The sequence below is a fragment of the Archocentrus centrarchus genome, unplaced genomic scaffold, assembly GCF_007364275.1.
Source record: "Archocentrus centrarchus isolate MPI-CPG fArcCen1 unplaced genomic scaffold, fArcCen1 scaffold_26_ctg1, whole genome shotgun sequence".
Classification (NCBI taxonomy): Eukaryota; Metazoa; Chordata; class Actinopteri; order Cichliformes; family Cichlidae; genus Archocentrus; species Archocentrus centrarchus.
Genome location: NW_022060256.1, coordinates 4,362,805 through 4,426,070, shown reverse-complemented (window position 1 = coordinate 4,426,070; position 63,266 = coordinate 4,362,805). Strand labels below are relative to the sequence as shown.

The following is a 63,266-nucleotide window of genomic DNA, read 5'->3' as shown; positions in this document are numbered from 1 at the left end:
CCTTTTTATAGCATCAAAAATCCTGAAAGTCAAACTGGTCACAAATTCTCAATTTTGACATTTCAGAAATCATATTAAATAAGATTTGTTGGGTGTTTCCTCTGCTGATGTACCTCCTGATAATTTACCATTTTCAGACTGTGGTATTTCTGAGAGAACAGCACATGCAGCGCTGCTATAATTCTGGACATAAACAAAGATGGGAAAGTAAAAAGCAGCGATGGTTGGAGGGTTAGTCAGGTGGCCTCATTGGCATATAATGATTTGCTACTTGGTGGTTAGTTAGAGAGCAGTGAAGATGTAGGTGAGGGTTACATTGTTCTCAATAAAAAGTTCATGTTGCAGTTCCTCGATGGGCGCAGATGAACGCATAAGGCAAGAAGAAGATAACCAAACATCAGCAAAAAAAAAAAAATGTTGCTGCATGATTTAGATTACTCAGTATTAAAAACCCAGGTACCCAGGAGTTTTTAAAATAATTACCTTAAAGGCTGCTGCACCTGAGTGGATCTGATAAAAGGCAGGAGAGGCTCAGAATGATGACGACCTCATCCAACACAGGAAATGTTTGGACCTGGATAAATGTGCAAAACTGTACATTTTTTAACATTCTGTGCCAAAATTTATCAGTTATATTATCTGTAAAATATCTGAAGATGGCAACTACAAGATGTACAAATAAAAGTCCAGAGGTGCAGAATCCTCCAAACTGAGAGAAGTGCTTTGAAATGCTGGCGAAATCTAAGGTATATCTTAATTATGGCATCAGCGGTTTGCCCACAGCAGAGTTACTTTCGGATTCCCGCGGTGGTCTGCAACCTTGAAATAAAACCTACATTGTGGAGTCAGCATCCTTTTTATTCTGCTGTGGCACTCCTTGTGAACTGCCCTAAATAAACCCATCAGCTTAAAGCCAATAGTAAACAGTTAGACAAGGGGTTAAAGGATAAATTACCCAGCAGGCTTTGCCTTCAGGGCTATGGCAAACGCTTCCATCCCCTCATCAGACATGCCAGTGGTTTCCCTCTGCCCCGCTCCACTCTATAGGGTGAGTTAACATTTCCGTTGCTGGGAACATCTTTGCACGTTGGATGCTCATTTGCCTCTTAAAGGGCCCCGCTGCTGCCTTTTCATGGGCCTGTAAGAATAATTTAGTGCAGGAGGCCTGAGATCACTGGAGATTATGGCTATGAAAGGGGAAAAGGACGCGTTATTAATGCTTGCTCATCGGAAAGAGGCGAATGAGAAAGGGATCCCCGACGGGCCTGGATTCACTGTAACACGCTGAAGTGCCATGGGAAACCAGGATGGCTTCGGTCTATTCTGTGATGCTGGAAGAAGGAAAAAAAAGAAACTGTAGTGATGCTGAAGGACCCTCAGATGCCCCACATGTCCCTGCTGTAACATTACAGTAATACATGAAGAGATAAAATACATTAAGGTCGCTGTTAGCTTACTATTTAGCACCACAGTGAGTCCCCGAGGACACTAAAGGATCTGTTTCAGAGATAATAAAGGTGTTCTCAGCCATCCTATCATCATCACTCAGTACAACAAATATTATAGGCATATAATGTTAAACAGATTAACAAAATTTACAGCCTTATTTTTTCTGCAGTTACAAAAATCTGCACCAGTATAAAAAATAAAGTATTTCTTTTATAAATATAATGGTTTTAGGTTTGAAAGCCTCACCTTTACCCTTCCAAACACACCTCGTCATTAAGGCCAAATCACTCACTCTTTGTCTCGTCTGACCATCAAACCTTTCTCCAGGAGGCATCTGGCTCGTCCACGCAGGCACCTGCAAATTTCAGTGCAGTTGAAGGTGTTGGTTTTGGAGCAGGAGCTTCTTTCTTGGTCAGCACCCTCTCACTCCATGGAGATATAAAACCCACCTCACAGTGATGCTGCTGTTCCAGTAGTTTCCAGTTCATGGCAGGCCGGAGCCTCGGTGGTTCCTGAACATCTTAACCAATTCCTCTCATCTGAGGGTGACAGTTTGGATCTTCTTCCAAACTTTGGCAAAATGGTGACACATCAGATCAACTTGTATTTATGTACAGATGTTTGAACTGATGATCCAGGAATCTGCACTTGTTTAGAAATGGCTCCAAGAGACCTTCCCAGCATGTGTAAATCTACAGTTCTCCTTCTTAGAGCTCCAGCCATCTATCCATGCATCCATCCGTCCATCCATCCATCCGTCCATCTATCCGTCCATCCATCCATCCATCCATCCATCCATCCATCCATCCATCCGTCCATCCATCCATCCGTCCATCCATCCATCCATCCATCCATCTATCCATCCATCCATCCATCCAAACTCAAACTCAGCCTCGAAGTTAAGTCAAAACTAAAATATGAGCCTGGTGGTTTTAGATTTCTTCATTAAACATCCACAAATTCACTAAGTTACTTTCATCTCATCAAAACTGTGCATTAAAGACCTGCTATGCTGTTCCTAGTCTAGTCTGCTAAAATGGAGGGGGTGGGACTTGTACTTTGGCACAACAGTCATGGGAATTTTTGTCCAACACTTGGATCTATGTGATGCCATAGAAACAGGAAATCTCTAATATGATCATTTTAGTCATACAGCTCTGGCTGTGGGCACAGAAGGATCCCCCATGTGCTGCTAAAACCTCCTGAGGCCAATCAGAGTTGGCTTTAAGTTGGCTTCAAGGGAGGGTGGCCTTAAAGAAAGAGGAGCTACAACAGCTTGTTTCACACTGAGGGCTGCAGTAAGGCCCACAGTAAGATAAATAAGGATCATTTTGGATCTAAGCTTCTCTAGTTGAGTCCACGAATACAAACTTGGACCTGGAAATGTGCAAAATAATCCTTTAAAAAAATAGGACCACGATGGTCTGAACTGAGTCTGGAAAGTGTTCCAAAGGATTATAGACAAAGTGTCACTTATAAAATATAAATGTACCATTAATGTAGTTCTACTTAAAAACCTAAATTATCTAAGTTCCCACCGGTGGAGTTCGAGGGCTCGTTTTGTGCTTGTGCAGAGTTAGAGGGAAGACCCCCCACTGGGCTGCTACTCCTGGCGATAGAGCACAGGGGGAGGGTTTGAGGGCTGTTCTTGAATAAATTTAGGTTTTTCTCTAAAGGTCGGGTGTTCAGCCTGCTTTTGACCTCTGACCCCTGCAGAAGAAAAGTTACTGAAGCCGCTGGTGAAGTCTCATAAAGCTGACCAGAGAGGCAGAGCTGGGAAAGTGGCCTGATGGAGGCAAAGGGTGGCTCAACAGGGTCACAGCAAGAAAGATGAGGGGTTTAAAGGAGGGTGAGGGGTGCTAAGGGTGTGTGCATGTGTGTTGGGGGGGGTCATAGAAGTTTCCTTTGAGCCCCCCCTTCTCTCCCTCATGTCCACAAGTGTGTCCCTGCAGCTATTGTACCCCTGAGCTGCAGCAGGACAGAAGGCCTCAAAAAAACGCTCTAACAATGTTTGGCCCCTTTTGTTTCTGCCTGCCTTTCTTCTTCGGCTCTCCATCGCAATCTACTGGCCTCCTTTGTATTGATTTCCCTCATTCAGCGGCTCGTCGGCCTCTTTCCGCTGTTTTAAATGCTCTTTGCTGCCTTTTTTTTTTTTTTGTCCCCCACCGAACCGTCCATCCCTCTCGCTGTCCTTCCTCTGGCATTCTCAGCAGTGTGAGAATGCAGCGTGCCTCTTGACGGGATGCAACTCATTAAAGACACATAATTGATGAAGAGTGCAATTAGTGGGACAATCAGAAGAGGAAATCAATATGTTTTTGGCCAAAGAGCCACATCAGGAGGACAAGCTGGAGAGGATGTGTGTGTGAGGAGCGCCGTATGTTGGAGGCCGGCTCTCGCGTACAAAAGATGAACTTAAACCGGTTTTTGTTTTAGAGCAGTTCAGCTCCTCATTGTGACAGTGCTCATGAACAGAAAACACCCAGGAGGCCTCGCACTGAACACCATCATCAAATAACAGAAAAATCAATAACTGAAGATTCAAGGCTCAGAGACTTTGACCTTTGACTGACTGCAAGAAGAAAGTACAAAATGCACAGGGGGAAATATATTAAACCTTTATTAACACTCCATCACATGTTAATAAATCTACATGTCACTCAGGGGGGTGAATCTGATATTTTTAGGAACCTCTGAACTCTTCTTTGCCTGTTTTGAAAACTTTACGTCCAGTCTGAGCGAGCTGCTGTGGATCAGTCGGTGCAGTTTGAGGTCATTTGATGAAAAATGTTCTGTTACCAGTGTGAAGGTGGCCTGCTCCACTCTGTGTGCAGAGGGAGGGGCTCTCATACACACACAAACATGTTTGTGAGGACATTCACATGAATGCATACCTGGACTTTCCCACACAACCATCTCCAGGGTTTTAACCCCACAGCCTGCTAACTGTTGCCGACCATCATCACTTAACAGACTGACATCATCAATGTGCAGCCAGCAAACCTGCAGCAGCTGTGATGCTATCACGTCAATAAGGGCCAAAATCTCTGAGGAATCCAGTCCAGTTCAGGACTAAGGTGTAACTAATGAGGTGAGTGTATTAACAGAAGCCTTTTATAGATACATTCTTGAGGTGAGTCATTATCCAAATGCTGCGATGTAAAACAACCACAAACCAAAACCTTCAGCTCTCTCTGACGGTCTGTGTGAACTGGCTCACAAGCTTCTGTGTGCCTACAACAGATTTATGCAATTTAAAAGATTACAAGAAGAACGTTCAGCCACCTTTAATGTGCATGAAAATCAGTCACATTCATTTAATTCAGTATATTTTCATATCTCACAGGTATCAGTCCGTCCTCTGCCACAGGCTGAGCTTTGCATTTGCTGAAATCAAGTAACCATATTTTGAGGTTTATGAGGTCTTCAGAGTAAAAACACGATCAAATCTTTAAGGCTTCACTGCCGGCTTCTCACAGAAATGAATAAAGTTCACTGTCTGACACCAGGATTCACCTGTTCTCTCTTTTCATGTAACGTCAGCATTAAGAGAGCAAATAAAGAAAAAAGTGGTTCGTGTGTGCTCACGTGTGATAACAGAGTTCAGGTTTCAGCTTCAGCTCTGAGCCGAGGCAGAGTCCTCAGCTGGTGAGACCCAGCGTTCCCTCTCCTTCCTCGTCTGTGCTGCTTGTCTGCCCCCTGCTGGGGAGGAGGCGCACTGAGAGTCCTGCGGGCAGAGCTGGGAAAGGAGGAGGTCCACACTTTGGACCAAAACAGAGTCCAGAACCTTCTGCTCCTCTGCGGTGAACCTGCTCAGAACGTGACGCTCCACGGATGTTTTCCCAGTCGGCCGACCGATCCCGATCCGAAGCCTGGGCATCACCTGCAGGAGACACGAGATCCTGGTGTTCAGACCCAAATTCAGCCTCTTTCTGTTACGTTCTCTTTAAACGCACTAAAAAGGTACACCTGTTTTTCATTTCTGGGTTTCAGCTGCAAATTTTCCACAGCAAACACTTCATATTTTCATCCAATCACAATTGTGCACTTCTGATCATGGAGCCTGCTGACTGTCTGCAGCCTCCGAGCACACGAGGCAGCATCTACAGTGAGTAGTTGTCTGTTCACACCGAGCATCGGGACTGGGAGCAAACAAAAACACTCGCATCGCCCAAATTGTTATTTTATTGGCTCAGAATTTGTGTTCTTGCAAACAGCATATGTTCCATGTTTTCAGGTAGTGTTTGATTACAGTACTGTGCAAAAGTCTCGAGCCACCCCTCATTTCTGTACAGTTTGCTTCCAGTCAGACTCTAAAGCGGTCCTGAGCAGTTCTCCAGCTTTCCGAAGGCAGCTTCTTCACTCATTTTCAGTCCAGACCTTCTACCCGACAGATTTCTCATATCTGAAAGTCATGAAAACGCCAGCAAAGACCTGATACGGCACCTGAGAGATGCATCTGGCCCTTCAGTTGAAACAGTTACTGTCTGATGAAGCCTCATCAGAAACGGCCTCGGTGGAAGGGCGGCTGTAACAAAGCCATTCTTCAGGAAGAGAAACGGGGAGAAAAGGTGGAGGTGTGTCACATTACACAAGAACTGGAGTGAGAATCAGTGGCAGCAGGTCTGATGGAGCGATCACTTCATTCATTTCTCATTTTCCAAGCAAAAACAAGGAGTGGCACAAGACTTTTGCACAGCACTGTATGCTGATATTCAGTGCCTGCAAAGTGTGTCAACAGTTAAGTAATTTAAAAAAAAAAATTTTACTCAACTTTTAACATGAGCAAGGATATTATTTTATCATCATTATGAGGTCAGGTCAAACAGCACTAACACCACAATATAAATCAAACATTAAAATAAAATCAGAATAGAATCCAGAGTCATGACACACACACGCGCACACACACACACACAGTGAGCAGTGACTTACATCAGTCTGAAGACAGTCCACACAGGAGCGGACTCCATTATGACCTCTGTGAGGAGGAGGAAGAAGAAGAAGCAGCGTTTATGGTCAGTCTGACAAACACTTTCTTCTGTGGTTTTCATGTCTGGTCTTCAGTATCAGATGTACCAGCTGTAGTTTCTTGCATGATATTAAATTTTCATAAATGACCATCTGGTTATACACGGCTGGAATTCCTACCATAGCTTTTCATGCAGGCCTTCACTGCTTTATACTGCAGGGGGGCCTGCTAGCTGAACACCCTTCCTATTGTTGGTGGGAAGTATAATGACACAACAGTTAATAATATACAACAAATATCATGGCCCAAAATCCATGAGACAGACCATCTGTAACTGTAACACCCAGGTAGCATAAGACTCCTAAGAGCTCGGGGAGGCTCCATCACAACAGCACAATCAAGAACCAAAATAGTAAGAGGATGAGGAGGAGAGATGCAGCAGAATGACTCAGGCCCAGGAGAGAAGCAGTGCGCTGATTGGAAGTGTGTTGGTTTTAGAAAGTGGGGCTCAGTTTGCTGTTTTTTCTGGGAGTGCTGCTGCTGCCTTCCTGTCTCAGACAGCTGTGAACACCGAGGTGATGAGAGTTCAGATCCATTCAATCTTACGTGTACAGAGCCAGGTCGCAGCATTGGCCCCAAGGTGCTTTATATTGAGTATAGAGAGAAAACCCGAAGGAAGGAAGGAAAAACTCCCTTTAAGGGGACGAGAACTCCGGCACATAGCTGCTCCTGAGGGAGGGGCACAGAGAGAGACTAAGGACAAAACAGAAAGTACAGCAGAGAGAAGACTGAAGGTAATGACATGCTGTGGTGGCACAGAAACACAAGGTGGGGAGTGGAGAAGTCCTCAGCAGTCACAGGAAGCCTGACACTACAGCAGCATAACTAATGGATACTTAGGGGTCACCTGATCCATCCATCAGCTCCTAAAAGGAAAGTTTTAAGCCTGATTTTAAAAGTAGAGAGGGTATCTGTCTGCTGAACCCAAACTAGGAGCTGGATCTACTTTTGGAAATTCTAGGAAACACAAGTAATCCTGCAGTCTGAGAGAGAAGTGCTCTACTGGGACCTGTGAGGCCTTTAAGACATGACGGGGCCGTGTTGCTGTTGTTTTTCCTGATGACAGAGTAACTCCAGCTGCAGAGTTTGGAAGAAGGGGTCCAAATGGAGTTGGTTTAAAAGCCACACTTCACGGCTCTGCTGTGTGGAAACATCAATGTGAGCAATCCAGATGTTTGCTTAAAAGCAGCAGCAACTCGAGGCGAGACTCCATCAAACCAAAGAGCAGAAGGAGCAGCAGATATCTGTTTAGATATTTGTTCTTACTGGCTATAAATGCAAAATGAAATATGCCTTGATAATACCTGAATGACTGCTTTACCTCAACACTGAACACACTTCAGTTGGGATTTCATATATTTAAGATGAGGAAAACAGAGCACGGCGAGTCGGAAGCAATCCCAGATCCAGCCCTGTCATAAAGAATGACCCACCTGGCGCTTCCTCCATGTTTGAGGGCAGTTTTCCCCAGAGGTTTGTCCAGTTCATCGTGGACCAGCAGGATATCTTCAGCCTTGATGCCGTATTTAGCAGCTGGATTAATAAAAACATTATTTAAAAAATAAACCAAGAACAGACTCCTTTTTTTCCTTAGTTTGATTTCTATATGGAACCTGTTTTTTTCATTAATGTAACAGGATAACAAATTTAACAAAAGGAAATCAGTTACAGACAGAAATGACCTCACCTGCTTTGGCCACTGACGCTCCACTGACGTTCATCAGCAGCCGGGGACGGAGCAGCACCACATCTGTTTGCTTCACTTCTGACAAAATGACCTCACCGGACACGTGCTTGTCACCACGCCAGCGGTCTGCCACACCGAGCCGGGCGGCGAGCGCGCCAAGCACCGCCATACCAACGCTGTGTCTGGTACCCTCCATCCCCGGGTTACCCAGACCCACCACCTGCAGCACAGACACACAGTTACAGGCTGACACCTTCACCTGAAGCTGAGCTCAATTGCACGGTTAGATTGTTACATATTTTCAGACGACACATCTGCTGAAAAGCAAATATATTTACCAGCAATTATTGTGTGTGAATTTCAAGCATCGTAGCTGTGCGACAACTACAATCCAAACTCAGTAAATAAGCTCTTTAAGCTGAAACTAGACTCAAATCCAGACAGTTCTCTGATGGGTTGTTTTCTAAATAAGCTGCTTCATATTCAGAAATGACCTAAAACTATTTAAAATCAACTTAAGACATATTATCGAACTTGTATATATCCCTGTATTTTTACTGGTTTCATAATTAATGTTTTTGATTGGGAATAAACTCACATTTAATAAAAAATGTTTTAATAACAGCATTTTGCTCAGGTGCCATCTACCTGACGATGCGTGTTCTGGGACAGAACGTTAACAGAGCAGGGACAGCTCTGTTAACAGAGAAACACCTATAGACTACATTGTATTGAATGAGACTCAGGCTGTACAGCTGCTGATACACTGCAAACACTGCAGGGTCTTTCCTGAGCTTTCATTCACTGCAAAGGTGAGGACAGGTTAACACAGGGGAGCACAGCTGACACTACTTAAAAAGCAAACTGACAGATATGCTTATTAAAATAAAATAAAAACAAAACAATAATAAGGTTGGCTCGGAAAGCCTTTATTTTTTGCATTTTTATTAATATAATCTATCAATTTTATTGCTGCTTTAGAACAATTATAAGCCCAGTGAGACTGAAGCTGTGTGGATTACATTAATACTCAGTATCACACTGTTAATTCATTTAATGACAATTACACCGAATAACAGAGTGAATTTGAGTGACTCGGGAAGTGTCTTGAAAATGTAGGAATGTGATGAACAATTTAACAAACCCCCCAAAACGTGAAATTCTCAGGTTTTTGAGTGGAGTTTGGTGGACTCTGATGACAAAGATTATAGCGGCGTAGAAAACCTTTAGCAGTAAATACACACCGCTGTCTGATAAGTTACAGTGTAGCACACAGCGTGCAGCTGATTACGAGCTTTAACACTTACCATCTTTCGGCGGCCTTGAGTGTGTATTTCTGCTTCGGTGCCCATCGCAGGCGAAAACGACGCGCTCAGCAGAACTCTGTTTACGACTCTCGTTAAAAACCGTCGCATCGTGAGAAAGTTAATCAGCTTCTTGAAAAAGTGCGACAAGTAGCGACAAAATTTACTTATAACCGAGCTCTTTTTCATTCGGCTCATAAAACAGGCTGTCTTCTCTCTGCAGTTAGTCAGAAATCAGCTGTTTTCACAGTTATTTGCAGTCATGGAGCAACAGCACCTGTGAGGACACTCACTGTGTCGATTCTGCCACCTGGCGGATTTCTCTTTGGGGTTCACTGTGTTAACTGCACCTCTGGATACATTTATCTGTATCTGTCTATAATTAATACTAAGAATTTAGGTACTTATTGTCATTCTTCATAATATGAGGTAACCTCTGCCTGTCGTGCTGTCTCACACCGGTCAACGAGCGCACGTAAGAAAACATGGCGACCAGGCGTTTCCTCCTCTGTGGGGCTGCAGCGCCATCTAGCTCGGCGACTGTAGAATTACAGCCCGCATTGTAAGGTCTTTAAAGCTTGAACACTACATACATTTAAATTAAACATTTAAGTAGACGAGGTTTATATTTTCATTAACTTTAAATTTAAATGTATTTTTATATACATATTGAGCTCCTTCATTTTTATTTAACTTGATCTCTTTTGAATCCTGCTTCTTTCCTTTGTGATTAAACCTTATTGAACTATTTTGTTCTGTTCTTGTGTTTAATGGCTTAGCTGTGGTTGAATGCAGTAATTTCCCAGCATTTAGCAATTTCCCCTTTGCTTAACTTTTGGGAACTTTTTTTAAATGGATAAAAATCAGCACACCTGTGATCTCAGAATTAGCACACCTTCAAGTAATCAGGATACAAGCAGCAAAAGAGGCTCTTTAGATCTGTCTGTAAGTGGCTAATATGATGGAGAGAAGGAAGGCAGATATATTGTGAATGTAGAGAAAGCATACGATCGGGTGATAAAAGAGGAACTGTGGTACTGTATGCTGAATATGGAGTTACCAGACAGGAGGAGAGGAGGAAGACCAGAGAGAAGATTCATGTATGTGGTGAAGGAGGAGGATGCTGGGGACAGGGTGAGAAGGAGGCAGATGACCTGCTGTGGTGACCCCTAAAGGGAGCAGCTGAATGAAGAAGAAAAAGACTGCAAGTTCATTTATTCGGCTAACGGCTCGATGGAGGAAGTAAAATATAGCAATCCCTGTAATCCCGGAATATTGATGCCACATATTTAAAATTGGTATGTAGACATGAAATAAACAGTACAGTTTTGCAGCTGGATGAGTCAAAATGAAAAAAGTAATCTGAAAATGACTTTCAGGGATTGTGTAAAATCCTCAAGAACTTAAAAGAAGACACAAAGATTTGCCTTGAATTTATAATCGTAATTTATTTTATTTCATTTCAGAAACAAAGTTATAAATTCAACTGACTGATCATCAGTTTTGTGTTGGGGAGCAGGGAACAGCATCGGGCACGGGCTGACACCGCTCCACCACTGCGTCGATTTCGCCGACACTCACGCCGTCGTAGGTGCCCGTGATGTACGTCCAGCGGGTGTCTCCGTTGTGGTTGGTCCTGCTCAGCCGGCCCGTGAAGGGGATGTCCGCCTTCATCTTCCTGCCGTCCATCCTCACAGTGCAGGAGTGATTGGGTGGGACCAGCAGCTCCACAGAGACCGAGTGACTGATGGACTCTACCATGGTGGTCCCCTTTGAGAAGGTCACCGTCTGCTCCTTGGACAACTCCACGTTCCCCGGACCAAAGATGGGAACTTTGGCTGTCATGGTGGACACAGTGCCATTGCGGGTCTCCCTGCCGATGTCCCATTTCTTCTCCACCGTGCTGGTCTTCTCCAGCGTCACAGTCTTCTCCACAGTTCCGCAGTCCAGGTTGGTGACCTTGGTGAGCTTCAGGGCCTCTGGAGGATGGTGGAACAGCTCCATCTGGTCGATGGCGTACTCCACATGAGAGATGTGCTGGCTGTAGCTGTCTCTGTTGATAGCAAGGACCTGGTATTTCTTATACCAGTACTCATCCCCTTCCCAGGGGAGGAAGAAGGCTTCATGTCTGGTCACCACTTTACCGAGACCGTACTTGTTCTTGCCCACGTAGATGTCTGAGTTGGGGCAGGTTTTGATGGCATACTCAGGAACAGAGCCATATGAATCTTCAACCCACTGCAGGAACTCAAAGTTGTCCACGTTGACCAGCACTTCAAATTCGGAGGATGCGTACTCCTTCTCAGCATAAGGGTACTGGCAGAAATTCCCTTTGCTGGGCGTGTAGAAGCCGGCCTCGCAGTTGACTTTGCACACATAGTCGGTGCGTTCAGTGTAGCCGTTGAAGATGGCGACAGCACCATTTGGGAGGGAACCGCTCCATGTGACCCACTGGAGGTTGGCATATTCACCAAACATGGGGCTCGAGTGTGAGGTCCTCTCAGCTTCTGGGATCTCTACAGTTTCAGGAGAGTGGAGAGCTCCCCGGGAAGGGACAACATTTTCCAAGGCCGGGTTCAGCCATGGCTCTGTGAGACAAGACAGGAAGATAGTGGCTGTAAGATTTGAGTGGGAAAACAGAGCTTTAACCTATTTGAAACATTTATGACCAAAACAATTTAGATATGCTTAAAGAAAATCCCTATCAGGGTTTTCTCCTTGGGCACCTCTGAACCTCTTCCAATGCTTTTTTTAATCCCGGGCCTGACGAACTGGAATCACAAAACAGCAGTGCTTCAACTTGAAGATCATTTTGATAAAGGGACAAAAATGTAGGAAGCCAAATCTGTCAAGCAGGCTGAGCAGGGTTGGTGTGGCCTGAAAAAAAAAATTTTGTTCTGTCAACGCTTTGAGCCCCGACTTCTGCTGGTTCTCCATCTGATCCCTCAGGATGTTAAAAGTAAACCAGTCTGGCCCTGCGGACGCTCACAGTGTACGATGCCGTGAATGCTGATGAAAAATAAGTGAGCATTCTCCTTGTAAACTTAGCTCTCACCAACACTGATGATCTTTGACATTCAGGTTTTATTCAACTGTTTGCAAGTTCGAGTGTTGAAATCACAGGTGCTCAAGTGCAGGTGTTCAGAACAGGACGTCCAGGGGCAGCAGGAGTACAGGAAGCAGCGCAGAGGTGCAAAAGGAGATGACCGTGAAGGGGATAGGAGCAAAATGGAGAAGTCACAGAGCTGCCTGCTTTAACCTTATATTTCATTCAATTTTATGGACACATCAAAGCAATTTTGGGGAATGAAAGATAAAAATCACACATGAAAGTGAAGGTATCAAATTAGAAACTGACATGCAGGTTGTTGGTGGATGTCAGCATTTCCTTTTATTAAAGCGCTTTTGTAGGATCATAATGTGACTCACTGCTGGGTTTTTCTTCCCCGTCCTGCAGCCGGGAGACATGAAGCAGCGGGTCAGACTGCAGCGCCGGGCCGCACATCTGCAGCACTGCCAGGACAACAGCAACACAACACCTCATCTGGACACACAAGGACAACACCGACAGCGTGTCTTCATTAGTGGGTAATCACTGTGTGCAAACGCTGCAACATGGAAACTTAAACTTGTAAAAATAAAAATAAAAAATCTTTAAAAAAATCACGTGGTTTTCAAAGTTTTTGTGTTTCTAATCCACAGATTATATATGATATTCATGTCCGAATATGCCCTAAAAGGTAAAAGAAACAGTTCTGAATTTAAACATTATTACTGCCAGTATTACATGTGCTTATATACAGTTCATAGAGATTACTTCAGGTGAGTGGATGAAAAGAAAGAAGGTGACCTCTGCTGCATATCAAAGCAGGTTTAATGTCACATAATTGAGGCAACAGTATCATAAACTGAACGCCCCCCCGACTGTATTTATTTAAGATCAGACAAAAGGAATCATTCATGAGGAAAATTTCAACCTGAAATGTGTTGATCAGTTTATTGATTTCACACAGAGAAATGCAGAAAGCTTTAAATTGAAGCCCACAGGAGCCGTTCATTCACAGGTAGAGAAGTGCTTTTTTTTACCTCGACGGGTTCCTCCTGCAGCGACGCTTACCTGCAGTCAGTGCTGAGCTTTAAAACCTCCCCTCAGACTTGCTGCCCCCAATAAACAGGAGTGAGATAACGCTGCCGCAGCCTCTCCTCCGTCCTCTCCTGCTGCTCACTTTGAATCTGACGCGTTGGTGTTGATTTGAACAGAAAGTAACCGCACATGAAGCCTCAGATGAAGCTCATACAGAGAGGGGGAAACTAAATGAATCTGCTTCATTTTCTTCTGCGACATCCTGTTACACTCAAACTTTATGCACTCATATTGGGAGCTGAACAGTTACAGCCAGTGTCTTTGTACCTTGTTCAAGGACACAGTCTCACAGAGGGCATCAGGGTCAGTGGATGATCTATGAACAAGCGGTTCATAGATCTCTGGTAGCAGCACTTTCCATCATGTCAGCCTATAATCTCCCACAGCTGTTCAAACCACTGCCTTCCTCATCAGACCCCTCATGGCCTACAGATGAGGGGCTCTGTCGTCCTTTGTATTGGTTTGTAGTCACCTTTCCTTCACATGAATATAAGAACCCAGACCATGCCAGCAAATTATCAGCACAGCCTAACACAGACACCGTCTCCCTTCTCTACAGGAGTCCATGTTTCAGGGTTTTCCTTGACTTTGCGAAGGATTTAGGTCAGCTTGGATAGATCCTGCTGTCCTTGACCTGAAAGCATGCAGCTCATGAGTGTTAGAAACAAAAGTCCTCGTGCTGCTGCTGATGATAACAGGACTCTTTATTGATCCAGGCTCTCTTCAATGAGACCGTTAAAAGTGCTTCATAAATAAATTTGCTTGGTTTTAGTGTGTTGCATCTACTGGATCGCATGATGTCCAAAGTGCTGTGGCCTCTCTCTCCACTGATGAAAAGATACCGCACCGTCAGATAAGCTCAGACAGAGAACACGCTGATTAGATCTCCTGTAATAGCGGGTCACTGATTAAGACGGGGCTCGTTGCGTAATGTCGTTGGCTGCCAAGATTCAGCTGGAGAAGAAGCCGCTCAGCACGGACATTGTTCTCCACACACAGTGCTATCATTGAAAATCGCTGATGTCAGGGCCATCTGTGCGCGTCCTTCAGACAGAAAGTTATTATCAATTTATTTATTTAGGTCTGAATGAGGACTGTGTATCAAACAAGGGTGTGTAAAGGTCGTTTGCACTCCCTAAACTGCACCGTCACCAGTTTCAGCTGCTTCAGCATTCAGCCCTGCCTGTAAAGAACATTTATGTTATTCAGATTCAGTCTATAGCATTCAGATGCACACGCTGAGCGTGCCAAGCAGTGATTCAGTCTGACAGCTGATGATGTTTTTCTGTCTGACCATTTTATTTTTGCACAAGAGAAGCTGATTAGAAACGTGGAATAAAGCAGGCTTTTCTTATACAAAGGCTAAAAGTCTTCAGTGTGATTTACAGAGTCAGATTAAATGATTATGGCACTGACTGTCAAAGCTCAATGCTGAATTGTACTACAAAACAAATTAACCTTAAAAGTGCTTTTTTTTAAAAAAAATTATAAAAACTTATGGTGGCAGATATTTTCCAGAAAGTTTTGCTGTAGTTGTTCAACACCAGCAGCATCATTTTTAATGTCTCTCTGTGTTGGTATCTGTGAACGATGACTCCAAATTATGTTCATATGTTCCATTTTTTTCACTGCATAATGTGAATTATGTATCTCTTCACATCCAGTGGATCATTTTAGTTCATTTTAGAAGCTTTAAAACATTTTTAGGCAAGTGTTTTAAGTACCTGTAAGCCTCGGCAGCCATCTGGTGATTTGGTGCTAAATGCCAACAATGGCAGCTTACTTTGGTCTCCCACTTCCATACTTACAGTTGCCATTTTTATAATTATCAATGACAGCTAAATGAATTGCACAGGTACCCAAATGGTGCAGAATCCATGGTTTCCATCATGACTGCACAGAGGAAACGAAGGGACCAATAAAATATTTTCAGCCAGTAAACGAGTATCACCAGCTCCAGGTAACGGCTGTAGATGTTTTTGGCCATTGCAGGTAAAAGCACCACTCTTTACAGGTGCTGTAGCATTATTTAGTGTTAGTGTGCGCTAAATTGCCTTGATTGTATGAGACTTTAGTATTATGTGTGGTCAGTTATGTCACGGTGCAATAGCTCACAAAATTTTGTTGCTAGCGACTATCACAAAAATGCTCTTTCAGATGTTATTGTTACATATTGGATTCGCTGTCTGATTTAAGATAAAAACCAGCCTGTTAAAATTCACTAACTACACAACTCAGTTTGTAGTGTGCACTGATGTAATGATCCAAATTGAGACACAGTGTGTATTAGCATGCTAACACTGCTAATCACCACAATTATAGTCAACACAAGAGTTTTCCTCCATCTTTAGGTCAAAGTCTAAACATAAAAAACATTATACATCATCCTAAAAAAAAACCCACATAGTCTAAACCAAATTTTAATGCAGTTTATCCAATAAACTGGGGCTCTTCAACTCCAGGCCTCGAGAGCCCCTGTCCTGCAGGTTTTAGATGCATCTCTGCTTCAACACACCTGAGTCAAATATAGAAGTCATTAGCAGGACTCTGGAGAACTTGACTGCATACTGAGGAGGTGATTCAGCCATTTGATTCAGGTGTGTTGGATCAGGGACACATCTAAAACCTGCAGGATACCGGACCTCGAGGCCTGGATTTGAAGACCCCTGCAATACACTAACCAAAGGTTCAGGTATCAGAAAGCAAAGCCAGGTCAAACAGTGCTGCCAACTCTGCAGTAAGGAAAGAAGCTATTGGCTGTTCAAAAAGTTGCTCAAAGTTGCCAGATTTGCATAATTGTTCATATGCATGTATTTGTAAGAGGCTGTAGAAGAGAGGAATAATATCGTTGGAGAGACAAAAAGTGAGTAAAAACCACCCCGAGGCCCCGTTTTCACGAGAACGTTTTCAGGTGAAAATGATAACGTTTTTTGCATTTTGGTCGTTCGTTTGCGCGACAACAGCATAACTATAAATTATGAAATTAAACTAAAACTCAAAAACCTGCATGTGATTTATTTTCATGTGACTGCGACAGTGACATCGCGCTCTGTAAGCCAGGACAGGATCAGTGGCCGCTCTGCACACGTGTGATTCATTCACAGTGTGGAGGGTGTGGGTCTCCTCTCTGATCTGACTGCAGCTGTGAGACTAACTGCCTGTGACAGTGGACACCTTATAAGAGATCCACTATAAGTTTGTCATTGTTCTCTCTAGTGACCCACCTTTTTTTACGCAGTATGCATTTAAATTTTAGCTCTGCAAATAATTACTCAGACATTTTACTCTCTCATGGTTAAAATAAGCACCTTTTCTGAAAGGTTTTGATGGCAGGGGTGCAAACTGGGAAATAGATTATTTGTACTTGCTTTTTGTCATTTGGACAAAATGCCCAAGCCTGCTGACATTAACAATGCGATCATTTGTTTTTCAGCAAGTGTCTTATAGAGTAGTTAGCTGGTGCAGCAGCATTTTAAATTATGCTTAGTGAGCCAAAGAAAGAAGTGGTGCTCAAAGAGGAGAGAGCAGGATGAGTATACTGCCCGGACTCAGTGTTGTCAATGATTCGGCTGAGTGCAAGGCCTAAAAGATGAAGTTCTGATGGGTGAGTATTTTGTGTTTTTGTAAATGACTGAAACATTGTTGCCACTCATATGTTGATATATGCACTCATACTGTAATATACTATATGCTATTATTTTTGCATTTCCGGTGTGTGTGTGTGTGTGTGTGTGTGTGTGTGTGTGAGACAGAGAGAGGGAGGGAGAAAAAATGAAATGCTGTGAGCTCTGGTACACTGTGGCATTAAGGGCCCCGGGGCCTATCACAGAGTTATGCCTGTGAGACCAACACCCTGGTTGGTCCAGTGGGACCACGTGCAACATTTGAGGATTTAGAAAACATTTTAAAGCACAAGAAATTCTGACATTTAAAATAAAGAGAAATCAACCTGTGGTCTGTTAGAATTGCAGCATTGTGATGATGGGAAGTATGACATTAGAACTTCGTGACAGAAGAATAGTTATTCTGAGGAAAGAGGGGCTCTCAGATCATGGCTGTAACTGAAGTTTAAACTGAGTGTGTGGAGCTCTAAAACACTCCACAAGTGGACACACCAAAAAGATTAAATACACAAAGCTTGGTTCACTGAGAGCACGTCTTCAGAGACGTACTTCACCCTCTCTCCGTCTCTTTCTTGGTTCCTTTCTGGGGAAGGATTCATACTGCTGCAAAATAATGAGCCCAAACACACAAAGCCTGAAACGGTTGCTGGAAGGACAAAAAAGACCGAGGAGTTCGTCACATGACCATAAACCATAACTGACAGACTGATAAAGCCAAACATTCCTGAAACAAGAATCCCTTTGGGTCCTTGGCCCATGATACTGGGACAACAGGTACTATTAGGTCTTAACAAACTGGTGGAGTCCATGCAGCTTGACCAGGTGACAAATATTAAAATATTTTGAAATGATTTTTGAATGTTTGTTTTCAAAGACTTTAACTTTCCCCTGATAATTTCAAAGTTGATATTCCCAGATCAACCTGAACCCCACAGAAACACTGGAGAACAACCTGCAACCTTCATTTCTCTGACGCCCTTTGTTGTATGTTGTGATGATAAATTATAATTAATGAAACCATCATCATGCAGAAACAAAGAGATGAAAAGGTGCCATATTGTTTTATTTTTAAATGAACTCATGCAATTCATTTTCCATTTACCACAAAAGATATGAGTGCCATTTTTTTATTGTGACATCATCTGCTTACAAATGTCAGGTACCATCAGAAAAAATATTGTTTAGTGTATCTTCTGTGAGCCTTTCAGGGGCAAGGCTTGGCGTCGATGACAGGTTCACAGCGGTCCACCACTGCCCGGACTTCTCCGATCTGGACTCCGTCGTACGTCCCAGTGATGGTGGTCCACTGGGTTTCTCCATTGTGGTAGGTTCGACTGAGGCGAGCCGTGTAGGGGATGTCGGCTTTGATCTTGCGTCCTTCCATGCGGACTTTGCACGAGTGGTTTGGTGGAACCGTGAGTTCCACGGACACGGAGTGGGTGAGCGTCTCAATTACGGTGGTTCCCCTGGAGAACTGCAGCGTCTTCTCAGCGCCCAGCTCAATGCCCCCGGAGCCGATGAAGGGGATTTTGGCTGTGATACTGCCCGTGACACCCAGCATTGTGGCTCGTCCGATGTTCCAGGTGGTCTCCACCTCTGAGGATTTTGAGATAGTCACTGTCTTCACTACTGTCTGACACTCATTGTTGGTGATGCCCGAGATGCGCATGGTCTCAGGAGGATACTGGAAGATGGTGACCTCATCAATGCCGTACTTGACATCAGAGATGTGTTGAGTGTAGGTGTCCCTGTTGATGGCCAGGACCTGGTAATTCTTATACCAATACTCATCACCTTCCCAGGGCAAGAAGAAGGCTTCAAACTGAGGAACAACCTTCCCAAGACCGTACTTGTTCTTCCCAACGTAGATATCAACTCCTGCACAGGTCCTCACTGAATGTTGGGGCACTGAGCCATAGGAGTCTTCCTTCCACTCCAGGAACTCAAAGTTGTCTTTGTTGGCCAGGATCTCAAACTCTGGGGCGTAATACTCACGGTCACCATAGGGGTAGCGGCAGTAAGGGCCCAGGCTAGGGTTGTAGAAGCCGGCTTCACACTTGTACTTGCAGACATAGTCGGTGCGCTTGGTGTAACCGTTGTAGATGGAAACAGCTCCATTGGGCAGAGAGCCGTCCCAGGTCAGCCACTGCAGGTTCACGTTATCCCCAAAGATGAAGGAGGACGGCAGATCGTGCTGCCGCTCCAGATCAGCAGGAGTTAGAGGACCCGACACCATTTTGTTACCAGGCGGTTTGGGGACTCGGCCCTCCAGTGCTGGTTTCAGTAAGGACACTGTACAAGAGAGACAAACAAAGAAATGGACCATAAAACAGAAGGCATGAGTGTCAAACACATCAACAACACACAAACTTTAGGGGAAAAGTTTAGATTTTAATATCCACACCTGCAAATGGTCCAGAATATTTTGTTCTTCTAGCAACAAAATAGGCAAAACATTCAGAAACTAGATCTCATTTAAATTCTTTGTAAACCCAAAGTCCTCACCCTACATGGGTCATGGTGGATCTGTTGGATGTTGAACACATCACACTTTAGGTTTGCTTTGGTTTACGTGTGACTATTGGTGTATTATCCATATCTCTTTATGTCATAAAACATATGATACTCTTACCCTTTGTGAGCTGGATGCTCTTCCTCACAATGCCCTGCAGACTGGCCGAGGACAGAGCCAGCAGGCCCAGCAGCAGCAGCACAGACCGCTCCATCTGAAGGTGAAACACGAACCCTTTAAACTCAGCACGTAAAATACTCACTAAGTTCTCCTCATGTCATCATTTTAGACACTGCTGTGTTTACATAAATCACAATTTTACACATTAGAATAGATGAGTCGACATTCCACCTCTCCAGATTCAAACGAGCCCAAATGTTTTGTGACAACTAAGGGAGACTGTGCTTTCGAGGTTGCAGCTCCTAAATTGTGGAATGCACTACCATCACACCTGAGATCTGTGGACTCTATTGAATCATTTAAAGAACAGCTCAAGACTCATTTGTACAGGCTTGCTTTTAACTAGTGGTTTGTGTGTGTTTTATTGTGTAGTATTGTTTTCTTTTAATTGCTGTAAAGCACTTTGTGATTTTATCTAGAAAAGTGCTATATAAATAAAATTTTACTTTACTTTACTTTACATAAGTTTGCAGTTTCAAGTATTATTTCTCTTTAAGCTTGTTACATAATCTATAGTTTTTATCTGTACACCAAACTTTAAACAACCAGAGTCAAACACTATGATGGTTTATATATTTCCAAAAGATTGAATTTACATCCCTTTACGTTGACTTCTCTTAAATGTTACAGTCCAATACAATCAGTTATATTTTGACTGAAAACTTCAACAACATAAGTTTAATAAACATCAGTGCAGTTATACTAAGCTTATTTATTTAGGCTGTATTTTTACTGCATTTTTACATGTTTTGTACATTACTTTTCACTTCTGATGATACTTAATTGAAAGATTAAAACCTTTAAAAAAGACAGCAATCAGCAATAGTATTCATCAGTGAAACTGACCAAGTTATGTCTCATTATTAATCATTTATATTTTGATTATTTACTTTTAAAAACAATGCTAATTTTCCATTATATGTCAGGTGGAAGTTATGAAGCAGAATACACATGTAAATAACTCTTATGAGATACTAAAATGGTAATTATATGGAAACAGTTTTGAAACCACGCGAGGAGACAAACAGCAGATTTTCTCTAGAGAAGTCTGATTCGGTTTTTACATAAAATAAACATGTGATCAGATTGTATCAGATTATAGTCATTTGAAATTTGAGCTTGAAGGTGAACAAATTACGGAGCAGCACTCACCCTTCCTGTTGCTCTCCGGTGAGTCCACCTCCAGTCCCCTCCAGGTTTATATATCTGCTTTATGGCTGAATCATAAAGGAGACTGTGCACCTTCACTGCGTCTGGGTGCTGACGCTGAACAATAAACCGGTCAAAGAAGAGCACAGGTTGTGTTGGGCTGTTTGTCAGATTAAGATGTTATTCCTTTGTGCTAATATGTTCTTTCCTCATCAGTGTTAGATTATATTTCCTAAACAAAGACATATTCATGAATATCCATGAAACTGGACTGGCTGCTGGCAGGTCTGAACTTTTTTCAGATGATATATTTTATGTGTATCTGCTTCCAATAATCATGACAGACAAGAAGTGGCAAAAACAGGAAGCAGCTTTTAACCTGCTCCTCTCTGTGTCCCCTGAGGTGAGGGTCCATCGGGCTCCCCAGGTGGCTAAAAAACTTTATGACAGTTTTGTCTTTTCTGCTGAAGTGTGATGGAGTGATGGGTGCTGTGCTGCTGCTGTGGACTATGTTGGAGTGGGTACTCTTGTCTCTTCTAAGACCCCCCCCCCCCCCCCCCCCCCCCACACACACACACACACACACACACACAGTGCTGCACACCAGTTGCTGTGATGGACAGTGGTTTGGTTGATGCTACAGGTCAGTCTCAGGCTTCTTCTGGTCTGGCCATTGTTGTGCTTTTGAAATGACAACTTTCAAATAAACAACACAACACCACACTGATGTAAAACAGTAATTGGGGAGCGACCAATTATGATTCAGGTGAGTTTCTCTTTTAATGAAAGCAAATAAAAAGAGTTCACATGAACAGAGGGGACTCTTTCTGTGGTGTAGTAGGTACTCATAATAAATCAGGAAACATGACTAAAATAAGCAGCACTGTTTCAACGTAAAGGGGAAAGACCACCCAACAGCTGGCTTTCATACATGTAGTGAAAGAAAAATAAGGTAACCTGATGTCAGGAAGCATCATAAAATGAGCGTGGATAAGATAGAGAATAAGCTTCAGGATTATTAACATGGAACAAGCTGACAGGGCTGTTATCAGTGACCTTCAGTGCATCATGGGCTCATGCAGTGCAAATCAAATGGATTCCAAGGCCAACATGTTAGCTGAGAAATATGTACGAGTAAAAACAGGTAGGTGTGTGGGAGTTCATCCAAACTCTTTTATTCAGGTACTCTGTTCAGTTTTGGGAATCAAACCCGCAGCCCCAGGGATCCTTAAAGGTGGGTATGAGAAAACTTGCTTTCTTCTGCATGAAGAAAAGCTGCTGCGGTCGGACTGAATTAATTATTATGATCTATGAGATTATTGTGATTATTCAGGCAATAATAAACTTGACTGAGTGGAGGAGATGGCTCCAGTGTGTTTGTCAACAAACACTAAATGTTTTATTAGTGAATGTTTATCAATTTTAGTGTGATCAAAAACAGCAGTATGGGACATGTGAGATGCATTTACATGTTAGCTGAAGATTACTGCCCCACTGTGGGTAATAAGCAAAAAGTGATCTTTCAGTGCCATCTGCTGGATATATCACATATTCAAGTTCAGGTCTAATTACAGTGTTTTATACTGTGTGTATGCTGGATTTTTATAGCAACCATATCTGTTGCTTTGTTTCTTTTTTTTTTTCCATCCATCCATTTCTACTTATTCTGTTCAGGGTCATGGAGGGGGCTGGAGCCTATCCCAGCTGACATAGGGCAAGAGGCAGGGTACACCCTGTACAGGTCGCCAGCCTGTCACAGGACCAACACAGAGAGACGAACAACCTTTCACACTCACATTCACACCTATGGGCAATTTAGAGTTTCCAATTAACCTAACCACAGTAAGTGCATGTCTTTGGACTGTGGGAGGAAACCAGAGTACCCGGAGGAAACCCACGCAGACACACGAAGAACATGCAAGCTCCACACAGAGAGAGAGAGGGACTGGCCTGAGCCAAGGTGGAATTGAATCCAGGCCTTCCAGATGGTATTCTAACTGTGAGGCAGCAGTGCTAACCACTGTGCCACCGTGGTGCCCTTTCTTAATTTTTGATTGTTTAATCCGGGGTATATTATTTTGTTTCCATGTTGAACTAGCAGTGTGAGCAGCTTCTTAGCTCCCTGTGCAGCAGCAGCAGATGAAGCCCATTCAAAGGGCAGAGGAGGATCACGCTCTTGCACTCCACAGTGGAACAGACTTTTCCTACAACTTTGCAGTGGCGCAGTGGGTAGGTGCTCACCTTGCAACCAGAGAGGTGCTGGTTCGAGTCTGAGCGCATCCTGTCGTTGCCATTGTGTTCCTGGGCAAAATGCTTACAGTGTATAACAAAAGTGAGTACGTCCCTCACATTTCTGCAGATATTTAAGCATATCTTTTCATGGGATAACCCTGACAAAATGACACTTTGACACAATGAAAAGTAGTCTGTGTGCAGCTTATATAACTACGGAACCCCGCAAGGGACATGGGAGAAAAAAGAGGCACTTTTGCAAGACCTCGCAAAACTTTTCAATATTAGTACATGTGCTTCGGCGTTATTCTTGATACGGCAGTGTCCGTGAGGATGAAAGGTTTGGCGAGAGACTGCCAGCAAAAGTCCTCTTTATTTATAATTCAGTTTTATTATTGCTAACAGGTGTTGTGCCAAAAAGTGATCGGCTGCCAGAAATTGATTGCGTGCCGCTGGAACGCGCAAGTCCTTAAAGCTACAGCTGCCCCGCGTTCACGCGGTCCGCGGGAGCACGCAGCTCCTTAAAGATACAGCAACTAGCTTAAAACTCCTACAGTACATAACCAGCTGCTCATTTCAGGATTAAACTGACATAACGAGCAAATAACTACAATTTTATGCTCTTTTTATAAGGCAAAGGTATGTATGTATGTATGTATGTATGTATGCATGTATGTATGGAACTTTAGTGTGTCTTGAAACCGAAAGATGACGTGGTTTATAGCCCAGTCACGAATTACACAATATAATTTATATCTATCGAATAGAATGTTTACTGTCTTGTTTACCTTGGTTCAAAAATTGTAGCTGTTGTAGGTATGTAAATAAATAAAGACGCCATGAGCATTCATACTTATGACTTTGTACTGTTTTTGAAAGCAATTGAGAACAAAGAGTTTAACAGCTGCCAAAAACTTATTACAGCTCATAAGCCTCATGTTAGGCAGGTTATGCCTCATACACACCCTCTATAACAGCAGAAATTACTCTAAAGGGTTGTTAAAACTGAAAATATCCCATTTCCAGGCTGCCAGAAAGTGATTGCCTCTCATAGCATGGGTCTGGGATCTTGTTTCTCCCTCATATGTGCTTCATGTCATTCAGTAGCATCATGTGAGACAGGTTATGCCTCATACACACCCTCTATAACAGCAGAAATTACTCTAAAGGGACGTTACAACTGAAAATAGGACGTTTCCAGGCTGCCAGAAAGTGATTGCCTCTCATAGCATGGGTCTGGGATCTTGTTTCTCCCTCATATGTGCTTCATGTCATTCAGTAGCATCATGTGAGGCAGGTTATGCCTCATACACACCCTCTATAACAGCAGAAATTACTCTAAAGGGACATTACAACTGAAAATAGGACGTTTCCAGGCTGCCAGAAAGTGATTGCCTCTCATAACATGGGTCTGGGATCTTGTTTCTCCCTCATATGTGCTTCATGTCATTCAGTAGCATCATGTGAGACAGGTTATGCCTCATACACACCCTCTATAACAGCAGAAATTACTGTAAAGGGATGTTAAAACTGAAAATAGGACGTTTCCAGGCTGCCAGAAAGTGATTGCCTCTCATAACATGGGTCTGGGATCTTATTTCTCCCTCATATGTGCTTCATGTCATTCAGTAGCATCATGTGAGACAGGTTATGCCTAATACACACCCTCTATAACAGCAGAAATTACTGTAAAGGGATGTTAAAACTGAAAATAGGACGTTTCCAGGCTGCCAGAAAGTGATTGCCTCTCATAACATGGGTCTGGGATCTTGTTTCTCCCTCATATGTGCTTCATGTCATTCAGTAGCATCATGTGAGACAGGTTATGCCTCATACACACCCTCTATAACAGCAGAAATTACTCTAAAGGGACATTACAACTGAAAATAGGACGTTTCCAGGCTGCCAGAAAGTGATTGCCTCTCATAACATGGGTCTGGGATCTTGTTTCTCCCTCATATGTGCTTCATGTCATTCAGTAGCATCATGTGAGACAGGTTATGCCTCATACACACCCTCTATAACAGCAGAAATTACTCTAAAGGGATGTTAAAACTAAAAATATCCTGTTTCCAGGCTGCCAGAAAGTGATTGCCTCTCATAGCATGGGTCTGGGATCTTGTTTCTCCCTCATATGTGCTTCATGTCATTCAGTAGCATCATGTGAGACAGGTTATGCCTCACACACACCCTCTATAACAGCAGAAATTACTCTAAAGGGACATTACAACTGAAAATAGGACGTTTCCAGGCTGCCAGAAAGTGATTGCCTCTCATAGCATGGGTCTGGGATCTTGTTTCTCCCTCATATGTGCTTCATGTCATTCAGTAGCATCATGTGAGACAGGTTATGCCTCATACACACCATCTATAACAGCAGAAATTACTCTAAAGGGACATTACAACTGAAAAAAAAACAACTCTGTTTTCCAGCTGCGAAAAGTTGAAAAATATTAAGTCACTAGTTATTTTTCTGTTTGGTCTTTGACCAGTAATTTTCTAGCAACCCCTTATATTTTTTATTTGTTTCATGAGTTTTTAGAAATGTTTCTAAAGTAGTTTTAACTTGATCTACTTCAGAAATATCACTTGATAACATGCCACCCATACTATGTCACTACACTACACTGCACTAGTGCAGTGTAGTGTAGTGTGTGTAGTGACATGCTGAGGGAGAAACATCACTGCACTACACAGTAGTGTAGTGCAGTGATGTTATAGTGCAGTTTCTTTTTGCTGGTCACAGAAGGCAGAGTTTGCAACATAAAGCAAGACTGCAATTTATAGTCCAAGGCAATACAAATTTCACAAAATAAATCAAAGTAAAAATGAAAACACTAACAGACCTAAACCAACATGGTGAGCTGTGTGGCAGGCAAGGTTGGACCAAGTATGCAGGACTCTTAAGGCAGGAGTGAACTTAGCAATGTTTATTTAGGGAACAACAAGCAATACTGAACACCAATAAACTGGGGCTGGATGGGTGCCAGCACTCAACATAAACTAAGGAGCAGAGTGGGTAACAGCTGACAACACGACAAAGAACTGACACAGACTGAGGACTGAAATACAGACACAGGATAACAAGAGGATCGGGAACAGGTGGAGTCATTGCTGGGAATAATTAAACAAGATAGGACCATGAACTTTCCTAAATAGAAGGCAGACAGGACAGAGTAGCCAAGTAAAACGGGAATAAACTCAATACAAAGACAGACGCAGATGTGACACAACACTGGGAATAAAACTGGATACAAAAACACAAGAGGCAAGGAGCTTAGACACAGAGGAACAAGACAGACACTAGAGTACAAGATGCAAAGAAGACAACACAGAACATATATTCAATTTAAATAACTATTACTAATAATAGGGCCTAAAACCTATAATGAAGTAAGAATCAAAACCCCATGAAAACTGTGAAACAACACAAGAATCTCTCAAATGAAAACAGAACCTAAAAGAACAAAACACTGGGCAAATGGCCCAGGACCATAACATAAACTAACAAATCTAAAACAGGGACACTGAGGACACTCGAACAATATTTTAAACCCAGAAACCCTGAACCGTTTACTGGCATGCTTTGCAAAAAAACTTTTTGTGTTTGCTCATGCGGGGCTTCTTCACGCAACTTTTGTGGTACCACCGTGGGCGAGCATCACAGCCGATCTAAATTAGAAAAACACGGACACACAAATATTATGGAAAAATTACTAATGGTTGCTAAATTCTTAGATCACAAAGAAGGCCATCATGCTTAACGACTACAATAAGTCCTTTTCAGTGATTACATGTTCTGTCATAATTTTAACTTCATATTTACATATTTATTGCAAATGATCATATCTCTTAAACAGAACCTGAGAAGGACACATAAAACATAAGCATTTACCCAGTGATTGTCACCATCTCGGTTGCCACAATAGTGGCAGAGGTCAGTCAGGTCATCTATAACAAGAGGACAGTAATTTACTTTTAATCATTATAAGCAGTGTTTGTCTTACTAAATAATAATAATGTAACAATAATAGATAAATCTTCCGAACACATTCAAGCTAAAATGATACTTTTTGCCATATAATTTATATATTTAGGAGATACCTGTATTTTCAAGAAGACTGATTGCGATATGGTGTCTTATGGCAGTGACACCTGAGGCTGAGTTATCAAACTCTACTGGAACATCAGCCAAGATGCACTCAGCGAACTGTGCAAGAAAGTGTGCAAGAATGCAATTATTACTTGAAGTAACAGTTGCCATACAAAAATTGCAATTATATTCAGCTACAGACATGTGCTGTGTGATGCTGATGAATCAACCGCAGCTCTGTGATGCTGTCATGTATATTTGGACTGAAATATGATGAATGAGCAACTGAGCAAATCTGTGCCACTAAGAATACAGCTCTCCAGCATGGTTCAAGCAATTACATCTTTTGAACTGGCCATGAGCATCAATTATCTAGAAGCATCACATCTATAAGACCTTTCTTCTCAATTGCACTTTTTGCTGTTTTTTAATGCAAAAATGAAGGCACTTGGGCTCCATAAATGTCCCATGAAATTTGGTTTAGTATTGTGTCCCTGGATGGTTACATACTCTTAACTTATGAAATGTAATGAATACAACATGGTTTATTCTTTAACTATGTGTTGACTTATGTAGTGTAACAGCATTGTCACTAACACATTTTAAATTTTCATTTATTCAAATATGTATGTATGTATGCTCTTTTAAGTGAAGTCAGGAACTGGTACACCCAAATTATTACTGTCCATTAGCTATTCCTTACTGCTAGAGATTCAAAATGTCTTTCATTCAGTTACCAACATTATGCGTGATCTTGCTGTCCATCATGCTTTAACACATACCTTCAATACATAGGCCCCACATGAAACTGCGTCCAGTTGTTTGGGGTGGGGCAGTGTGTCACATGCCCATCTGGACGGATTAAGTCCTCTATGTCTCATGAAGGACCTGAAAGACATATATGGTAAATATGTACAAATTTATACAACAAAAATGAATTACATGTAGAAACCCAGCCATGGTTGGTATGTAATGGGTAGTGATACAGGTCAGGGGAAGGGTACCAAGCAAAAATCTGCACCAACTCAGACATGTGGCTCTTCAAGAACAAAATATGCACAGTGGGTCCCAGTCAACAACCACTGTCGCCAATGCTACTGATCAGGAGGGTGCTGGCAGAAACTGTGCAACTACTGATTTAAGATGGAGGAGGAGAGGGAAATATGTGTTAGAGGCAGTGAGAGAATGACTGGCAGGAATGTAGAGTTGAGAATACAGACATGAAATATAGGGACAATGATAAATGGTGACAGAGGAATATAGTGGGATAATATTGGACATTGACTCAGTGCTCATTGTTGTTTACCATTGTGATGGACAAGTTAAAAGATGAGGCCAGGCAGCGGTCTCCATCGAGTGATGGCTGCAGATGACTTTGTGATCTTTAGTGAAAGTTAAACTGTTACAAGTGAGCCTGGAGAGGAGGGGACATGTTCTAGAGAGGAGGAATGAAATTCAGTAGCAGCAAGACACAATTCATGTGTATCCATTGGGGGAGGCAGGTGTAACAGAGAAGATGCAAGGCACTGAGTTAGTAATGGTAGATGACTTTAACCTGGGGTAAAACAGCCAATGCATTAGAGAATGCACACCAGAGGTAAAGAAGAGAGTGTAGGCTGGGCAGAGTGGGTGGAAACAAGTGAAACAATTTATGACAGAAGGATATCAGCAAGAGTGAAAAGTAAGTGTTATGAGACACTAGGAAAACCTTCTATATAAAGTATATAAAGTGGGCAAAGGATGATGAAGAGGAAGGAAGATCACAGAGAATGTCCATGGATGTAGTGAAGGGTGACATGCAGAGGTTTGGTGTGACAGAAGAGGATGCTTTGGATTGTGAGAGATAGAAGCAGGTGATCCACTGGGGTGACCTGTACAGGGTGCAGCTGCAAGAAAAAGTGGATATAAATCAATAATTGTACAACATACTGTTACTTCCAAAAAAAAACAACAATTAAAGTGTTATGGATCTACTCTAAAGTCAAATTTTGAAATAATGTAAATAGTGGAAGAAGGCATGATATTTGAGAAGAAAGAAATAACGTTTTTTTTTTTTTTTTACAGGAAAGGACACACATTGTACATTAAGTAATTTTACAAATACTGACTACACTGCATATATCACGGTGTTGTGGTGGTTAACGCTATTGCCTCACAGCTAGAAGGTCTGGGTTTAAATCCTGTTAGGCACGGGCCTTTTTGAGTGGAGTTTGCATGTTCTTCTCTGGTCTGTGTGGGTTTTCTCCAGGTATTCTGGTTTCCTCCCACAGTCCAAAGACATACAGTTACTGGGGTTAGGTTAATTGGTGATTTTAAAATCCCATTAGTCTGTGTTAGCCCTGTGACAGGCTGGTGACCTGTACAGGGCGTACCCTGCCTCTCGCCCTATGTCTGCTGGGATATAACGAGTGTTATATCCCAGCAGCCCCCTGCAACTCCAAAGAGGATAATTTGAAGAGAATGGATGAATACACTGAATGTGTATGCATACATGCAAGTAACACTTGGAAAAATCAAAAATGTGGTATATTTTCAGAACTCACTTGAAGTGGGATGATGTTGTAGTATTATCAGATTCTACCTATCCCAGTGTTATTAAATAGTTAGTGCAAATATGCAGATAGAGACTAATTTACCTTGTAATGTCCAGGCAGCGTTTGATGCTTGTTTTTCTTTCCCCCAATGGGTCAACAAAAAGGCTTCTCTTCTCTCCTGGTATGATTACCTAAATGTAGAAGTATGAGAGTTACAAATACCGCAACATCACAATGTACTGGTATCTAGCCAAGTAGACCGAATGTGCTAATAATTTATGCTTGAACATGTTTTCTAGATGGGGGCAATTATTGTAGAAACAAAACAAAACAAACCCTAAAAAAAAAACTTGGTAAGGTGTAATTCCACACTGGGTCTCAAAAACAGTCCTTTTTCCTTTGCATAGATTCTCCAAGTATCAGAATCATAAAGGGATGAAGAGCACGTTGGTACTGGAAAGTGTTTAAGACATTTGTTCTGTTGTTCAGGTTTCCCTTTTTGATATATATATATATATATATATATATTGTACTGTCCTGCCCCAACGCCTTGCCAGGGTCGACAGCTGGTTAACTCCTCTCCAACAAACCACACAAATGACAAGTTCCAGTTAACTCTTTATGGTAAGTTGAAGTAGGGTAAAACTGTGAAACAAAATACAATTCCATTCAGAGGGCGATTTGACAGTGCTATAGAAAATAGCTTAGAAGCTAGATTAGCTTAATCAACAAATAACAAATATAGAACTCTACTAAAAGTTAGCAGGGCTCTAAACTAGGTGGATTAACATTTATCTTGTTTTATATGCATATAATTAATACAACATACCGACGATGCCTTCAAGGGCTGACTTGAGACTCAACAGACAGAAATCGCGCATCAAGCTTGTTTTCCCGCACAACAATGTCCACTGCTCATGACGTCATCAGTCGATGCCGCAAGCATAAAAACACTACCCTTGTTCCCCAGTAGATGGCAGCAAAGGAACATGAAAAACTTATAAACACCAAATTTCTCAGCAAAGACAACAGGAAGACAACATCAAACAGAACACTCCTTCCTGCGGGGCTGTAGTGTCGCCAGGTACTGCTTGCGCCACCTGTCCCAGAAAGTGTTAGACAGGCTTTGAACTCTGCGCCACTGCTGCTTGTGTAAGTCCTTGTGGTCAAACTCGCCAGCTGGAGGTGGGCAGGGGCCTACCTTTTGAGTCAGCAGTGATGCGGGTGTGAGGATAAAGGGATCTGTTGGGTCAGTAGACACAGGCACAAGTGGGCGGTTATTCACAATGGCCGTGACCTCAGCCAAAAGGGTTGTGAGCACCTCGTGTGTGAGCTTAGAAGAAGAAGAAGAAGAAGAAAGAGCTTTATTTGTCACATACATTTACATGCAGTGAAATTCATTCTCTGCATTTAACCCATCACACACATGGAGTATGTAGTACACACAGCACAGCATGGAGCAGGGGGCAGCCAAAGGGCGCCCGGGGAGCAACCTGGGGGGGTGGGCTTGCTCAGGGACCCACAGTGATGCCAGCCCGAGGATTTGAACCAGGGTCCTCTCAGTGACGAACCCTCTTCTTCTCCCCTAGGCCACCACTCCAGCTTAGATCTTATTTGCATGAGCATTGAATCCAAGATGCGGCGTGTGACACCGATCATTCTTTCCCACACCCCTCCCATATGAGAGGAGTGTGGGGCATTGAAGGTCCAACTGCAGCCCTGCTCAGAGAGGAATCTCTCCAGTGTCTTTTCATCAGCATTTGAACGGATTTTGAGGTCTTTGGAGGCGCAGATGAAATTTGTGCCCCTGTCTGAGCGTAGGTGTTTCACTGGCCCCCGTATGGCCTGGAACCTTCTGAGTGCATTAATGAAGCTGGATGAATCTAAAGACTCGATGACCTCGATGTGAATGGCTCTGACAGATAAGCAAGTAAAGAGAACTGCCCACCTCTTACTCTCAGCGTGTCCTCCCCTTGTGCGACGTGCAGCAACAGCCCAGGGCCCGAACACGTCCATGCCAACATTAGTAAAAGGTGGCTCAGTGCTGAGTCTGTCGGGTGGCAGGTCAGCCATCTTTTGAACTTCACATTTTCCTCTGAGTTTGCGGCAGACAAAGCATTCAAAAATTACTTTGTTTACGACTCTTTTGGCACCCAGTATCCAATAGCCAGCAGATCGGATGGCGCCCTCAGTAAAGTGGCATCCTTGGTGTTGTGACTGTTCATGAAAGTGACGCACAATGAGGGTGGCTACATGGTGACCTCCAGGCAAGATCAGCGGTCTCTTCTCACTGGGTTCTAGATCGGCAGCTGTGAGACGTCCTCCGACTCTCAGCGAGCCTGCTTGGTCAAGAAAGGGATCCAGGGACCAGAGAAGACTGCCCTTTGGAATGTTTGTGTTGGATGAGAGGCACTCTAGTTCTCTCTCAAAGGTCTCCTGCTGGACTGTTCTAATGATGACTGTTGTGCTCTGGTTGAGAACATCCACTGTTGCAGGTGTGCAGCAAGGATGCCATCCCTGACACTGTTCGCTATTCTTGTCTTTCCTGAAACACTTAACGCCCACCAGGCTGTTGTTGAGATCTGGTCCGGTTAGGAGCACTTGGTTTAGAGACAGGCCATTGTGCTGTGCGCTGGAGTCAAACACGACTCTTATCTGAGAAGGCTTTTTCGGGTGATAAACTCCAAAGCACGGTAGGTACCAGTGTTCCTCTCCGGGGTTCAGTAGGGGAGCTTCTTCCGCGTGCCCGCTCTGAAAGATCCTTTCCATGAACGTAATGAACTGCTGTTTCATTTCAGGTCTCCTTTTGAAGGAGCGCTGCAGCGAATTGAGGCGTTCCAGCGCCTGGGCACAGTTGTTGGGCAGCCGTGGTCGGGGAGCTCTGAAAGGAAGAGGAGCCACCCAGCTGTTTCCCTCGTCCTTGTAGACTCCATGGTCCATGATGCTCAGAAACTGCATGTCCTCTATGGACGGTGCCTCTGTGTCATCATCCTTTGTTGTCTGAAATGCATCACTGTCCAAAGTGTTCTGTATTGCCTTTGCATGACTGCCTCCATGCAAAATGAAGTGTGAGAAGGGTTCAGTGACACAGTATCTCTCCTTCACCGTGTAGCTGTTTGGGCATGGCTGAAAGAGAGAAGGGCGTCCGTTTCTCAGCACATTGGTGTAGTAGGAGTGGACAAGCGGCGGCTTGTGCATGTCCCCAATACACACATCACCCACAATCACCCAACCCAGATCCAGTTTTTGGGCGTAGGGTGCATTGTGTGGGCCGTTCACCTGTCTTCTCACCTTGTGGGCTCTGATTATGTCCCTGCCTAACAACAGCAAAATGGGGGCTTGTGGGTCGAGATTGGGGATGTGCTTTGCGAGATGTCTCAAATGGGTGTGGCTGGAGGCGACCTCGGGTGAGGGAATTTCCCTCCGATTGTTTGGGATTTCGTTGCATTCAATCAATGGTGGCAGTGACAGCACAATGCTGCCATCCACAGGTTCCACCATGAAGCCACATGCCTGTCTACCTTCAGTCTCTATTGTTCCCGCACATGTTTTCAGGGAGTATGGTGAGGGCTGTCCTGAAATATTGAAAATACTGAAAAACTCTGTTCGTACAAGTGATCGGTTACTTTGATCATCTAAGATGGCATACATACGGACTGCAGCATAAGAGTGGTTGGCTGGGTATACCTTTACCAGACATATTTTCGAACAGGAGCGCCCTGAGATGTCCTTTCCACACACCTTGGTGCATGTGGCCGAGACAGGAGTCTCCCCGCCATTCTCAGGTGCAGGGTTCTCTGAGCTGCTGCCTTTCAGTGCTGGGCCAGGGTGTAGCGCTGCAACATGCATGTTGCTTCCACATTCTGTGCAGCTTACCTCATCATTGCAGTTTCTTGCCAAGTGTATGGCTTTGCAGCACTTGTAGCACACTCCATGTTTCTTTAAGAGTGCCTTTCTTTCCTCTATGGGCTTATCTCTAAATCCACGGCATTTGTGGAGAGGGTGGGGCTTGTTGTGCAAGAGACAACGTTTCGCTGGGTCCTCTCTGCTGGTGGACTTACTTGCAGATGGGGAGTCAGAAGGTGTTAGTGAGGTATCAGGAGACACTCCTGTCTTGAGAACAGCTACTGCCCTCTGGCTCTCTAACTTTGATGCAGGCTTGTGATAACCAGACTGTTCGTTGCTGGATGCTGCCAGCATGAAGCCAGGATCATTTCGCATCCTTGCCTGCAGGCACACAAAGTTCACAAAGAAGCTGAATGGGGGATAGGGGACCCTATGTTGTTCCTTATAATTAAAACCTAATGTGAGCCACTTCTCTTGCAGGTAGAATGGCAGTTTCTGCACAATAGGGTTAATCCCGCGGGGTGTGTCTAGATAACTGAGGCCGAACAGGTCCCCATCAGCCTTTGCTGCCTGTATTTCCATCAGTAAGTCCCCAAGCTCTCTTAGTTTGAGCTCATTCTTGTTCTGCACTTTGGGAAAGCTTTCCAGCCTTTTGAACAAGGAGTTTTCAATTACCTCAGGTGCACCATAGTACTCATTGAGCCGATTCCATACAGCCCTGAGTCCATGTTCTGGGTGATTCACGTGAACAGTTCTTATGCGTCTAGCATGTTCGGATGAGTCCTTGCCTAACCATTTTACAAGAAGGTCAAGCTGCTCACTAGCTGAGAGGCTGAGGTCTCTGATAGAATTCATAAACGATGCTTTCCAAGCTCTAAAGCATTCAGGACGGTCATTAAACTGCACAAGCCCAGTGGAGATAAGCTCACGCCGGGCCATAAATCTGACAAGGTCTGATATTCCTCTGTTTTCATCAAACTGAGCATGTACAGGGCTTCTTTGTTGGTGAGCAACACTGGGTAGTAAGTGGGAATTGTCTAATGGTTGGTTATATGCAGTGTCACTGTAGTCATTTCCTAAAGGCTTCTGCATTATTTCAGGGCGAGGTGTCGTTTTAGGCACATAGTCAGTGTGCTGTGATTGTGGCATTATGTGGTTCTGCTGATGAGGTATTCACTCACGGTGTGGTAAGACGCAATGGGATGGGCATATTCAGGGGTCTGAATGTCTGGAATGCTTGCGGGAGTGCTTTCTAATAGCTCTGCTGGAGAGTATTTATCTGCTCCCTCAACATAGTCCTTTGTGCGTACCTTTGAATTCTCGGTTGGCACATCAATGTCGCTGAAAACCTGCTTGAATTCTTCTTGCACTGCTGCCTCTAGGACGTCTGCTTTGGCCGCTGTAGCTGCAGCTTGTTTTTCGAGGCGGACTCTATTCAGTGTCATTTCCAAACGCTTATTTTCTAATTCCAATTCTGCTTGCTTTAATTTCAGTTCATTCTCTTTTGCAGCGAATGCCACTTCAGTCCTAGCAGCCTCTGCTTCTGCCCGCGCCTGAGCAGCAGCTAACTTGCTAGCAGAGGAGCTTGAAGACCTTTTAGATGAGCAGGCTGCGTCTGATCTGGTTTTTATGGAGCGTGTGGTCGAAGCTTTTTCCGACATCTTGACGCTGATTTTAATCGTACTTGCTTGAAAAGACAATCCAGTTACTGTGATTCTGTCAGGTCCGTCACTCACACGGTGTCGTTCTGTCCTCCAGTTGCGAAGATCAGCCCGCCAGAAGACGTCGTTTTACTGTACTGTCCTGCCCCAACGCCTTGCCAGGGTCGACAGCTGGTTAACTCCTCTCCAACAAACCACACAAATGACAGGTTCCAGTTAACTCTTTATGGTAAGTTGAAGTAGGGTAAAACTGTGAAACAAAATACAATTCCATTCAGAGGGCGATTTGACAGTGCTATAGAAAATAGCTTAGAAGCTAGATTAGCTTAATCAACAAATAACAAATATAGAACTCTACTAAAAGTTAGCAGGGCTCTAAACTAGGTGGATTAACATTTATCTTGTTTTATATGCATATAATTAATACAACATACCGACGATGCCTTCAAGGGCTGACTTGAGACTCAACAGACAGAAATCGCGCATCAAGCTTGTTTTCCCGCACAACAATGTCCACTGCTCATGACGTCATCAGTCGATGCCGCAAGCATAAAACACTACCCTTGTTCCCCAGTAGATGGCAGCAAAGGAACATGAAAAACTTATAAACACCAAATTTCTCAGCAAAGACAACAGGAAGACAACATCAAACAGAACATATATATATATATATATATATATATATATATATATATATATATATATATATATATATCATTAGAATATAGAATTTTGGCTCTGCATTTACAAATGTGAAACCTGAATTGTGCATGTTTTTGTACAAACTACTTGTTCTCTTTTCTTTTTATTCCTGCTCTTAACAATGCCTCATGTCCTTTAAATCATGATGACAAAATCAGATAGCACCCATTTCAGTCCTACTTTGGAGGATACATGCAAGTTATTTAAGGTTTCAATAATACCCATTGGGGCCACATTCCTCTGAGCTATTCAGACTACTTCTGGCCTAAGTCTCTATGGCCCTATGTCTTAGAGTAAGAGTGAAACAGAGACAGAATTATTGCATTCAGGAGCCAATGACATTTGAAGATTGTACAGTCATTAAATGCTTTTTGCAAACTGCAAATAATTTTGTTAATTTTATAATTATCACACTTACTCTTAATGATCACTGAGTCTGTTGTGGGCTTAATGGACGCAGTGGAGACATGAACCATGCTTGGAGGGGCAGTGGCCGATGAAGACGTGGTGGTGGTGGTGGAGGGGCCAGGTGTGGTCTTGGTGGCAGTGGATGACCCAGGTGTCAACGTGGTGGTGGTGGTGGTGGATGGCACAGATGCGGACGTGGTGGTGGTGGATGGCACAGATTTGGACGTGGTGGTGGTGGTGGTGGATGGCACAGATGTGGACGTGGTGGTGGACAGCACAGGTGTGGTGGTGGTGGTGGTGGTGGACAGCACAGGTGTGGCGGTGGTGGTGGTGGATGGCACAGATGTGGACGTGGTGGTGGACAGCACAGATGTGGACGTGGTGGTGGACAGCACAGGTGTGGCGGTGGTGGTGGTGGATGGCACAGATTTGGACGTGGTGGTGGTGGTGGATGGCACAGATGTGGACGTGGTGGTGGACAGCACAGGTGTGGCGGTGGTGGTGGTGGATGGCACAGATGCGGACGTGGTGGTGGTGGATGGCACAGATTTGGACGTGGTGGTGGTGGTGGTGGATGGCACAGATGTGGACGTGGTGGTGGACAGCACAGGTGTGGTGGTGGTGGTGGTGGACGGCACAGGTGTGGCGGTGGTGGTGGTGGTGGATGTAGTAGAAGAAGAAGAAGAAGAAGAAGAAGAAACAGCCTTTATTGTCCCACAGAGGGGAAATTTGGGTGTAACAGCAGCCGCAGTTATTATAAATATAAATAAAGATATAATAATTCACACTATTAAGAAAAGAATATATATAAAATCAACAAACAATATTAACCTAATACTAATAATAATAATAACACTATATACAATGTACATGATGTGCCTGTGTGTTGAACCTTAACAGGCCGGACTATTTACAGTATATTATATATTATCCTACAATGTGTAGGTTATTGTGGTTTTTGTTGGGAGCAGTGATGGTTATACAGTCTTACAGCTGCTGGGAGGAAGGATCTGCGGTAACGCTCCTTTGTGCATTTAGGATGCAGCAGTCTGTCACTGAAGGAGCTCTCCAGCTCAGCAACAGTTTCATGCATGGGATGGGAGACCTTGTCCATCAGTGATGTTATTTTGGTCATTTTAGAACACTTACGTGGTATTCTTGGCTGTTCCTCTCTAAATGCCACCAAGTGATCGATGTTTATTTTCGGTATTGTCAGTCCTTGGCTGTCCACAAGATCCACACTTTTTCCCTGAATAGCAGCTATGATGTAAGGGCCGAGGTAGTTTGGATCTAACTTGCCCCCTTTCCTCTGCTGGCTCCTCGTATTCAGCCTCAACACTTTCATGCCAACATGAAATTTGTGATTTGGTGTACCTTTTGTTTTTTTATATTGTTTTATATTGTTTTGATTGTGCTGTTTTGATGTTTGTTATAGCAGTTTGAAGCACTTTGTCAAGCCTCAGAATTTCCTCTGTAGCCTCCTCAACAGACAAAATGTCCTCCACACTGCTGTCCACCTATTTAATGGGGATTAAAACACATAAAAAATTGTTAAAAAGGTTAGAAATTAGAAATTGTATTTATTTAAATAAGACAAAGGTTTGGACAACAACTCACACTGTATTCACCAGGAATTTGAGTGGGGTACCTGGCCTCTCTACCAAACATTAAAAAGAATGGCGAGTATTTTGTTGTGACATGGCGCTTTGTCCTCAATCCGAACATGACAGCATCCAAGTGTTTGTCCCATTCCTCTGGTCTGTCATTGACCAGTTTTGACAGTGCTCTGCAAAATCAAATAAAGCATTCATTAGAATATGATTTAATTTTAAAATGTACACATAAAAACGTGTAAATTACATTTTACCTCTGTATGGTCCCATTCATCTTCTCAACCAACCCATTTGTCTGCGGGTGGTATGGGGCACAGAGACTTCTTTGTATGTTAAGAGCTTTGCAAACACTTCTATTGATCTGTATTATGCAAAAAAATGGAACACAGGTAAAACAAGATTAGACTGTGCTTGCTAGTGAGTGCAATAGTAGCAGAATAACCGATATTATAAAAGGTGGCTTTATCTTTGGCATTTTAGCAGTTGTTTACGTACTTCGTTTACAAACTCCTTCCCTTGATCCGTAAGAATGCGCTTCGGTGCTTCAAACTGATAAAAAAATTTAAGAATGCACCGGGTAACCTCTTCAGCACTCTTGGATTTAAGAGGGTATGCTTGTGGCCATTTTGTCAGGTAGTCGATGAGCACACAAATGTACTGGTTTCCACTGGAAGTGGTTTTGAGTTTTCCAATCAAATCCATCCCAACTAGTTCAAATGGCTGGGTTACCTTTCAAACACAGAAGAAATTACTAGTTTCATTTTGGCAATTTGGTGTCAAATATTTCTGTTCTTTTTAATAACTGGTTTTGTTCATGCCTAAAAAAAAATTGCAGAAAAAATACACATAAATAGTCTACCTGTATTGGTGTGTACTCCACCTCTTTTTTTATTATGACACTGCTGGTCTGGCATGCCACACACTGAGTCACCTGGAAGGAAGAAAAAAAAACAAAAAAACAATAGCCTTTTTAATTGATAGTAAACATTAAAAATTTGTGAAAACTGATTTTAAATGGCTTAGATGATTAAGACATCAACAACAGCTTTCATCTGTGCACCATGTAGGAGCTAAGGAGTTTACTTATTAGAATAAAGTTTTAAAGAACACACTTTTTTGTAGTACTGACAATATATTTGTAAAGTTAAGGTGTATACAGACCCATAAGTTAATGTCATCAGACATTCCAGGCCAGTAAAATCGCTCAGAGATGGCCTGTCTTGTCTTCTTTTGGCCACAGTGTGAACCTCCACTGCTGGCATGAAAATCAATAAATACCTCATTGGCCTCATTTGGCCCACACAGCACTTTAGCCTTAAGGCACTGATGTGTCCCTCTGTACTTTATATAGTACAAGTGGCCATCTGTAATAATTAAAAAAAAAAATCTGTGATGAGTTTCTAAGCCATAACAATGCACTCATAAATATGTGATTGTCTGTTGTACTGTGACATGTTAAACTTTATTCACATCACCAAGTAGCTTGTTATTCACAAATATTTCAAGAATAATAAGTGGGAATTCATTATACAGTACACTGTAGTTCTTACCCAGTGCCCACAGTTCAAAGATCAATAGCAGCACATAAAAAAATAAAGCAATTTTTTTTTTTACCAGTTACTTGTAAGGGAAAACTTTGGCACAAAAACACAAACTGTTACGTTACCGACTCTTGTGTTTGGACCACAGCTGAATAAATACCACTTGTGAAAATGACATAATTAAATAAAGTGGCGTTTTTTTGTTACTACTGCTTCAGTTTTGCTGCAAAATGTTTATCTTTGTACAAAGACAAAAAGGAATAAAAGGTTATCGTGTTGGCATCGCTAACACCATTCCCAGGTTGTTTGTTCTGATAACCAAATTCAGTTGCTGCAGACTTTTAACAGTTATCCAGAAATTGCACCGTCTGCAAGTCTGCACCGTCGCCTCTGCTAATGGTGGTGATGGCGATGACGGTGGTCACTCGGTAATGATACAAGAGACTATACATGTTTTAGGACAGTAATTGGGCTACACCACTTTTGTTCGCCGAAGTGCGCTATATTTTAATAAAGTACAATTAAAATCTTGTGTCAAATACAAACTACTTGCAAGAATAACAGTGACAGGTTGAAAAGTACTATTCGTAAAAAATTAAACTTACTCACCTTGAACCTCAAAGCTTTTAGCCTTTCGACGAAAATTAGACTTTTGCGTTGTCGAAAACTCACTCGGAAAATTTCCGTTCGTTTTATACGACAAAATCTGGGAATATAGAGTGGGATCCATGAGTTTTTATTTCTCGATGTGCCCTACTAATTGACGGACCCTTCGGCCTATAAATTGACCTGCAGGCCAAAGAACAGAATGCTGGGGAAAATTACATCGACTGAAAAATTAAAGGGACCGCAGGGAATATGGGTGAAAGTCAGAAATATTAGCAAAGAAAAAAGTCAATTCAAAGATATGAATCACTAAAATTATTTTCTAATGATTATTTTAATTGTTTTCCAATTATATTTGTCCCTCTAAAAATTACAATGTTAGTATTTTGTGCAAAAAGTACATTTTTGTCTCATATTATGAGAGGCAATCAGTTTCTGGCAGTCTGGAAATGGTGGAAATGGGATATTTTTAGTTTTAACATCCCTTTAGAGTAATTTCTGCTGTTATAGAGGGTGTGTATGAGGCATAACCTGTCTCACATGATGCTACTGAATGACATGAAGCACATATGAGGGAGAAACAAGATCCCAGACCCATGTTATGAGAGGCAATCACTTTCTGGCATCCTGGAAACGTCCTATTTTCAGTTGTAATGTCCCTTTAGAGTAATTTCTGCTGTTATAGAGGGTGTGTATGAGGCATAACCTGTCTCACATGATGCTACTGAATGACATGAAGCACATATGAGGGAGAAATAAGATCCCAGACCCATGCTATGAGAGGCAATCACTTTCTGGCAGGCTGGAAACGTCCTATTTTCAGTTTTAACATCCCTTTAGAGTAATTTCTGCTGTTATAGAGGGTGTGTATGAGGCATAACCTGTCTCACATGAGGCTTATGAGCTGTAATAAGTTTTTGGCAGCTGTTAAACTCCTTGTTCTCAATTGCTTTCAAAAACAGTACAAAGTCATAAGTATGAATGCTCATGGCGTCTTTATTTATTTACATACCTACAACAGCTACAATTTTTGAACCAAGGTAAACAAGACAGTAAACATTCTATTCGATAGATATAAATTATATTGTGTAATTCGTGACTGGGCTATAAACCACGTCATCTTTCGGTTTCAAGACACACTAAAGTTCCATACATACATACATACATACATACATACATACATACCTTTGCCTTATAAAAAGAGCATAAAATTGTAGTTATTTGCTCGTTATGTCAGTTTAATCCTGAAATGAGCAGCTGGTTATGTACTGTACGCGTTTTAAGCTAATCGCTGTATCTTTAAGGAGCTGCGTGCTCCCGCGGACCGCGTGAACGCGGGGCAGCCGTAGCTTTAAGGACTTGGTCTCTGGAGCTTGAAAAAGGCGACTGGACTTCTTTTTGTTTCTTGAAGACGTTTCACCTCTCATCCGAAAGGCTTCTTCAGTTCTCAACCAAATGGTGGAGAGACCCAGGTATTTAAACCCCTGTGGGCGTAGTCCCCTGGAGGTGGTTATGACCCTCTATTGATCATGTGCTTGAACACATGTGCCCAGGTGTGAAGGGGGCGTGGGTCATATTTAATCAGTGGTTTCAGTTGAAACCAATTTAGGACTCCGCTCCATTGTTTCCTGTGGCCTATTGAGGTCACTGGAACAAAGGTGTGAATGGGGGGTGAGACGTCTGGGAAGGGAGCTCAGGACAGCACTGTAAGCGGGGGAAAGTTGGTGACGTAATCCACCTCCTCTGTTCAATGATGGTTGTTCACAGTGGACATAGATGGCTTCTTTCACTCCTCTTTCAAACCATCTGTTTTCCCTGTCCAAAATGTGGACATTGGCATCCTCAAAAGAGTGCCCTTTTTCCTTCAGATGCAGATGTACTGCTGAATCTTGTCCTGTCGAGGTGGCTCTTCTATGTTGTGCCATTCGTTTGTGAAGAGGCTGTTTGGTTTCACCAATGTAGAGGTCCGAGCACTCTTCACTGCACTGAACAGCATACACTACATCGCTGATCTTGTGTTTGGCGGGTTTGTCCTTGGGATGAACCAGTTTTTGTCTTAGGGTGGGACTTGGTTTGAAGTATACTGAGATGTCATGCTTGGAGAAAATTCTTCTGAGTTTCTCTGACAAGCCTGACACATATGGGATGACAATGTTGTTCCTCTTGTCCTTCCCATTCTCTGTAATTTGTGTTTGGCCTTCATTCCTGTGCATCTTAGCTGATTTGATGAAGGCCCAGTTGGGGTAACCGCATGTTTTGAGGGCTTTCTTAATGTGTGTGTGTTCCTTATGCTTCCCTTCTGCCTTAGAGGGAACACTTTCCGCACGGTGTTGTAGGGTCCTGATCACCCCAAGTTTGTGTTCCAGAGGGTGGTGGGAGTCAAAGAGGAGATACTGGTCTGTGTGTGTGGGCTTCCGGTAAACTTCAATGTTGAGGCTTCCATCTTCCTCGATAAGCACCGCACAGTCCAGGAATGGTAACTTGTTATCTCTGGTGTCCTCCCTGGTAAAACGTATGTATTTATCCACTGAGTTAATGTGACGAGTGAAGGCTTCTACTTCTTGGGTTTTGATTTTGACCCAGGTGTCATCTACATATCTGTACCAGTGGCTAGGTGCCTTCCCTTTGAAAGAACCAAGAGCTTTACTTTCCACTTCCTCCATGTAAAGGTTGGCTACAATGGGAGACACTGGGGAGCCCATGGCACATCCATGCTTCTGTCTGTAGAATCCATCATTGTATTTAAAATATGTTGTGGTAAGGCAGAGATCTAAAAGTGCACAAATCTGATCTGGGGTGAAGCTGGTTCTGTTCAGTAGGGAATCGTCTTCCTGTAGTCGTCTTCTGACGGTCTCCACTGCCTCAGTTGTAGGTATGCAAGTGAAAAGTGAAACCACATCAAAGGACACCATGGTTTCATCTGGATCCAGTACAAGATTCTGGACCTTGTTAGTAAAATCTGTAGAGTTTTCAATGTGGTGGGGTGTGATGCCAACAAGCGGTGATAAGATGGTGGCGAGGTGTTTGGAAATGTTGTAGGTGACCGAGTTTATACTGCTGATAATGGGTCGAAGTGGGACTCCTTCTTTGTGGATCTTTGGGAGTCCATAAATGCATGGAGTGGCTTCTCCAGGGTACAGGCGGTAGTAAGTGGGGCGGTCAATGGCTTTTTCCTTTTCAAGTTGTTGCAGGCAGCAAACAACTTTTTTCTTGTAGTTGCTTGTGGGATCACGTCTCAAGACCTCATAAGTATTGTTGTCACTGAGGAGTGTAGTAATTTTGTTGTGGTAATCCGATGAATTCAGCACAACCGTGCACCTCCCCTTGTCGGCTGGCAGTATGGTGATGTTTTGATCCTTGCTTAGGGCTGTGATGGCCTTCTTCTCCTGAATGGTGAGGTTGGATGGAGGAAGTCTTGCACTGGAGAGAGTGGCTGAAACTTTCATCCTGATCTGTTCTGCTACAGGATGAGAAAGTTTGTTATTTCTTATAGCGGTTTCTGTTGCTGTGATGAGGTCTACTATAGGAAGCTGTTGTGGGGCTATGGCAAAGTTGAGTCCTTTGGCTAGCACATTTTCTTCTGGTTTGGTGAGGACCCTGTCTGATAGGTTCTTCACCCACTTTCCTTGGTTTCCATTGCTTATCGTGTCGTCCTGTTTGTTAACAGATGAATGGTATGCCTTGGTTTGCAGAGTTTGAAATTTACGTAGTTGTCTTTCCTTGCCTTTGATGTGTTGTGCGAGCTGGGCTTTGTCCACAAATGTAGAAACTTCTTCTGCGATGGTGTGAGGTAAGAGTGATGAGAGTTTCTGCTGAGTCTGGTGGATTTTGTTCTGGAGTGCATCTATGGTGAAATGGACCTGTCTTATCCTTTCACTTAAAAGGTGGTTCTGTGCTCTCCATAGAATTTGGTCAGCTCTATGTCCTTTTACTGTGGACCCAAGGTGCAAACTCTTGGGAACCAGTCTGGACTGTCTGCATCTCAAGTTGAAACGAAGGTGGTTCCTGTAGTCCGCTAGCTTTCTTGAGTCCCTTTCATACTCCCGCACCAATTGAAGGGTGTTCCTCCCAAAGTGCAAGGCAATATGTCTGTGTAGATTCTCAGTTATCCAGGTCATAGTAGTCTCTGGAGCTTGAAAAAGGCGACTGGACTTCTTTTTGTTTCTTGAAGACGTTTCACCTCTCATCCGAAAGGCTTCTTCAGTTCTCAACCAAATGGTGGAGAGACCCAGGTATTTAAACCCCTGTGGGCGTAGTCCCCTGGAGGTGGTTATGACCCTCTATTGATCATGTGCTTGATCTATTGATCATGTGCTCTCATCCAACCTCACCATTCAGGAGAAGAAGGCCATCACAGCCCTAAGCAAGGATCAAAACATCACCATACTGCCAGCCGACAAGGGGAGGTGCACGGTTGTGCTGAATTCATCGGATTACCACAACAAAATTACTACACTCCTCAGTGACAACAATACTTATGAGGTCTTGAGACGTGATCCCACAAGCAACTACAAGAAAAAAGTTGTTTGCTGCCTGCAACAACTTGAAAAGGAAAAAGCCATTGACCGCCCCACTTACTACCGCCTGTACCCTGGAGAAGCCACTCCATGCATTTATGGACTCCCAAAGATCCACAAAGAAGGAGTCCCACTTCGACCCATTATCAGCAGTATAAACTCGGTCACCTACAACATTTCCAAACACCTCGCCACCATCTTATCACCGCTTGTTGGCATCACACCCCACCACATTGAAAACTCTACAGATTTTACTAACAAGGTCCAGAATCTTGTACTGGATCCAGATGAAACCATGGTGTCCTTTGATGTGGTTTCACTTTTCACTTGCATACCTACAACTGAGGCAGTGGAGACCGTCAGAAGACGACTACAGGAAGACGATTCCCTACTGAACAGAACCAGCTTCACCCCAGATCAGATTTGTGCACTTTTAGATCTCTGCCTTACCACAACATATTTTAAATACAATGATGGATTCTACAGACAGAAGCATGGATGTGCCATGGGCTCCCCAGTGTCTCCCATTGTAGCCAACCTTTACATGGAGGAAGTGGAAAGTAAAGCTCTTGGTTCTTTCAAAGGGAAGGCACCTAGCCACTGGTACAGATATGTAGATGACACCTGGGTCAAAATCAAAACCCAAGAAGTAGAAGCCTTCACTCGTCACATCAACTCAGTGGATAAATACATACGTTTTACCAGGGAGGACACCAGAGATAACAAGTTACCATTCCTGGACTGTGCGGTGCTTATCGAGGAAGATGGAAGCCTCAACATTGAAGTTTACCGGAAGCCCACACACACAGACCAGTATCTCCTCTTTGACTCCCACCACCCTCTGGAACACAAACTTGGGGTGATCAGGACCCTACAACACCGTGCGGAAAGTGTTCCCTCTAAGGCAGAAGGGAAGCATAAGGAACACACACACATTAAGAAAGCCCTCAAAACATGCGGTTACCCCAACTGGGCCTTCATCAAATCAGCTAAGATGCACAGGAATGAAGGCCAAACACAAACTACAGAGAATGGGAAGGACAAGAGGAACAACATTGTCATCCCATATGTGTCAGGCTTGTCAGAGAAACTCAGAAGAATTTTCTCCAAGCATGACATCTCAGTATACTTCAAACCAAGTCACACCCTAAGACAAAAACTGGTGCATCCCAAGGACAAACCCGCCAAACACAAGATCAGCGATGTAGTGTATGCTGTTCAGTGCAGTGAAGAGTGCTCGGACCTCTACATTGGTGAAACCAAACAGCCTCTTCACAAACGAATGGCACAACATAGAAGAGCCACCTCGACAGGACAAGATTCAGCAGTACATCTGCATCTGAAGGAAAAAGGGCACTCTTTTGAGGATGCCAATGTCCACATTTTGGACAGGGAAAACAGATGGTTTGAAAGAGGAGTGAAAGAAGCCATCTATGTCCACTGTGAACAACCATCATTGAACAGAGGAGGTGGATTACGTCACCAACTTTCCCCCGCTTACAGTGCTGTCCTGAGCTCCCTTCCCAGACGTCTCAACCCCCATTCACACCTTTGTTCCAGTGACCTCAATAGGCCACAGGAAACAATGGAGCAGAGTCCTAAATTGGTTTCAACTGAAACCACTGATTAAATATGACCCACGCCCCCTTCACACCTGGGCACATGTGTTCAAGCACATGATCAATAGAGGGTCATAACCACCTCCAGGGGACTACGCCCACAGGGGTTTAAATACCTGGGTCTCTCCACCATTTGGTTGAGAACTGAAGAAGCCTTTCGGATGAGAGGTGAAACGTCTTCAAGAAACAAAAAGAAGTCCAGTCGCCTTTTTCAAGCTCCAGAGACTACTATGACCTGGATAACTGAGAATCTACACAGACACTTTAAGGACTTGCGCGTTCCAGCGGCACGCAATCAATTTCTGGCAGCCGATCACTTTTTGGCACAACACCGGAACCATGCACGCCAAAACTGTACAGGCATGAATGAATGAATGAACCCGGCTGACTGTCTCGCTCTCACTCCATCACTGCTTCACTCGACCCCCCGGCTGAGAGGAGAAGGGGGACGGCACAGCGCTGTGTGTGTTTGTGGCGATCGAGTGAAGCAGTGATGGAGTGAGAGTGAGACAGTCAGCAGGGTTCATTCATTCATGCCTGTACAGTTTTGGCGTGCATGGTTCCGGCCAGCAATAACAAAACTGAATTATAAATAAAAAGGACTTTTGCTGGCAGTCTCTCGCCAAACCTTTCATCCTCACGGACACTGCCGTATCAAGAATAACGCCGAAGCACATGTACTAATATTGAAAAGTTTTGCGAGGTCTTGCAAAAATAACTCAGGATCTCGCAGAAGTGCCACTTTTTATTTTTCTCCCATGTCCCTTGCGGGGTTCCGTATATAACAGTCTTCATGTAGAGCAACAATTCGTCTTTAAGATCCTCACAGAGTTCTTTGCCATGTTGGAACTTTCAGTGAGCAGTATGAGAGAGTGTGAGAGCTGTACTACAAAACCGAACACACCTGCTCCCTATGCACACCTGAGACCTAGTAACACTAATGAGTCACATGACATTTTGGAGGGGAAATGACAAGCAGTGCTCAATTTGGACATTTATGGATGTAGTCTCTCAGGGGTGTACTCACCTTTGTTGCTGCTGGTTTAGACATTAATGGCTGTATATTGAATTATTTTGAGGGAAGAATAAATTGACACTGTTATATATGGAATGGGAAATTTGTTTTTCAACTCAAATAACCTCTGTGTACTTCTTTGGTATGTAATTGTAATTTTCTAGCACAACGACTGTATTGTGTATTATTCCTCTGTGATACTCTTTTGTATTCAAGGACACAGCAGCCAGGATGCGAGACAACGTGATAACCTTTTATTCTTCTTCCATTCCCCCCATTCCACACACCCACCTGCACCGGCCATTACAAAGACCAAGTGTGTGAAGATGAGAAAACAACTTAACTGTAAGCTGTGTCCAAGGCCATAGCGCGCTTATTATCATGCAGGTGCTACATGGTGGGGGGAACCTGAACTCCCCATGGCTAGTGGAACAAGATTGTATCAACACAATAGTATAAAGGAATGGGTGTTATTCTGTGCTTTGTTCAATGCTGGTGCGAAGGCTGTTCGTGCTGTATTGACCCCTTTGCAAAGGTTAATTCTTTACTTTCAATAAATCATCAGAAAATCAGTTTGGTTTCAGAGCTCAACTTATTTTTTCCACCACAATATAAGCTGCACACAGACTACTTTTTATTGTGTCAAAGTGTCATTCTGTCAGTGTTGTCCCATCAAAAGATATACTTAAATATCTGCAGAAATGTGAGGGGTGTACTCACTTTTGTGATACACTGTAAGTGTGTGGTTTAAGCAGTGGCGGATCTAGTATTTTTCTGAGTAAGGGGCCATCAAGGGGCCACAGTACTCATAAAGGGGCCAAGTATTTGTGGTAGATGTGGTGATATACAGACCAATAAAAGACCAATAAAAATTAAAGCCATTACATTACAAGTAAATCTTATCACCATGAGGTGTAAGAATTCAGTGAATTTAGGTGCCATTTCACCAAATAACAATATCAGACATTTCATACATTACAGCATTAACTGTTGTTGCTCTCCCTAAATGATTCCTGACCTGATGCAAAGGGACTGGAGGTGCCCTGCTCCTGACCAGCCTCTGGTCTGCTGTGTCCTGCTGCTCTCTCCCTCCTCTCACCCTGCTCATCTTCAGCTACAGACTCACTCTTCTGCTCAAAAACTGCTGAATTCCCACCTGAGACTGACCCTTTCTTTTCACATTCTTCTCTATCACTGCCAAACATTATAGTTAATGTTAACACACAAATGCAAATTACAAAGAAGTACATGAATTAGTACTACATGAATTAGTGAAATGCTAACATTCATGTCCAAACACAAGAATGGCCTCAGTTAACATTACTCTTAACTAACTTTGCTTCTTAATTTAATGTTTATCAGACTTGCGCTGTGACAGCTGTGAGTAAAAAGGGATTTATGACTTATCATTACCGACAAACTCCTCAAAATGTAGACTGGCATTGGTTGTCGGTTAAAAAACTTTATCTGCGAGATTGTTCAAATCTTTTTCTTCTGTAAGCTTTATTCATGCAGGTCATCCCTATTTAGCTCATTAGCACTACTGGTGTTTCGGCATGGAATTGCATCCACCTGTAATTTGGTCGTTGCTCTCGGACAAAGGACAGATGAGTGACAGGACAGGGGCACTTCAGGGGGCCAATCAGATTTCAGATGGGGCCAATGCCCCTGTGGCCCCGCCCCTAGAACCGCCTATGGGTTCAAGTATGAATGTGTTTGGTGGTGTTGGAGGGGCTGTAGGCGCAAATTGGCAGCCACCAATCTGTCAGACTACCTCAGGACACCTGTGGCTACATTAGTAACTTACCACCACCGAGTATGATTGAGGTGCGAATGGAATTGTAAAGCGTCTTTGAGTACCTTGAAAAATGTTATATAAGTATTATTATTATTAACTTAGTGCTGCATTAGCACCGGATGTTATGTTTACTGTTAGACCTCTACCATCCACTCAGATTAAAGCCGTGTCAGAAAGTTTCTCATTTTATTTTCTTAGTCTCCTGTTCCACCTGTGTTGTGTTCACTTTTGCTTGGTGTCATTCCCAGCTGTTTCAACTTAATACCTCATTGTGTACACAGTTACCACCACCTCTGTGTTTTTTCCCTTTGCCCTTTGCTGTGTCCTGGGTGTTGGCTTCCTCCTACTGTGCACTCTCCCAGGCCCGGATTAAGGTGGGTCTGGGCCCCGGGGCAAGGAGATTGCAAGGGCCCCCCCCTCCCCCCTCCCGCTCCGAGCCCATACCAACCCCCCCCCCCCCCCCCCCCCCCCCCCCCCCCCCCCCCCCCCCCCCGACACACACTCCCCTACAAAAGTCTCTTTCTGCTCTTCCTTCGTGCAAAATCATCTACCAACTCATCAAAGTTCAGCTGTTGCACAAACTGTGATTCAATTGCAAGAAGTGAGAGGGAGTTCAGACGATTTTGGGTCATTTTCATCCTGAGCTCATTTTTTATTCGAGCCATTCTGGAGACTGACCGTTCCCCTTCACAGTTCGTAATTGGCAGAGTCAAGAACAGTCGAAGTTGCCATATCCTGTAGCCCAGGGGCCCTTTGATTGCTGTCCCCCTAGGCGCTCTAGTCGCCGTACCGCATAGCCCAGGGGCCCTTTGATTGCTGTTTCCTGTGGCACAGGGGCCCTATGGTTGCCATATCCCGTGGCTCAAGGGCCCTTTGATAGCCGTCCCCCGTGGCCCAGGGGCCCTCTGATTGCCGTCCCCCGTGGCCCAGGGGCCCTCTGGTTGCCATATCCCGTGGTTCAGGGGCCCTTTGCCATCCCCCGTGGCCCAGGGGCCCTCTGATTGCCGTCCTCCGTGGCCTAGGGGCCCTCTGGTTGCTGTACGACATGGCCCAGGGGCCCTCTGGTTCCTATGTCCTGTGGCCGAGGGCCCTCTGACTGCTGTCACTCCCCCCAGCCCATTTCAGTTAACCCTTATAGACTAAAGAAGTACAACTAAAGAAGATCCTAGAATAGAGGGCTCTATCGCAATCAGCATCGACATCGGTATCTGGATTGTTGTTGGGCCCCCCCCTGGGCCCCCTGGATCCATGGGCCCCGGGGCGCCAGCCCCACTCGCCCGGTCGGTAATACGGCCCTGCACTCTCCTGTTTGTGTTTATCCTGGTCAAGTGAGTTTAATATTTTGAGCTGCTGGCTCCTGATCTGTTTATGTTCTAAACTCGAGCTAATAAAACCTTAGCTTTTGGAGCTTTCTCCAGTTCTATCCTCGACAACAGTTAATTGTTTTTCACAAATCACACCCTGAGTGGAGGACTGCATATTCCACCAAGAAAAATATTTTCTTGGTTTCAGTATTTTCCACCAGATATTTTTAGGCTCTCGTCGAGGAAATGTAAAAAAAGAAAAAACCCTGATCTTCTAATGCCATCCCACTGAAGAGAAAATGAAAGTGTAGAAGTAGAGACTCACCCACAGAGGTTTGCTGCTGAAGCGGACTGAAGAAGCTTTGAAGGTGAGTACTGTTTATTGTGCTCTCTGTCAATTTTTATCAATAATGCATGTTAATAAACATTAAACATTTTGCTTTCAGTACTTTCTACATGTTAGTGGTTATGTGGCACATTTCATTCATGTTTCATTCATGTTTGTGTTAAACACGTGCTCAGCAGAACTTTCTGAGAAACTCTTGATGAGGGTTCAGCAGTTCAGGGCTTTCGTTCTCACACTGCAGATAAATGATATGATTTTGTTCTGATTTCATAACCAGATGAATCTGTCGGTGTTGTTGCTGCTGACTCTGCCAGTTCTATCCCTGGCCAGCCTTCATGACTCTGAGAATATCACAGAGCAGATGAAAGGTGAACACTGCTGTCATAAATTTGGGAGATGTAATTATTATATGCTTATAATCAAATGTGTGAGAGAAACAACATCACAAAGGCCAATAAATTAAGTTAATACTGCTTTATAAGGTTTTACAAGTAACAGTAATGTAACCTTATTGTTACCATAATGCCTTATTTCAGAAAGAAACTATTGTGGATTTATCTGCAGTGAAATTGTTTATTGATCAGACTGAATTAAGTTGAAAATATATTTTTCTTTTTCCTACTATTTTTTACTGAGTGTTGTACTATAAATTGTATTTTGATACTTTGGGAATGTTGTTTATAGAAACTGTCATGTCACCTGGTTATTCTGCCTGCTTAGAGCAATCGGTATTGATTTGATTATCAGATGAAAAATGATGCAAATTCAATGCATTCATTTAAAGTCTGAAAACTTGATTATATACTGTCCCCTCATAGTCTGGTAGGTAATGATTTTCCCCTTCACATCATTTTCTGTTCAGTGTGCCCACATGTTAAAATGTCACGTCTGTCCTTTTCCTTTGTGCCCACTTGTGTACAGATTCCTCTGGAACTCCTCCAACTGCAGTGAGCAGAGCCACACTAACAACTCTGACTCTTCTAAGTGCTGCTGAGCTGAGACAGAAGAGGACAGTTCAGCCTTCTTCCCTTGTGCGCATCAATGGCACTAACCTGATGTGGGTGACCTGGAACAGCTCTCTTCTCAATGATGCTGTGTCATTTTACAACAAATATGATGATCGCCTTGATTATATCTGCAAATACAAGTGTGAAGCTGGTTTTTATACCCCCAACAAAGGTCATCGTTGTCACTATCCTAGCACAGAAACAAACAACAAAGGATTCCCCTTTGAGATTCTGGTCAACAAAGACAACTTTGAGATCCTGGAGTGGAAGGATGGTTCATCTGGTTCAGTGCCCCAGAATTCAGTCTGGACTTGCCCAGGGGAGCAAATATTTGTGGGCAACAACTATTATGGACTTGGGAAAGTGTCCACTCATGATAAAGCCTTCTACCTTTCTTATGAGGGTAGTGAATATTGGTACTACTACTATCAGGTCCTGACCATCAGCGAAAATGTAATCAGCCAACAGATCTATAATGTCCGGTACAAAACGGATGTCTCTGACGTCTTGCAATTTTTTCCTGAGGTCATGCATCGAGCGATCATCAGCAACTATGAATGCCACCCAGTGGTGCAAACAAAGACCCTCTCAAAGACCTTTCAGGTGGAGCAGAGGTGGGACTTCATCTTTTCTATCAGGTTTGGTGCTAAAACAACCATTAAAACTGGCCTTCCCTTCATTGCCGAAGGAAAAATTGAGTTCAGCACTGAGATACAGTTCCAGTTCACCACAGGAACCACTGTGATGAAGTCCAAGACCTATACTGGGTCTGTGGTGGTCACTGTGCCACCAAACCACTCCTGTGAAGTTTCCAGCATACTGCACAATAACAAAGTTGACATCCCGTTCACAGCACTCCTCAGGCGTACCTACGGTAATGGCGAGATCCACACGACATCCATCACTGGGACATATGGTACCACTCAAGTTGGAAAAATCCAGGCTGTGGTGGATCGATGTGAGCGTCTAGAAAAAGCCAAGCCTTGTCCAATCCCATCCAAATCCAGTATGATGACTAATGATGCTATGCTTTTTTCTCTTAACATCATTTTCTTATTCTGGATTTGAACCCATTCACTGCATGTGATCAACCCTTTAACACTGGGCCATCGCCATCGATACACCTGTCTTTAACACAGAGCGTATCATTGCCGAAACGTCTGATCAGGCGTACAGTGTATCACAAAAGTGAGTACACCCCTCACATGTCTGCATACACAATGAAGAGTAGTCTGTGTGCAGCTTATATAACAGTCTTCATGAAGAGCAACAATTCGTCTTTAAGATCCTCACAGAGTTCTTTGCCATGTTGGAACTTTCAGTGACCAGTATGAGAGAGTGTGAGAGCTGCACTACAAAACTGAACACACCTGCTCCCTATGCACACCTGAGACCTAGTAACACTAACGAGTCACATGACATTTTGGAGGGGAAATGACAAGCAGTGCTCAATTTGGACATTTACGGGTGTAGTCTCTTAGGGGTGTACTCACCTTTGTTGCTGCTGGTTTAGACATTAATGGCTGTAAATTGAGTTATTTTGAGGGAAGAATAAATTTACACTGTTATATAAGCTGCACACAGACTACTTTTCATTGTGTCAAAGTGTCATTTTGTCAGTGTTGTCCCATGAAAAGATATACTTAAACATCTGCAGACATGTGAGGGGCGTACTCACTTTTGTGATACACTGTACTTTCCTATCGGAAAACTTCGTCTGAAAGCTTAGAAATTGCTCTTCACACCCAATTTATGGTTATTACAGTAATTGTTGCCGGAAGTCTGTGAACGGCAGGACATTTGAAAAATGATATGTTGGCAACGACATGTTTGGTGTTAAGGGGTTTACCAAAAATGTACAGCAAAATATATTTTCTTTTATTCTCATGGTTGTAGTAAACTTCTTTTATGCTTGTTGTATTGAAACAATGACAAAGTCTATATCTGAAATGAAGTATGATTAACTGACATAGGTCAGGAATCTGACTAGGATGCCTTCTGCCACTTCCTGGGCACGGTATTCCAGGCCCCAAGGTCCAGGACACATTGGAGAGATTGTGTCTCTTGGCTGGCCTGGAAACACCTTGGTGTTTCCCCAGATGAGCTGGAGTAGGTGACTGGGGGGAGGGAGGTCTGGGCTTCTTTGCTTAGGTTGCTGCCCCACAACCCGGAACCAGGGGATGGATGGATGGATGGATGATCTGCTGAAAAAATCTTAAGTGTCCCTGAGCCTGGTTCTGATGGAGGTTTCTTCCTGTTAAAAGGGAGTTTTTCCTTCCCACTGTCACCAAGTGCTTACTTTACTTTACAATATAAAGCACCTTGAGGTGACTGATTATTGTGATTTGGAGCTATATAAATAAAACTGAATTGAATTGAATGCGAAAGTCTGTGTTGGGCTTTGGGTACAGTGTACCAGAAGGGACACCAAAATATGAAATAGATTTTTCGAGTGATCTTTAAGTTACTAGTTGAGCAAAATGAGTATTTTCAGCCACAGATTCAGAATAAATATCCCAGTTAGTTTGAGTGCTTCCAGGGTTGGCTCTGGGTATATTCAATATAAGCAATAGCTTGGGATGCCATCTGCCGGAGGGGGCGCCGTTGCTTCAGGAAAAAAAAAAAACCCCACCTCGCCTGGGACACCAGAAAGGCTGGAGCCGGCTCTGTTATTAAGCATCATCATGTGTTTGAAGTCTTTAACCAACCTGAGGAAATGTAGGATTTATCCTTTATAAAAGAAATACAGGTGTTTTATTCAGTAACTCATGAACTTATTTTATTAAAAATATTGAAAACAGAATGCGATGGAAAATTTGTTTTTCAACTTATTTTAACCTCTGTGTACTTCTTTGGTATGTAATTGTAATTTCCTAGCACAAAGACCGAGTGTGTGAAGATGAGAAAACAACTTGACTGTAGGCTGTGTCCAAGGCCATGACACACTTGTTATCATGCAGGTGCTACATGGTGGGGGGAACCTGAACTCCCCATGGCTAGTGGAACAAGATTTTTATCAACACAATAGTATAAAGGAATGGGTGTTATTCTGTGCTTTGTTCAATGCTGGTGCGAAGGCTGTTTGTGCTGTATTGATCCCTTTGCAAAGGTTAATTCTTTACTTTCAATAAATCATCAGAAAATCAGTTTGGTTTCAGAGCTCAACTTATTTTTTCCACCACACAGTCAACCCACCTACTCAAAATAAATAAAAAAAAAAAAACAGAAAACAAATATGAAGATTTCTGCGGACTCTTTTGTGTCTGTGCTTATAATTTGGTTTTTGAGGGAATGAGGATTTTGATATGTACTGTGGGCTCAGTGGGGGCCCACCAACTGGTTTCTGCCCTGGGGTCCCTGAGGAGGTTGCTCTGTTTCCATGATGAAGCCTGTGGATGAGGAGATGCTGGAAACAGGCAGGAGTGGAATGAAATGTTCAGAACTGATGACACAGTGTAGCCACTCTGCAACGTTCTCTAGAAGCTGAAATGATTCACTGATGAACTTCACTGTGTGGTCACAAAGAGCTCCAAACACCAACATTTTTTAGATAACCTTTTACATCAGAACAGAAGCATCACTGATCATCGTTGGTGACCACTTACATGGATAGTTTTAAGGTCATTTAGGTTTATTCAGTGGAACGTCTAAATAATACACTTGAAATCTTGTGGCTGGCTGTTTGCTGTGTCCTTCAACCTGAACACAAAGTGTAGAAAGTTCAGTCTGAGTCACTGAGATGTTGTGTGATTAAAATCAAAAGCAGCAGCTTATGTCACACAGTACACTGTTGGTGCAAATTAATCCACTTTTGGGATGATTTCATCTGATGTATGATGATAATTTCGTTGAATGTATATTGACAATAAACTCCTATTCTATTCTATTCTATTCTATTCTATTCTATTCTATTCTATCTCTAACGATGCATTTTATTGTATCAGTTTGTCAATTAATACATATAATAATACATATTGATTTCAGTTAGTTGATGAAAGCTTTTAAAGGTATTAAAAAGTCTTTATTTAAATACCTAAATAAAAGTTTTATTAAATACTAACTGATTGTACATCTTGTTCCCACATAATACTTGTCCTTATTTTAGTTTTGTATTACTGACCTCTGTGAGCTTCAGCAGAGACATTCTGGCACATTATGATTATTCACCTGCATATTCCAATCCTCTAGATGTGTTTTCATCTCGCAGATGTCACATGTTCAGTTTCAGTGTTTACATCTAAAAGAGAGGATCAATTCTGCCACCTGGTGGATAGATGATACTACTGCAGCTTGTCTGATCACCTGTTCTGTGGTTTGTGTGTTTCCAGTGTCACAGTGTCCTCCAGATTCCTGATGGTCCAGCATGATGGTCCAGCATGGTCCAGTACCTGCATCCAAATACGCAAACACACAAGTGAACACAGCTGCAGAACATCTGCATCTTCATAAACTCACAGAGAGTTCTTCTGTCCGCTGTGGAAGCTGCTGTCGAAGGCCCAATATGCCAAATATTATGAGCATGCTGAGGAGGAAAGGATGCATGCCCTACAACAGGTGTGTCCAAACTTGCGGCCCGCGGGCCGCTTCTGGCCCCGCCCACTTCCTTTCCGCGAATTGATGTCAAAAATAACATACAATTTGGCCCTTTAAGTTACTTTTTTAACATTTCGCCTTCCCCTCCAATTAAGAGGGTTAAGCAAAATGTCAAAAAAGTAACTTAAAGGGCCAAATTGCTTGGCCCTTTAAGTTACACGTGTGCATTGTAGATGTACATGTGCCACCTGCACACTAAACTGACTTTCATCCTGCCCAGTTGGTCTGCTCACATCATTTGACAAACGTGTGTTCAAAGAGAGCGATTGTGTTGCAACGGATGTGTCTCAGTGTCTGAACTGAGCTAAAAGCTGAACTTTGTCAGCTTTTAGCTCAGCTTTTAACACTGTAATTCCTCACAAACTGGTCGGAAAATTGGGGTGCTTGGGCCTGGACAGTTCCATCTGCTCCTGGGTTTTGGACTTTCTGACAGACAGACCACAACGTGTCAGGATAGGACATCACACCTCCTCCACTCTGATCCTGAACACCGGTACCCCCCAGGGCTGCGTGCTGAGCCCCATGCTCTTCACCTTGTTCACGCACGACTGCACCCCAATCCACACCACCAACACAATAATTAAATTTGCTGACGATACCACCATTGTTGGTGGTATTTTATCTACAGGGACGAGGTGAAATGTCTGGGCGAATGGTGCAAAGTCAATGAGCTAGTACTGAACACCTCCAAGACAAAAGAGATCATTGTGGATTTCAGGAGAACAAAGAGGTCAGAACATCACCCCCTTCACATCTCCGGAGAACTAGTGGAACGTGTGGAGAGTGTGAAATTCCTTGGCGTCCACATATGCACAGCCTCAGAGAGGAAGGACCTACGTAGGGTGGTCAGAGCGGCGGAACGTATCATCGGGACTGAACTCCCCAACCTGGACAGTGTATATAACAGCCATCTACAGAACAAGGCTGACAGCATCAGGAAGGATGCAACACACCGTGGGAACTATCTGTTTTCTCTGTTACCATCTGGGAGGCGCTATAGAGCTATTCGTGCTCACACGAACAGACTGAGAAACAGCTTCTTCCCTAGAGCTGTGGCCTCCATCACCCCTCTCAACACCTAATAGACTGCAAACTTGAACATTGCGTATTTGCACATCTTCATACAACTATTTTATCCGTAATTTATTTTATTATTTATCTTGCAATCCATACTTTTAAAACTGTACTGGTCTTATTGTGTAAATATCCATATGCCTATGTAAATATTTTGCTTATTTTTTATTTTACTATTTTTTGGAGAGTGTCAAACTAAATTTTGTTGTATGCAAGTTGTCATGTCCTGGGCCGTTGGCCCAGCATTTTGTGTTAGTTTATTTCCTAGTGTTGTGATATGTCTGCGTCTCTGTCCTGAGTCTGTGCCTGTTCCCCGTGTTTAGTCAGTATGTTCCTTGGTTTGTCACTTCCTGTTTATTTTGACAGTCTGGTTTTCCTGTGCTTTGTGTTCAGCTTTGCTTCCCCTGTGTAATTAGTTTCATTTGCCTCACCTGTTGTTCCCTGCTGTTTCCTCTTGCCCTGATTACCCAGTGTGTACTTAAGCCCTCAGTTTTGTTTTGTTCTCTGTTGCGTCGTTGATGTTTTGTGCCCGCATGTTCCTGTGTTCCCTGTGCCTGCCCTTCGTCTCCCCGTGCCTCCCTTCCAAGGTTTTTGTATTTGTGTCTCCCCGTTGAAATAAATCCCCTTTTTAGTTATGTTTGCTTCTGGAGTCCTTCATGTGAGTCCTTCCTCGTCCGTTTCCTCCCCGGCCATGACAGAACGACGCAACCATTACAAAACCCCCTCCGGCTCCAATTTTTTCGACGGCACTCGTCTAGCGCTGGGGGGCCCGGCGTCTTTGAACAGTCCCCGTCATCGTCACTCACCTGCCTCCCCTTTCGCTGATCCCTCCCTTCCTCGGCAGCCGCGGAGGAGAGGGAGTTCCCGGCAGCAACGGCGGAAGGCACCCCGAGACCCGAGCGGTATAACGCCGCGGACCGCTTCACCACTTCACACCCAATCCTCCGTTTCCGTGAGTAACACTGGCTTCAACGCTACTATGCCTGCGGACAATTATTCCCGTCACCCCCCTGCCTTTCCCCTCCCTGAGGTGGCAAAGCAGACCATTATCCGTTGGGTGGATTCACTGGTTATGGACCTTCTGGCTGACCCATGTGAGCAGGAACAGCAACAGCTCACGGCCCAGCTGCAAGGGCTAGTCGATGATTACCCTTGGTTATTTGGCTCTCTGCATGGGTTAGTGCAGGATTTCTTAACCTCCACCCTTCACCTACAGCAGTCCCCAGTGTCAGCTCATTCTCAGTCCCCAGTGTCAGCGCATTCTCAGTGCCCGGTGTCAGCTGTGTCTCAGTCTCCCCAGTCAGCTGTGCCTCAGGCTGCTTCCACGCAGTCAGCTCCTCTCCCTAGCTCGCAGTCAGTCTCCTCGCAGTCAGTCTCCTCGCAGTCAGCTCTAACGCCCTTAGCTCCTGCTCTCTCTAGCTCGCAGTCTGCTCTTTCTGTCTCCCGGCCTGCTTCCACGCGGCCAGTTTTGACGTACTCAGGCCCCTCTAGCCTTCAGTCGGTTTCCCTAATGTCTGTTCACCCTAGCACTCTGTCAGTTCCTCCAGTGTCAGTTCCTCCAGTGTCAGCTCCTCCTCAGTCGCAGTGTTCCCAGTCAGCTGTAGCTCCAGCTCCTCCTCAGTCGCAGTGTTCCCAGTCAGCTGTAGCTCCAGCTCCTCCTCAGTCGCAGTCTCAGACCCCTCAGTTAGCTCCAGCTCCTCCTCAGTCGCAGTCTCAGACCCCTCAGTTAGCTCCAGCTCCCTCTGCTCACCCTGCTCCCGCTCCCTTGGCTCCAGCTCCCCCTGCACCCGTACCTGTTCCGCGGGTGGGGGCAGCCACGGACGGGCTGACCTCTGCACCCGTACCTGTTCCGCGGGTGGGGGCAGCCACGGACGGGCTGACCTCTGCACCCGTTCCTGTTCCGCGGGTGGGGGCAGCCACGGACGGGCTGACCTCTGCACCCGTTCCTGTTCCGCGGGTGGGGGCAACCAGGTCCAAGCCTTCGCATCGGTTTTCTGTGTTAGCTGCAGCAGCAGGGTCTCAGTCAGCTCTAGCTCCAGTCGCTCTCCCTCGCCTTCAGTCAGCTCCAGTAACTCTTCCTCGGTCCCCAGTGTCAGCTGTTTCAGTGCCCTCTCAGTCAGTTCCCTCAGCCCCTGTCTTAGTTCCTTCGGTTTTGGTCCCAGTTCCCTCAGCTCCTGCTCCTTCTGTAGCTCCAGTAGTGTCAGCTCCCTCTCAGGCCCCAGTGTCAGCGAGCTCTCGGTCTGTCTCCACGCAGCCAGATCTCCCTAGCTCTCGGTCTGTCTCCACGCAGCCAGATCTCCCTAGCTCTCGGTCTGTCTCCACGCAGCCAGATCTCCCTAGCTCTCGGTCTGTCTCCACGCAGCCAGATCTCCCTCGCTCTCGGTCTGTCTCCACGCAGCCAGATCTCCCTAGCTCTCGGTCTGTTTCCACGCAGCCAGATCTCCCTAGCTCTCGGTCTGTTTCCACGCAGCCAGATCTCTCTCGCTCGCGGCCTGCTTCCACGCAGCCAGTCGTCTCCCGGCCTGCTTCCACGCAGCCAGTCGTCTCCCGGCCTGCTTCCCCGCAGCCCGTCGTCTCCCGGCCTGCTTCCACGCAGCCAGTCGTCTCCCGGCCTGCTTCCACGCAGCCAGTCGTCTCCCGGCCTGCTTCCACGCAGCCAGTCGTCTCCCGGCCTGCTTCCACGCAGCCAGTCGTCTCCCGGCCTGCTTCCACGCAGCCAGTCGTCTCCCGGCCTGCTTCCACGCAGCCAGTCGTCTCCCGGCCTGCTTCCACGCAGCCAGTCGTCTCCCGGCCTGCTTCCACGCAGCCAGTCGTCTCCCGGCCTGCTTCCACGCAGCCAGTCGTCTCCCGGCCTGCTTCCACGCAGCCAGTCGTCTCCCGGCCTGCTTCCACGCAGCCAGTCGTCTCCCGGCCTGCTTCCACGCAGCCCCCTGCACCTCGGCTATTCCTCGAGCAGCCCCTGCTGCTCAATAAAGCAGCAGTGTGCCCTGTTCCGCGGTCCCAGCCTACGCATCCGGTGCCTCACTATGTAGGCCCCGTTCAGCCCATGGGCTCAGCTCACTCCAAGCCGATGGGGGTCTCCGCTCAGTCCGAGCCAGGGGGTCCCGCTCAGTCCGAGCCGATGGGGGTCTCCGCTCAGTCCGAGCGCTCCGCGCCAGAGGGTCCCGCTCAGTCCGAGCGCTCCGCGCCAGCGGGTCCCGCTCAGTCCGAGCCGATGGGGGTCTCCGCTCAGTCCGAGCGCTCCGCGCCAGAGGGTCCCGCTCAGTCCGAGCCGATGGGGGTCTCCGCTCAGTCCGAGCCAGGGGGTCCCGCTCAGTCCGAGCCGATGGGGGTCTCCGCTCAGTCCGAGCGCTCCGCGCCAGAGGGTCCCGCTCAGTCCGAGCCGATGGGGGTCTCCGCTCAGTCCGAGCGCTCCGCGCCAGAGGGTCCCGCTCAGTCCGAGCCGATGGGGGTCTCCGCTCAGTCCGAGCCAGGGGGTCCCGCTCAGTCCGAGCACTCCGAGCCAGGGGGTCCCGCTCAGTCCGAGCGCTCCACGTCTCCCGAGGGTTCCCCACCAGAGCCCGGGGTCGCCCTTCTCCGCCGCCGCATGCCCCGCGGTCGGCCTCCAGTGTCTGCTCCCCGTCGCCGCCGCCGCACGCCCCGCGGTCGGCCTCCAGTGACCCCTCCTCGTCGCCGCCACCGCTGGGAGCGCGGTCGGCCTCCAGTGACTCCTCCTCGTCGTCGCCGCCGCCGCTGGGAGCGCGGTCGGCCTCCAGTGACTCCCCCTCGTCGCCGCCGCCGCTGGGAGCGCGGTCGGCCTCCAGTGACTCCCCCTCGTCGCCGCCGCCGCTGGGAGCGCGGTCGGCCTCCAGTGACTCCCCCTCGTCGTCGTCGCCGCCGCTGGGAGCGCGGTCGGCCTCCAGTGATTCCTTCTCGTCCTCGTCGCCGCCGCCGCTGGGAGCGCGGTCGGCCTCCCTCGTTGGGATTTTGCTTTGTGGCCCCTTGGCCTCTGCGGCCTCCTGAACTGTGTGTTTTTTGTTTTTGGATTTCCCACTGACTCCCCTGAACTGTGGACTGTTTTTTCCCCTGCTGTTTTTTGTTTTGTCATAGCTCCTGGACTGTTCCTTGTTTCGACCCCCTGTTTTGGACTGTCTCCGGCCTTGTGCCGTCGCCTTTTGTTCTGGTCCTGTGTTTTTGTTTTCTTCCTGTACGGGTTTGGTTTGTTTTGTTCGCGCCCTGTGATTTCTGTTTTGCTCCCTGTCTTTGTTTTTGTTTCGGGCCCTCCCTCCTGGTCCCCCGCCTCCCGCCCTTGTCGGGTTTTGTTTTCTGGTTTTGGCCGTCGGGAGCCGGCCTTTGAGGGGGGGGTACTGTCATGTCCTGGGCCGTTGGCCCAGCATTTTGTGTTAGTTTATTTCCTAGTGTTGTGATATGTCTGCGTCTCTGTCCTGAGTCTGTGCCTGTTCCCCGTGTTTAGTCAGTATGTTCCTTGGTTTGTCACTTCCTGTTTATTTTGACAGTCTGGTTTTCCTGTGCTTTGTGTTCAGCTTTGCTTCCCCTGTGTAATTAGTTTCATTTGCCTCACCTGTTGTTCCCTGCTGTTTCCTCTTGCCCTGATTACCCAGTGTGTACTTAAGCCCTCAGTTTTGTTTTGTTCTCTGTTGCGTCGTTGATGTTTTGTGCCCGCATGTTCCTGTGTTCCCTGTGCCTGCCCTTCGTCTCCCCGTGCCTCCCTTCCAAGGTTTTTGTATTTGTGTCTCCCCGTTGAAATAAATCCCCTTTTTAGTTATGTTTGCTTCTGGAGTCCTTCATGTGAGTCCTTCCTCGTCCGTTTCCTCCCCGGCCATGACACAAGTATAATGACAATAAAGGTTCTTCTTCTTCTGTGTTCGCGGGTTGGCCAGAAGAGTGTGTGATTTGTGCTTCTGTGGGTTTGATTTAGGGGATGGGGTCTAGTGATTGTGAAATACTGTAATTCTTTTTTTTTTTTTTCAAACATTTTCATCATATACCACATATCTGTCAGGGAAAGGCTGGACTAAAATGTTCATGTTCATCAGGTTTACCCGTGCATATCAAAACCGGCTGTTCTATAATCAAAATATGTGTGACTGATGTATTAAATGACTGATCACATGCTGGAGCTGGCTCTGAGTTCATCTATATTCAATATCTGTGAGTTCAGTGCTTCATTTAAAAGTGAGCCCTCGTGTGCACACCTAGAATCTTTTTTGTGCTCTTCTTCTAGAAAATACGGTCCAGAGCGACCCATAAACACATCACAATATTAAAAACACAATATTAAAAATGTTTACAACTCATACAAATTCCTGAAGGAGTGACAAAATTTTTTACCAAAATGAAAAGCTGACATTTTATTGTATTTAATGAAAATGTATTGATAATCTGTCCAAACTGAAATCAAACACTAAAATGTTGTATTTCTTACAGTGGAGCTGCTGATTGGATTTACAGCAGGACACACACACCTCTGATGGCTCCTCTATAACTGGACATTAACACCAAACTTAAACCGCCATCAAGCTCCCAGGCCTCTGGTAGAGGACTCGACCCTGGAGGGCAATGAGCGCCCACAGGGAGGGCTGAGATTTTTAGTTTTTTACATGCATACAATGTGCAACATCTCATTGGCTAATATAATACTTAATGCAATGCTTTTGTTAAACTCCTTCAATCACAT

General features: G+C 44.4%; 5 protein-coding genes across 7 annotated transcripts; 1 reads left to right on the top strand and 4 right to left on the bottom strand.

Moving 5' to 3' along the window:
- Nucleotides 1–4,053: 4,053 nt before the first annotated feature.
- Nucleotides 4,054–9,670, bottom strand: ptrh1 (peptidyl-tRNA hydrolase 1 homolog). The gene is made up of 5 exons (XM_030723426.1): nt 9,476–9,670; nt 8,169–8,388; nt 7,915–8,014; nt 6,385–6,430; nt 4,054–5,332 (listed from the first exon to the last, which is right to left on the bottom strand). Exons 1-5 carry the CDS (start codon nt 9,668–9,670, stop codon nt 5,066–5,068), a joined length of 828 nt encoding a protein of 275 aa, XP_030579286.1. The 3' UTR covers nt 4,054–5,065.
- Nucleotides 9,671–10,969: 1,299 nt separating this feature from the next.
- Nucleotides 10,970–13,716, bottom strand: LOC115776052 (natterin-3-like). 2 transcript variants are annotated; one of them, XM_030723657.1, is made up of 3 exons: nt 13,590–13,716; nt 12,902–13,016; nt 10,970–12,060 (listed from the first exon to the last, which is right to left on the bottom strand). In XM_030723657.1, exons 2-3 carry the CDS (start codon nt 13,014–13,016, stop codon nt 10,970–10,972), a joined length of 1,206 nt encoding a protein of 401 aa, XP_030579517.1. In that variant the 5' UTR covers nt 13,590–13,716. The 2 variants fall into 2 exon arrangements, with proteins under 2 accessions (XP_030579517.1, XP_030579516.1); XM_030723656.1 differs by having other exon boundaries at nt 13,559–13,697.
- A 4,727-nt stretch (nt 13,717–18,443) lies between these two features.
- LOC115776086 (natterin-3-like) lies at nt 18,444–19,965 on the bottom strand. The gene is made up of 2 exons (XM_030723710.1): nt 19,872–19,965; nt 18,444–19,531 (listed from the first exon to the last, which is right to left on the bottom strand). Exons 1-2 carry the CDS (start codon nt 19,963–19,965, stop codon nt 18,444–18,446), a joined length of 1,182 nt encoding a protein of 393 aa, XP_030579570.1.
- A 6,262-nt stretch (nt 19,966–26,227) lies between these two features.
- LOC115776055 (PHD finger protein ALFIN-LIKE 1-like) lies at nt 26,228–30,846 on the bottom strand. Of its 2 annotated transcripts, XM_030723660.1 has the most exons (7): nt 30,769–30,846; nt 30,042–30,130; nt 28,712–29,291; nt 28,188–28,293; nt 27,417–27,522; nt 27,208–27,263; nt 26,228–26,984 (listed from the first exon to the last, which is right to left on the bottom strand). In XM_030723660.1, the coding sequence occupies exons 3-7, from the start codon at nt 28,756–28,758 to the stop codon at nt 26,886–26,888; spliced, it is 414 nt and encodes a 137-aa protein (XP_030579520.1). In that variant the 5' UTR covers nt 28,759–29,291; nt 30,042–30,130; nt 30,769–30,846; the 3' UTR covers nt 26,228–26,885. The 2 variants fall into 2 exon arrangements, 1 of the variants encoding a protein (XP_030579520.1); XR_004019418.1 differs by lacking the exon at nt 28,712–29,291.
- A 20,346-nt stretch (nt 30,847–51,192) lies between these two features.
- LOC115775888 (natterin-3-like) lies at nt 51,193–52,990 on the top strand. The gene is made up of 2 exons (XM_030723398.1): nt 51,193–51,283; nt 51,837–52,990. Exons 1-2 carry the CDS (start codon nt 51,193–51,195, stop codon nt 52,988–52,990), a joined length of 1,245 nt encoding a protein of 414 aa, XP_030579258.1.
- Nucleotides 52,991–63,266: the final 10,276 nt, after the last annotated feature.

Excerpts from the sequence above, each read along its gene's own strand:
- LOC115775888 (XM_030723398.1), top strand. The coding sequence starts at position 51,193 with ATGAATCTGTCGGTGTTGTTGCTGCTGACTCTGCCAGTTCTATCCCTG. Across the intron at positions 51,284-51,836 it reads TATCACAGAGCAGATGAAAG|ATTCCTCTGGAACTCCTCCA; the intron begins GTGAACACTGCT and ends ACTTGTGTACAG.
- LOC115776055 (XM_030723660.1), bottom strand. The coding sequence starts at position 28,758 with ATGGAGACCGCTGCCTGGCCTCATCTTTTAACTTGTCCATCACAATG. Across the intron at positions 28,294-28,711 it reads TTAACTTGTCCATCACAATG|GTCCTTCATGAGACATAGAG; the intron begins GTAAACAACAAT and ends TATGTCTTTCAG. Across the intron at positions 27,523-28,187 it reads GTGGGGCCTATGTATTGAAG|TTCGCTGAGTGCATCTTGGC; the intron begins GTATGTGTTAAA and ends TTTCTTGCACAG.
- ptrh1 (XM_030723426.1), bottom strand. The coding sequence starts at position 9,670 with ATGAGCCGAATGAAAAAGAGCTCGGTTATAAGTAAATTTTGTCGCTAC. Across the intron at positions 6,431-7,914 it reads AAACATGGAGGAAGCGCCAG|AGGTCATAATGGAGTCCGCT; the intron begins GTGGGTCATTCT and ends TCCTCCTCACAG. Across the intron at positions 5,333-6,384 it reads TGGACTGTCTTCAGACTGAT|GTGATGCCCAGGCTTCGGAT; the intron begins GTAAGTCACTGC and ends TGTCTCCTGCAG.
- LOC115776086 (XM_030723710.1), bottom strand. The coding sequence starts at position 19,965 with ATGGAGCGGTCTGTGCTGCTGCTGCTGGGCCTGCTGGCTCTGTCCTCG. Across the intron at positions 19,532-19,871 it reads GAGCATCCAGCTCACAAAGG|TGTCCTTACTGAAACCAGCA; the intron begins GTAAGAGTATCA and ends TCTCTTGTACAG.
- LOC115776052 (XM_030723657.1), bottom strand. The coding sequence starts at position 13,016 with ATGAGGTGTTGTGTTGCTGTTGTCCTGGCAGTGCTGCAGATGTGCGGC. Across the intron at positions 12,061-12,901 it reads CGGGGAAGAAAAACCCAGCA|AGCCATGGCTGAACCCGGCC; the intron begins GTGAGTCACATT and ends CTTGTCTCACAG.